Here is a 72,089-nt window from a genome sequence, read left to right on the forward strand (position 1 = left end):
TCCCCCTTTGGTTAAAATCATTACCAAATTTCTTTCTACATATAAAACATTGTTATATCCCTTTAATTCCTTTCTGGAACTTCAAATGCATCACATTACGTGTACAGTATAATCTGGTAATTTGCTTCAATTAGAATATTTAATAAAATTTTCATGAAATTGGCTTGCTGATGAGATAGACTATCAGTTTACTTAAAGAGAAAGCTATAGCACTCACAGGTAAAATCTATCAGGCAATCTAATCGACATTTTGACCAATAGAGTTTTCATGACCTCTCCCCATGAATCCTGACAAAGGCTTCTGGTCAAAGAACTAATTCTCATACTAGGTGACACCTACAAGTAAATTAAATGTGTTATTAATAGAACACCATCTAGGTAACCATATCTCTATGAGTCGATGCTGTCATGAATATTTATTTAGTACTGCATTTAATGGAATCTATAACTGAAAAACACTAGAAAACAAGCCCTATTAATTACACCAGAACTACCACATACATGAGGTTACTGGGAAAATATTTTTGCTATGGATTAAAACATGTTATTGATTTATTGATATTAATAAAACAAACTGTATGCCAGTGTCAGGGTACAAAAATAAATTGCAGGTATGAAAAATTTCTTACCTGAATTAAGCCTTTATCTTATATTTATCTTTAGAAAGTCATGCAGCTTTTGAAACTTCATATGTAAAAATAGAGTAATGCCTGTGCAAGTGTACATGAAAGAGGGTACTTGAATTGAAAAGTACAAACTCTTACTAATATATTTTGGTTACACTTTCAAACGTACAATAAAACAATACACACATTTAACTAGGGGGATAATCACCAACATCTAGTGGTAGATGACATTAAAAATTAAATTCTGTCAGTCTTATCTGAATATAGTACTTTGTTTTCTTTGCCAAGACTAGGAATTTACCACTATTTGTGTATGTATTTAGGAAAGAGAAATTTTTTTTTATTTTTTTCTTTATTGCTATATGTGCCTTTTGTGCCTGATGCCTTAATCAACAAATTTTAAGGAATTTAGATATTTGTGCAGAGAACATCCTACAAAAAACTCTTCTCAGCTAAGTAAAAAGTAACTAAGTAAAAAATTAACTAAAGATTTTGTCCTATAAAACTAAAAAAAAAAATCTCAAGAGAATGAAGTGACTTGAGTGGAGCTATGAATGCAGACTAGCAAAAGGCTTGGCAGACCTCAAGTTTCCTGAACTACAGGGCAGCTGCATGTTCATCTGAAAACTGTCCTTCCACTCAACAGGACATTAGTCCTGCTCAGCTCAGCTCAGATGTTGCTGAAACATCTTAATTTTGAAACTGATTGGAAGAGGAAGATTTTTTTTGAAATATGGTCTATGAGGACTGAATTGTTATGTTTTGCAACTAGCAAAGCTGTCTTTTTTTTTTTTCTTTTCATCCCTAAAATTACAGTGGTGTTCCATCAAGCCTTGAGCCCTTCTTTCTTGTTGGAAGGGTTATTCTAGTTTTTCTCTACCTACTTTTCATCTTGCTCTTTCTGACCTTCTCAGCATATTATGCAAGTCACATAGCCTTTGTAGATCTAACATTAAATCCTTCTGGCAAGATATACCAGTACTCAACATATTTCAGAAGACATCACTTTGTAAGTGATTTCTTCAAGGTGACGGAAAATCTCAAGGCCAAGATATGAGCTGATATTTTCTGAGTACTGAAATGGAAACTTCTTTGGAAGATATCCTTCTTTCAAAAAACTATTCAAACTCTAGCAATCTTTTTTTTTTTTTTTTTTTTTTTTAAAAAAAAAAAAAAAAAGCCTTGTTAAGCAACTTACTTGATAAGAAAAATATCTGAAGAAGCCAGTAGAATGTAAGAATCCAATTCCTAATTTTTTAGGGGTAAATTAAATATGGGGCAACAAACTTCAGGAAATTCAGGTTTACACAATCTAAATTAGTGTTTTGGTATCTAATTCATAAAAGAATTTCTCTATTTTACTTTGTCTTAAATTTCATCCCAAATCATTCTTCTGTCAACTTACAGTCAGTGGAAACCAAACAGATCAGTAGTTCCTCATAAGATAAAAGTATCTGGTTCAAAGGTACCAGATACCTACTCTTCCTTTCAGATTTTTCCTACACTGCTCTTTCTCAGCCATGCTCTTTCCTTATTCATCACTTTCGTTCGAGCTAAAATCTTCCTCCATATATTTGCAACTTAATTCTGTCTCAAGATAGTCACAGACTTACTGGGAGACAGAGATTTCTATATTCTTTCCCTGGACTGCTGGGCATGTTATATCAGATCATGTAACAGTTGTGGCTATTCTGTATCTTTTTCATATGCTTTGGATCTATCACTTCTAGTCTAGGTAATTTCAATATTAACCTTTATAATACAGAAAATAGCTTAGTGTCTGAGACAGATTCTCTGCTGAAGAGTATTTTTTGTTTATTTTTTTTGGTTGTTGCTGTTTCATATAAATAGTAGCAAGCCCAGAAATAAATACCTGGTGTACTCTTCTATTTTGGACCTGTCATCCACTTCCATCAGTTTTGGCGAGCCATCTGATGGCTAAGATGATGACTACCTGAGGGAGCACTGTACAAACACTTGCCACAGCAGTTATGTTTTACAGTCTGTTTTTATGTGAGGAAAGGCTGAATGTAAAGGAATAAGCTCTATACAGAGAGAACACTGCCAGAATTATACACTTTGTCATATTTGAAACTGTGAAATGTATTCACTCAAGCACGATCTAGATAATACATTTAGATTCTATCAAGAAATCTTCGTGCTTCGGCAAAATAAAAAGAAAGAAGCACTTGAGGAAGACACAAGATGACCTAATTTTTTTACCCAGAGACAATCTCAGAACCATTTCCAAGAAGAGTGTAAGAAGAGTTGCAGTCAGACTGCAATAAAAAGATGTCTTACAGCACATGCAAACACAAAACAAATGGTTTATAGGTCATGTCCTAAGCTACTTCTGCAAAAGATGATAGAACAGAAATATTAATGCTTCATGTTAAAGGATACTTAATCGCCCCATTTTTTTTTATATGTAAAATGAGCCACCAGAAGTAAAAACAGATAAAAAACACAGGCAATTTTATTGAAGAAACCTTTAAGCTGTTCAAGTCATGTTTTCTTTTCAAACCTGTAAAGGGAGACATTTCAGGACAATATGCCTTTATTCATCTGAAATTGAGTTTGATACTGGAGCTGGATAAATCTACTCTATTCTGAAAACACAAAAAATAGAAAAACTAGAAAGAACTGTGCCACTGAAAACCAAATAATCAAAACTGTGTTTGCATGAGGGGAAGACATTAAAACTGAAAAATAGTAAAATAATTTAGAAACTTCTCTGGAAACTGAACTACACAGATGTGTTCTTTAAAATTAAAAAACAAGCAAACAAGAAAAACAACTGGAAAACGATCAAGCCAAACTGCTTGTAAAACCTTTTTAAGAAGGAACTGTCAATGCAAACCTTGATTACAGCATTAAATATAATGCAAATACACGTTGTTCCTTCAAGACTCTTCTGTTTTCTCCACCTCAAGATCATCAACTCAACATTATGCTCACTGACCACTAGTCAGGCAAGAACAGGAACTTCTCCCCTCTGGTACTGAGCTGCCTGTTGCACCAGCAAGGTGGTGTACCTCCAGGACAGAACTGAAAAGATGTTGAGCCTTGCCTTTGATAATTATTTTGTATTCTAATCATCTGCCAACTTGGAGGTGTGCTGCATTTCTGAGACAAATATTTTGGTAACAGAGGTACAACTAGGCAGTGAGATCAATTACATTGTATTCTAATAAGTGGTGATTTTTTTTTTCATAATCAATTCACAATAAGCAGTTTTACCATAGAAGTTCTGAGGTTTCTCTACCTTTTTCTGTTCTGTGTCCAAAAAGCCTTGAAAGGTTAAGATGCAGACTGATAGAACACAATTGTTAGCTACTATTAATAATGTCCGAATATTTACTTCTCTTGATAAGTTAAAAAAGAAAAAAGAAAAATAAACAAACAACAACAAAAATAAAACAGCAAACCAGCAGTAGGTTGTACAAATCTGAAGTTCAGAGGAACATGAAAATACTGTATTTTTCTTGTTTCTTGCCCACTGCAAATAAAGTGTGGACTTGACATTGCCTGGAATGCTATCTTGCAGGCCATAAATATGCCACACTTTAAAATACATGACTCAGTTAAGCTCAATGTGACTGAACATTATTATCCATAGTTTTAGTATTGTCCTGTTAGAAAGCAGGATCTTTTAAAAACTGCTTTTGACGTATTCTAAAAAAATCATTTTTCTCTTAAATACTTAACCAGTGTTCTGGATTTTGATGGGCATTCTATGTTTTCGTATGAAGGAGTGTTTTAAGAGAGGTCAGTAACTATATGAGCTTGTCATCTAATAAATTACACTTTGAGGATCCTCTCTGTATTTTGAGATCCTTCTTCCTGTTCATTGGCATATTTGTATTTTTTGAGATAGGAAGGCTGCTAGGCTGGTAGGTCTGTTTCTTTCTAAGAAAGTCTCTGGAAAATAATGAAAGATAACATTTTGCTGATCTCTAACCCAATTTTTGTCAGAAACAGGATTCAATTGTATCTAAATATATCATCTGTTTTAACTCCTGGCTTTTCAAAGCACTACTTCCTACCATTAAAGTACAAGAATGCCTTGACCCAAAAGCACTTGGAGTGGATGGAAATATTCAAAGTAGACTCAACAATTGAAAGTCCAGCCTCATTCACTGTAAAATATTTCAGTGTGCCTTAGAGAAATTCAATAGAAAACATTTTTAATTAATTAATCTTTCTAAATCATCTCATTATAATCCTACTATTAAGGTGAAGAAAGGCCCAATAGCAACTAACAAAAAAAAGAGTGAATGGAGGCTTATTATCATTTCATTGAAACAAAGCATTTGAATGAATCCTTTCTGTGATGGATGTAAATTGTGAAACAGAAGTTTGCAACATAATCAGTTCTTGTTTAAGTTGAACAAAAAATAAAGTAGATACAAGCACATCACTGTTGGTTCAAACCACAACAAGCTCAACAAAATTAATAGCTCTAGACTTTCCAGATGAAGAGCTTGCCGTGTTTCTGTTGATTGATGGCTGTGAAGTTCTTCTAAGCACAGAGGAAAAAAAAAAAAAAGAAAAAATAAAATACCCAAGTAGTATCATATAGTTGGCAACTATGCAGATCAATCAAAGCAATACCTCATTGCTCATGAGGCAATGATAGGAGCTGATGTTGCATTTGACAGGTTCACAGGCATCAGCTCTAATAAAAGCACAGTTCAGTGTGAGAACATTAGCCAGCAAACTACATGGCTGCTTGTTTGTAGCCCATCAAGACACAAAACGTGATGTATGCCACAGGGCATAGGGCAGATGGGTTCTGAGATGTTGCAAGCTATACACAGTAAAACTGACATCCTTCAACTCGAGTAAATTTCACTTCAAGACATCAAATTCTGATAAAGAGCTACTGAAAAACATTAGACCACTGGGGAAAAAAAAAAAAAAAGTACATGGCTGAAGAATTGTTCCAAACAAAGTAAAAATACGATGAGAATTAATTCCAACTGTCTCACTATACCCATGGAAAAAATTCAAATACATGGTAGTATATGAGCTGAATAATCATTTATTTTCAAAATACTGATATTTCAGCTTTGGAACTGGTTTTGATTTAGTAAAGATTTATAGGTTGTATGAAAAGAAAATTTTTAATTTACAAATTCAATATCTTTAGAGAGGCTTAAACAAATTCTAAAGTGTGTCATAATTATTTTTCTGTATCATCATTTGTTATTTATAGTGTCCTACCATCTGCCAGAATAGGCATATAATAAAACAAACAAGTGAGGCTAACTACTGCCCTTATGGCATGTTCAACAATGTCACAATAGGATAAATGAATGGAGATGCTGAACTACATTTCTGCTCTTTTAATTACTGGAATGACAAAAGCATGCTTTTATCAGGAAAAATAACATCTGTAACGAAATAAATCTCATACAAGAGGATTCTTCTTACAAAGCAAAAGAAATCAAAAAAAGAAGTATTATTCCATCATGCATATTTAACAGTTCACTGAGAAAGATTCTATATTATTCAGAAGTTAATCCAAAGATATATTATTATCAATCTTGCACATTTATGGCGTTTTAAAGCATTATACAATTACATAGTTTGTCTATGAATTAAAAGATGGACAGAAGATAATTGGAGAATACTCATGGCTTGAAAAAACTGGTGCTGAAGATGAGAACTGAACTTGGGTTAGCAGACCAGAGAAAGAGAGAGGTTATGACAAAACCAGAGCAGGGTTCATAAGAAATATTTGTGTTTAAAATTTTGGTGAAATGTGTAATCTTTGTAAAAGTGTATTTTGCAATCTGAACTCTTATTCTCCCTATAAGAAAGATACTTTTCATAGAAAAAGCTATTTCAAATTATTGTAATGGATTGTAAAAACTGTATTTTCCTACATGTACATCTAGGTCACCCCCTGAACATTTACTTCTTCCAAAATGTGAGTAACTTCTTACGTAAGCAAGGGAACATAGGCTTGGTGCTGTGTTTGTACTAACTGTAATTTCAAAAATTCTACTTAAAACATAGAATTCTAGTATTGTTTGAGTTGGAATGGACATTTAATGTCATCTAGCCCACCTCCCCTGCAATGAACAGGGATATCTACAACTAGATCAAGTTTCTCAGAGCTCCATCCAGCCTGACCTTGAATGTCTCCAAGGATAGGGCATTCTCCACCTCTCTGTGCAACCTGTTATACCCTCTTTTAGATTGAAACCATTTCTCCTTGTTATATCACAACAGATCCTACTAAAGAATATGTCCCCATCTTACTCATAACCCACCTCTTTTGATAATTGAAGGCCTCTATCAGGTGCCTTCTCTTCTCCAATTTGAACACTTCCAGCTTTGTCAGCCTGTCCTTAGAGGAGAGGCATTCCCTTCCATGGATCACTTTTGTGGCCCTCTTCTGGATGTGCTTCAACCGGTCCATCCATTTCTCTTCTTACTGAAAAATCCGTATCTGGATGCAATATTCTGGGTAAGGTCTTGCTAGCGCAGAGTAGAGGAAGAGGATCACCTCCCTTGACCTCCTGGCCATGCTTCTTTTGATGCAGCCTAGGATGCAGTTGGCTTTCTGGGCTGTGAGGGCACAATGCTGGTTCATGTCCAGCTTTGCCATCCACCAATTACCCCCAGGTCCTTTTTGGCAGGGCTGTGCTCTATTCTTTTGTACCTCAGCTTGTATTGATAGAACAGGTTGCCTCAACCTAGGTGCAAGAACTTGTATTTGTCTTTGCTGAACATCATGTTTGGCTTTGTTGAACATCAGGTTCACCTGGGCCCACTGCTCAAGCCTGTCTAGGTCCCTCTGAATGGCATCTCATCCCTCAGGTGTGTTGACCACACGCCCCAGCTTGGACTCATCAGCAAACTTGCTGCCGGTACACTCAATCCCAATGTCAATGTCATTTATGAAGATAATAAAGAACATTAGTCCCAGTACTGACCTTGGAGGGATGATTTCCGCCTGGACACTGATCCACTGATAACCAATGTCTGGGACAAGTTCCTTATCCATCAAATGGTCCACCATGAAATCACCTAAATCAAGCATACCCAATTCATCATCCACAGGCTTCATGTGGCCAGGAAAGATCATCCTGTGGCCAACCCTTGCCCCATGCCATAATGGAGGCAGCTCTGCCCTGCCAAAGGACCTATCCTGACTCTGGATGCATGCTCATCACTTAGCAACAACTAAACATTTGTGTATTACTAATGCTGCTTCAGCTGTCCCACAAGGGAAGGGCACAGTGTGGTTGTTCTGCCACCCCTTGGGCCCACCATACATATGAAAGTTCAAACCCACGTGTATTACATGTTGTATGCGGCTTGTGCCATTTGGTGATTAAAATGCAGTGATTGCTAATAATAACATTTCAACTTACCTAATGTAATCTCAAAAGAGAACTAAAAAACAAAAAAACAAAAATGAAAAATAGTGGATCAAAGAAGAATGTTCAACAAAAAATGGACAGATGAGTACTTTTTTATCAACAAAAATAATATGGCACCATGCTTAATTTATAAGGAAATTCTGTCAGTTTTCAAAGATTACAATTTGAAAAGACATAGGCAGAAACATCCTGACAAATTCAGTGCATATCAAGGAAAGATTTGTTAAGAAAAAATAGTGGAATGAAAAAAACATCTGTCATCTAAACAATTTTTTTAAAAGAAGTAACATCTCAAACAGATTATGTGGTAGCAAATCTAATTGCAAAAACAGTCAAAACCATTTACTGATGGTGGGTTTATTAAGCAACATATGGGGGAAAGAAAAAGGCAGAAAAAAAAAAATTGTCTGAATAAAAAAGAGGATTTTTCTAAAATCAATTTGTCTTACCAGACAATATAATATTTTTTATTGAAAGAAATGTGGAGAGTAAAGATGTTAATTTCAAACTTTATGCTTTGGTGATAAATGGAAGAACTGATGCGACAGATATGGCTCAACATGCTATCTTTACTAGAGATATTAATAAAGAATACAATGTCACTGAAGAAATGGCTTCTTTGATGCCATTAAAAGGCAAGCTAAATCTCTTGATTTATATAAAGCAGGAAAAATTACATAAAAACAATTCTCTTTAACTTTTGCAAACATATCTGCTACTAATGGTACCCTGGTGATTACTGGTAAAAAAAAGGGACTTACAAAATTGATAGAAGACCATGCAATTGCCACCAGTAACTGATGTTTGATGAAATAGCAATGTATCATACATCAAGAAAATCTACGTACAGAAGCTGTACAATGGATAATATTGTGCAAATCATCATCAAAGTGGTGAATTTCATAGTTCAAAACACTGAATCATTACCTGTTCCAGGAGTTCCTTAAAAATATGAATGCTGATTATGGGGATATAATTTTCTTTTCTGAAGTAAGGAGGCTAACTCAGGGTAAAATCCTAAAAGATTTTATTATTCGTAAAATGAAATCAAGCCTTTATGAAATCAAAAGGAAAATTTGCAGAACATGAAGATTAAAAATGGCTCACAGATTTAGCATTTTAGGTGAATTTGACTACTCATTTAAATGAGTTAAACATGAAGCTGTCAAGGTCATAATCTGTTCTATGTTTCAAATCATAACAGCATTAAAAATGAAACAATTTATAGCAAGTCATAGTTGTAGCAAATAATTTTATGCATTTTGACACATTCGCTAAATATAGTTCTGTGAACAATTAGCCTTGCTTTCTGTTTTGATAAAGAAATTTGAGAACAGGTTTCAAGATTGCCGAAACAATAATCACTTTTTTTGCTATATTTTCAATTCCACTTGCAGTCAACATAAATACATTACCTGTGAATTTTCAATGTATAGAGTTACAATCAAATATTCAATGAAAATAATTGATCATGTCTCTCTATTGAACTTTTATAAGACCTCTGTTTACTAAGGAAAGAAATCCTCTGCTTCACACACTGCATTCATGTCATTGCTTTTTGACAGAATGTACTTTGCGAACAACAGTTTTCAAGGATTAACTATAGGAAAAGTAAAATTTCACCAAAAGACTCTGATGAACACTTTGAGAACTCACTAAAAATAGCAACCACTTACATCGATCCAGATTGATGAACTGAATTAACAATAAAGCAATTGTGCATACCAAAAATGTGTTGTTTTATTTCTGCAGTTACTATTTAGTTGTAAGTGTTTAAGACTTTTTTGTATTTTTCTACTCCAGGACATGTACTTCACATTGCCTCATAAAAAGCAATGAAGCCTGGAAATATAAAACTTCAATGCAAAACTTTTCCATTAAAAGTTTGCTGAGATGTTAGAACACCTATTATTGTGTGGATTGTGATGTGAATGCATCAGAGAGCTTCCACTGGATATACCTAACACTTTGCTGTTGCATCATTTACACTTAAAAAGATTAAGCTGAACACTGAAGACAAAAAAAAGTTAGTATCTGCATGGGAATATTTTGGTTTTACAATTTTCTCTTGAAATTTCCCATTGTCTTTTGTTTGTGTGTGTAGTTGTTTCCCTTCCTACTCCTTTTTCTCATGATGTTTAGCATAATTCTTCAGAAGTTTTTCATCTTATGTTTTATGTACAAATATAGCAAAAATCTTTATTCATCAGTCATCTTCTCCTGCATACAGTCCTAACTGTACCTTTTATTTTCCTATAAACTATTTTTGGCTTCTTAAAACAAAAATCCTTCAATAAGTTACTGTATTCGTCCATATCAAAGACTTATAGATACAAGCACTTACTTTTTTTAATTATTAAATAATATTTTAACTCTAATATTTCTTATGCCTTTTTATCACTCAATATCAATGGAAAATTAAATTTTTAATATGACAGTATGCCAAATTAAAAAGCATCACACATCTTTGCTAGCTATTGTTATTCAGGCTATAAAGACGCAGTTTGAACAAACATCAGTGTGAATGGAAACATATCCAATTAAACTACAGATGAAGATATTGCAGTCCAGTTTCTAAGACACAAAGTAAATATAGTAGAAATTCTCACTGAAGCTCAGTTTAATTCCTTATGATTATGATAATTCCTTATGATTATGATAATTTTTAAATTATCTATATCTATAACTACACTATAATTCTTTGCTTTTATGGTATATATATATATATATATATAAATCTAAAAGAGGGTGCATAACGAACAAAACTTTTCCTTTTATTTAACTACTTCATTAGAGGATGATTTTTTGGCACCAGCAATGCCTTTATAAATCAGTATGCCTGAAAAATTTAATTTCTAACAGTTAACTTATAAAGGTTAAAGACTAGAAAATGGTCTATTGCTCCTGAATCACTATTTCTAAATCTTTGGAATTCTTACAAAAAAAATATACCTTTCATTCACACCACAGCGAAGAATTCTCACACAGGTTAATCTACCATGGTATCTTCAAGTGACTGTCAATTGGTCTTCTTATACAATAATAAGAATAATGACTTTATAAGATGCATCTGAGTAAGCAAGAAGATTACCAGAGTTGTGAAATAAATAATATATTTATTTATTATTTCACAAAGCCTTGAATAGAAAGACAATTTTCACTTAACCTTTCCATTTCTTTTTTTTGTTGTAGACTAGAAACTAAAGCAGAATTGAGAACTACATCATAAGGAAATGTGTCCAGATGGAAAACCTCATCTGCAGCTATGACTTGTGAAACAAATGACATAATTTAAGAATTCTATCTATGGACAGTTTGGGAACTGAAAAGTTAGTTCTTTACTTCTTTCATAAAAAAGCATTCTGGGAATCTCAATTAGAAACAAGTGAAACTGAAATACTAAAGGCACAGGAAACAATAGTATTTCTCTGAAAATATGCAGTTTAAGAGCACAAAGCTAAAAAATTCTGCTTGAGCTCAAATGATCAGACTATATCTTTGTCCTAATGTCTTCTTATGACTTTCTTTATAATTAATCTGATTTAACATATATTAAAAAAGTAAACAAACCAAAACACCATAAGATTTGCTGAATCACAATGTTATCTTTGTTCCCTTATTTATAATATGGACTACTATTAATGCACATCTATGTGGGGAACAAAACATCTTTTGACTATACAAAACTCTTTTTCCTGACCACAAGTGGACAGAATTTCATTTTTTGAAGTCTATTTGTAAGATTTTGTCTTTTTGTGTAAAGAGGAGAAATAAATTAAAAAAAAAAAAAAAAAAAGTAAACTTGCTGCATTTAGTGATAACAAAATTGTGAAGGGCTAGGTTATCTAAACAAGAATGTCTAATGTGTCAGGAACTAGATGGATGTGACTTGATTTTACTTTGTAAGCTCCTGAAAAGGTGGTTCTGAATGACAGATCAGTCTATATCTCTTGTACTTAATACTTCAAAGGCATTTACTTAAACACAAGCTTTCCAAAAAGGATACAAAACATGAAGGCATTGGGAAAAAAAAAAAAGCATGTTTGACATTACTGTTGATAAAGTTAGCTGCATTTTAAAAGCAGCTGCAAGCACGAAATTGTCTGCCTTCTTTCCATAGGAAATAAGGATTCAGACTATACAGTAATCTCTTGAAATATGAAATTTTAAAAAGCAACAAAATGAGAGATTTTTATTCAAAAGATTCTTCCAAAACTGTCACTTAAGATGTAATCATTATGACATTAAATCCAACAAGTATTTATCACCATATACTTAGCAATAAACTTCATTCATATTACTCATGATAATAGAAGTTGTCATACACTTAAATCAAATCATCACTAAATATGACTGGAATGAGAAAGTATTTAATCTTTTGATCCATTCTGAAAGTGCTGTCTGCATGTTTTGCTCTGAATAAGCCACTATTGATCAGCCTTTTCTTAGAAAACAACTCTGACTACAAAATACTGCCTATCTTTTCATTATATATGATACTCCTGAAACAGACCTTCCCTTGATTACATCTGGATTTTTCAAGGATGTTTTTAAAAAAGAATATATACATATATATATATATAGAATCATAGAATCACAAGGTTGGAAAGGACCTACAAGATCATCCAGTCCAACTGTCCTCCCATTACCACTGCTACCACAAGCCTCTAAACCATATCTTGTAGGTCTTCATCCAGACGCCTCTTGAACACTGCCATGGATGGCAACTCCACCACCTCCCTGGGCAGCCATTCCAGTGCCTGACCACTCTCTGAGAGAAAGAGTTTTTCCTTATGTATAATCTAAACCTCCTCTGGTACAACTTGTGTCCACTTCCTTGGGTCCTGTTTGTTGCCTGGGAGAAGAAGCCAAACCCCTCCTCATCACAATCTTTTTTTTCTTTAGCTGATTAGTAAATCAAGATAATCCAGTTAAAACAGAATAAAGGATTACATGTTTATTTGCATATGTCTTCTTAAGGTGAACTCATTCCTACACACATTGTTAAACTTTCTAATAATTGCACCTTGCTCAGCTCTGTTTCTTCATAGGTGTCTGCAGTACACAGGCATTCAAAAAAGTATGTCCCAGAACCACTATTTGCCCAGGTCTGCCAGACTCCTTGACTCCTTGCACAAACAAATTTGGTTGAAAAAGCAGCAGAGATGCTATACGTACACAGAACAGTGGCACCCTTCTCTATGTGATATATACAGTACATAATCCAATGCAAAGTGATGGGATGTCATAGTATTCTTCTCTCTTGTTTCTAGCTTTCATGCTCCAGCCATAATAGCTAGGCAAGCCAGCAGTATCATCACTGCAAACAGAACAGATAATAACGATCAGCATGCAGTGATGGCAATATGCCCCCTTACTCTGCTGCAAAATTACATCTACGTAAAACGTTTGGATGAAAGGCATGAGTGATCAAAAATGTGTTTCAAAGCACAGGGCAATGCACAATTGTATAGGAGGAAAATTTTCTTGACTAGAAGCATTTCAGAAAGAGAAAAGTTTTGAAGGATGAAAATATGTTAAAATTTTACTTTTCGTAATTGCTTCTTGCTTAAGTGCAGGTCAAATTGCAACATGATAAAATACTGAATTTTTAGGACACTTTCAGTGCCACTAATAAGATTAGTATTTCTAAAAGGTCTATGCTACATTCTGATTTTCATAGGAGAAAATGAAATCTCAGTGTAGATGAATAAATAGCTACATACATGAGGAAGTCTACTTCCTATTAGTTTGTACTACACAGAACATCATAACATATAAGTAGAGAAAATTTCACCCATACGTGCATGCAATATATTACTTAAATTCTACCTCATGGAAAAATTGCAAGACAAATTTTCAATTACTTAAGACAGAACAAAGAGGAAAGTATAAAGTTACACTAGCAAAGAAGTAGAAATAATGCTGAGTTCAGGTCATTATATAAAGTAGTGAATTTTGAAATTATATTAATAGATTATGCAAGAGTAAAGAGTCTAAGAAAAAATATGTTTGTTTTGGAATTCAAGACTTGTAAAATAAAGCTAGACACAAAGTAATAGCAGGAAACAGTATCATGAGAGGAGCATCTTTTATGTTAACAATATGCAGAATTAAAGTAGAAAAACAGATTTGAACATTATTATGGGCTGCCTGTTTGTTGACAAATTGCCAGAAGTCTCCCCATCACAAGGATTTGAGATAAATGGTATTCTTCCTCTCCTAAGATATATATATCTCAGCTGGCCATATAGCTACAGAACTACTCAGACATAATGGAACACAAAACTTCTGTGTGCCAAAAAATTCCATGAGTTAATATAGTATAGAAATAGTGAAAAAGGAAATGGCAATATGATCTAAAAATGACTCTTGTTATGGATAAGGATTACTCTTAGTATACTATTTAAAGCTGAATGCTAATCAGACTTCTGCCTGCTGTCTGTACTGTGATTAGCTTTCGGAGTTTAAAGGCCACCCCTTTAAAGGAAATCTTCTCTTTCTCCTCGTGAATTATTGTTATATATTTATGTGTAGTTCTACTGTTTTCACAAGCACATGAATGAGCATGTAAATCTCACTTATATACACGTGCTCTACTAATATATCTAGAAAATTGTTTCTACCTTAAGACATAAAAGGACTCTACTTGAGTAACCCACATAAAATCAAAGACTGAACCCTTACCTTTATACCATTATATTTCCAATCCTGGTGGAGGTATTGCATCATATTACAGTGACTAAAATGGAAATGGCCTTGTCCAATAGCCATTACATGAAAATGCCTATCTACTAGAAATTTTTTAAGTGGAGACAATGGTATTCTAAACTACAGACTTTTGACAGATAATGACTGCTACTGAACACTAACCTATTCATTTATGAATTTGATGTTCTTTGGTATGTTGAGTTACTTGCCCACTGGCCCCTCATAAAAGAAAAGTTACTTGGTGTTCTCATTTTGAATAAGTTACCATGTCAAATAAAGTAATAATAAATATCAATTTCCTAAGTACTCTTAGTTAGAGATATTTAACTACGTGACATTTTCCCCAAATGTTTTTTTCCCCTTCAATTAATCTAACATTTAAGTCCTATGAGTTTCCTGCTACTGATCATGTGATTATGCATTAATCATATAAAAAAGCTGAAAAAAAAAATAAAAAATTAGTCACTTATTCTATTTTCTTCTAGTAAAGACAAATCAGCAAGAGCAATGAATTGAATTTTCATAGAGAAATATCTTCAAACAGAAGAACAAGAGAAGTATCTTAATAGCTAATACTTTTCTACAACTCTAGTGAATTTCTCTTTTCTTTTAGAAGCTCAGATGTATTCATTAATTGTAATGCCTATTGAAGATGGGCAAATTCATTAGCAGACAAAATAAATTTCAAGTATTGTTTGTCAAAAAAGAAAACATTATCTTACTAATCCTGACAATCAATATTTTTCCAGAATTCGAAAAAAATATTTGAATTGTTTATTTCCTATCACATTTGCTCAACACCTTCATTTCACATTAAAAAAAGAAAAAAGTTTTATTGGAAATTAGTTATATTATTGTGTATTTGTAAAAAGATTTGATAAGAATTTAAAATGTAAGGAAAACACAACTGTAGCAGTAACATTCAATAGTACTTACTGGAAAAGTGAGAGATGTACATTCATATACGTTTTTGTTAGTTTTCCTTACCTCAGTTGACTGTTGTGAAAAGAGATGGTTTTGACTACACGTGGATAAATTTATCATACTTAAATTCAGAATTCTTCAAGTTTGTAAAAATTCATGATTTGCTTTTACAAATAGGTGAAGTTTAATCCAATTTGTTTGTTTAATTAATAACAATTACTATCAATTCATAACAATTTACAATGTAGAATAGTATTCCTGCTTGCATTTGAAAAAGATACTGTTATATATTCTCAAAAATATGGATATACTAGCATACCAGTGAATTAAAGCTATTAAACAACACTGTTACATTTAGACGACTGGAATAGATGAAATGGTTGCAGCCAAAAAATGGAAAAATATGATCTTTAATGTCATTTCCAATCCATAAGGGATTCTACAATTTGATGAATTCATCAACTGAAAATAGAAGATAATCAGTTATGGACAGTAACTTTTTTTAATTTTAGTTTTGTCTTGTAAGAAGCATAAATCTTATTTTGTTTTTTAACGTCTGCTTCTTTGGTGTCACTTACTTACTGTCAAGTCTGTACAAAAAAAAGAATATGAACACATTTACCACCGCAAGCATTGGCAAGATGAATAACAAATTTCTGATGATCATTTGCAATTTATCTGGTCATTCAATTATTTACTTAGTAATTTGTCATTGCCATAATATTACTTCTGTTCATACCATAACACCTTACCAAAAGGTCCTGCTGTCACACATAAACAGATGGTAAATACATAGCAGATAAATTACTGTTGTGGGTGGAAATGATCATAATTAGTTTTCATCAACCTAATTGAAATAGCTTTTGGTTAGAGTTTAATTACATGCACCGTAACTATAAGTAAAGAATTATTAACTGACAAACCAATTTTATTTTATTTTATTTTAATAGGATCCTGTACTCCAGATCTGTTATGAGTAAATTTATTCATTATATAAATAAATGCACATTAGTTTACTATGATTTTAAAATATGAATATATTTGTACTGTATATGTTCATGGAGATACCAGCAGGAATCAAGTATGAAATACAACTGAAGTAAGAAACTTTGCATCTCTTAAGATACGTATTACAATTTGGATAAAGTGTAATTATACAATATATTTCTGAGGAAAGTGTGATCAGAAATCATTACACAGTTGGTAAACAGTATTAACAGTTGATAAAACTATTTGTATAACATATTTGAACATAGCATGGAAACAAAATTATAAAAAAATATTACTTTCAATTTTTTAATTTTAAATGTCAAGTCTTACTGGCTTTGAATACATAACAATATTGAATATAGTGAAAATATGTGAAAATAAATTCATAAAGCAACCATTTTAAATAAATTACTATTCTGTTTTCCACATCATTCTTTCAACAAACTGATTCACAAACCCAAAGTGTAAAGTTATCTTCACCACCCTTTACAAAGCTTGGAAGTGTTCTGGGAAAACCATTCTTACTGTGTTAAGTCAGGAATTGATTTGGTTTCACATTACACGACAACTTATCCTAAACTACAGATTTCCTTAATTCTTTTTCTTTTTTTCAATATCCTTTCCCAATTTTTGGAGCACCTCCAATTATAAAAATTTGACTAAAAATTTGTGAAAAAAAAAAAATCCAGAAAAAATATAAGAATGACTGTATTATGCAAAGCACTGTGGAGAGCATTAAAATAATCAAATAATCCCCACTGACACAGTAAAAGGTTTCTTAATTCTCTTAGAATACAGAAAGTGACACTTCTCATGTTCTCCATGAGTCTAGTGGCCTCCCACAGCTATCACAGGTGGTGGCATGTTTGTACAAATTTAAGCTGTGAGAACAGAAAACTGTCTGTCCTGTCAAGAAAGCAAATTGCGACAGCATTCATGTAGCAACAAAATCAGTCTTAGTGGGGCTTGATATATTAAAAGGTTCTATTTCACTGCATTCATTATCTTCCTTAAGGTATACTAAATGTTCATTAACAGTGCTGTACACTAGCATGAAAACTGCAGTGAAATGAATTATTTGTTCATACATGTAGAAAAAGGATTGAAAAAAATAACAACTACTCTAAAACCCTGGAGAAAAATGGAACCTCAGCCATATCTTGCTTTTTCTGTTTCAGGTGTAGAAAAATGGTTACTAATATTGGAATCATAGTATTCTAAACTTTAAGGTATTAAGTTACTTTCAAGTTATCTTTCATTTTCGGAAGCAGACAACTATCTCAAACAATATACAAGATTCTATGTGAAAAGGAGCAAATTTTAAAATCTCTAAATCTGCAAGTGATTCCGCAGGTCCATCAGCTAATCTTTTATATTTATATATACAGTTATCTGTACATGTGAAGTAAAATAGAATTGCAGAGCAGAAGAGGAGCACTAACACTTGGCGAACAGAATTAAAACCGAAAAACAAAAAAGAAAAAACCCACAACCATTCATCTTCTACAGAAAATTTAAAAACTATTTAAAATACCAAAATTATTCCCAAAACTTCTGTTCTATTATAATAATTTTCATGTCAGCTTCAGTTATAAGGGACTATACGTTCTCAATATGAAGATCAACTCTATTTCTACTAAGACTCACACTGACAGAAGCTAATCTGCAATAACAGGATTTGTACTCAGTCAAAATGTATTAGAAGGAATTCTGGTTGCATGCCAAGTGTATTATGTTTAACCATTCATTGTTTTTGTTTGTTTGTTTGTTTTTTAATTCTTCTGTATTATAAATTAATATTGTGCAGTCTACAAGAAAATGCATTATTCTTCATTATCTGGGTATAGAATTCTCTCAGCCAATAAGCCAATTTCCCTGTAACTATTCATAATGTAAATCCATGTACTGTAGCTGAAAGCTATTAGCAGACAGAATGCATGAATTTATATAAGCATTATATAATCATAAACAGTGATCATGCCATTTGTCATGCTCTGATTGGCTATAGCACTCAGCACTCTCCACCCATAAGCCGAAAATCTGTCTTTGACTTTGTCCCTGTTACTGGCCTACAGTCTCATTAAAACCAAGAGAATAAGCAGAACATAATATAAATGGACAAGTACCAATGAATCTTACTAAGATTTGTCATCTACTTTTATGATAGCATCTTGTTTCCTGTTGCTAGTAAGTGTGCCAAACTTCAACTATTAACAGTTTTATATGATAAATGTTCAGCTGGGGTTGAATTTCTTCTACTCTAAATGTTTGCTATTTATAAAATAAATGAATATTTTGAAAAAGTTACTTCAAATTTTTAGAGGTATGCAATGCAAAATTCACTACTAATGTTTCAGATGAGGTTCCAAAACTCACTATACATTACTTTCAAAAGAGATAAATACTTAATGCTGAGTTGCTTTAAATCAAGCACTAGAAATGGAGCTCCAGGTATGCGTTTCACAGGTGCACAAATGGAACTGTAATCAAATACAGAGACAAAAAATTAGTACCACAGACATCTGTGAATGATGAGGAAGAGGGCTATCATATATGGTAGGCTGTGAAGAAGAGGGTTCCAAAATCTGATGATAAAGTATGGGTGCAGAAGTGGAAAGCAGGAGAGAGTAAGGCAGCATAAGCAGCCAAAGATGAATGAAGGGATAGCAGAGCTCTCAGGAAAGACCGGACTACATGGACTGTACAACTGTGCTAAAAGACTAGAAAGGTGGTGTCGGGGGAACAGAGAGTTGGAGTTGTACTGAAGTAAGGATGAAAAACAAGGAGAATTGAGCGAAGTTCAATAAGAATAGAAACAGATTATGAAAAATGAATGAAAGAGACGCATCATGAGAAAGGGAGGTACTGGACTGAGACAAGACTCTAGCAGAGAGGAAGAGCTTGGTCTAGTCTAACAGAAGAGACGGAGAGAGCATAAAGGCTATGAGAAACAGACAGTCTGCATTTGCTGGAGTGTCCATTCTGGGGAACCAGGCCAGGGGCTGGATCCTGAACCACGAGCAAACTGTGGACAGCCAGTGGGGTAGCCTGGTATGGGTGATGACCCACACCAGCCTTTGGGTGATGACCCACTGTGGAGTTACCATGTTAAACCATATTCCCATCTGGAAATCATTAAAAAAACTATGATGAATTTTCAGGGTTCTAATTTGATTTTTAATTTTATACTCCATTACATAAAAGGGTACTGCATTCATACTCTAATTAATGATTATACCAGGGCAGTCCAAGTTTCACTTTTAAACTGCTTTCGGATACAACTGTCACATTTTCTGTATCAATCACCTATTTGCTGCTCCTCTAACAAGCCTCCTCCCATAAAGGCTTACAAAAGAAGAGTGAAAAATAACAACCTGGGTTAGTGTAATTTGTAGGAGAAGACAGTGTTAAGGTTATAGAGACACAATGAAGATAGAAATAATGGATAATGAAAATGCTGGTCTTTATAGTATCTTGGAGAATATAGAATATGAGTAATTGTGAACAAGAAGAAAACAAACAAACAAAAAACCCGTACATTCAAGTCACTGCATCCTTTCCTCAATAATATTACTTTTTTTTTTTTTTTAATTCATTTCTAATCTTCAACAATGACCATAAAAAGGGTTAAATGAAGACTGGTTTATCGACTGGTGGAGTAACTCGCTGGCTTACCAGAGGGAAGTGCTCCGGGAAAAAAAAACCCAGAAAGCTAGTGGACCCCCTGCCCTGTCACAGTCAGACAGACCTGACTGATGGGGAAGGTTGGAAGAGAGTCCTGACTCGGTGTCACAGGAGTCACCCTCATCTGCCTAGCCCAGCTCCCACTAAATAACAGGTTCCAGTTGCTGGAGGTTGAAGGGGAGACGAGTGGAGAGGTGATGGAGAATCTGCCTAAGAGAGAGTCTAGGTTGAGGCAGTCATCCCCACACCTTGAGACTGCCTCCAATAGGAAAGAAAGAAAGGTGGTCGTGGTGGGTGACTCCCTTCTCAGAGGAACGGAGGGTCCCATATGCAGACCTGATCCGGACTGTCAGGAAGTGTGCTGCCTTCCTGGGGTTTCGGTCAGGGACATAACCAGGAAACTCCCTAAGCTGGTTAGGTCATGTGATTACTTTCCATTACTCGTAGTTCAGGTGGGCAGTGATGAAATTGCTCAGACAAGCCTACAAACTATGAAAAAAGATTTCAGGGGTTTATGGCGTTTAGTTCAAGGGTTGGGAGCTCAAGTGATCTTCTGCTCTATACCTTCAGGGGCAGTAAGGGACAGTGAGCGGGACTGGAAAGCACAAGCAATGAATAATTGGCTCAGAGGCTGGTGTCGAACCAGAAACTTTGCGTTCTTTGATCATGGGGCAGTTTACTCGGCCCCTGGCCTGTTGTCTGTCTGTAGAACCCACCTATCTCAACAGGGGCAAAGAATACTAGCGCAGGAGCTAGCGGGGCTTATCGAAAGAACTTTAAATTAGCTACGAAGGGGGAAGGGGACAAAACAGGCTTCTCAAGAGATGAGCCTAGGGGAATGTTGCTTGAGCTGGGGGTGAGGCAGATGACTCGACTGAAGTGTATCTATACCAATGCACCAATATGTATCAATACCAATGAGCAACAAGCAGGAAGAGTTGGAAGCGATTGTGAGTCAGGCTGATTATGACCTTGTTGCTATTACCAAAACATGGTGGGACCACTCCCATGACTGGAGTGCTGTGATAGATGGCTACAAGCTCTTCAGAAGGGATGGACAAGGCAAGAAGAGTGGTGGTGTGGCCCTTTACATTAAGTTTCAGTGCTGAAGTGCTCACGGTTGGGAATGACAGAGTTGAGTGTCTATGGGTAAGAATCAGGGGGAAGGCCTGTAGGAGCATCTTGGTGGGGGTCTGTTACAGATCACCTAATCAGGATGAAGAGTTGGACGAAGCATTCTATGAGCAGCTTGTAGAAGTTGCGCAATCGCCAGCGCTTGTTCTCATGGGAGACTTCAACTTCCCTGATATATGTTGGAAATATAATACAGCACAGAGGAAGCGGTCCAGAAGGTTGCTAGACTGCATGGAAGATAGCTTCCTTATGCAACTGGTAGGAGAGCCTACTAGGGGTGGTGCCCTGCTAGGCCTGGTTTTTGCTAACAGAGGACTGGTGGGAGAAGTGAAGGTTGGGGACCGTCTTGGGCAGAGGGACCATGGAACTGTAGAATTCTCTATTCTTGGAGAAGTCAAAAGAGTGACCAGTAAAACTACTTTCTTGAACTTCCAGAGGGCGGATTTTGATCTGTTCAGGACGCTTGTAGCACGGGTCACTCGGGAGTCGCTTCTCAAGGGTAAAGGGATCCAGGAAGCCTGGACACTCCTCAAGATGGAAATCTTAAAGGCGCGAGAACAGGCTGTCCCTGAGTGCCATAAGGCAAGCTGTAAGGGAAGACAACCAGTGTGGATGAGCCGGGGACTATTGTTGAGACTCGGAGAAAAAGAGAGTCTATGTCCTCTGGAAGAAGAGGCAGGCTACTTGGGGAGATTACAATGGAGTAGCTAAGGTATGCAGGGAGGAAGTTAAGAAGGCAAAAGCCCAACTTGAACTCAGACTGGCCACTGCAGTAAAAGACAATAAAAAATCCTTTTATAAATATATCAATGGCAAAAGAAGAACCAAGGATATTTCTCATCCTATACTTGATGCAGAGGGAATGTGGCCACTGAGGACAAGGAGAAGGCTGAGGTTCTCAATGCTGTCTTCACATCTCCCTTTAATAGCCAGACCAGTTATCTGCTGGGCATGTTATGCCCTGATCTGGAAGTCTGGGACCCTACTCAGAATACACCCCTGGCGATTCGCGTGGAGACAGTCAGAGAGCTTCTCCTCCCTCTGGACTGTCACAAGTCCATGGGACTGGATGGGCTGCACCCTCGGTTGCTGAGGGAGCTGGCGGGGGTGATTGCCAAGCCCCTCTTGGCCATCTATCAGTGCTTCTGGTTAACTGGAGAGGTCCTGGAGGATTGGAGGCTTGTTGATGTGACTCCCATCTTCAAGAAGGGCTGTAAGGAGAATCTAGGGAACTATAGGCCTGTTAGCCTGACCTCAATACCAGGGAAAGTAATGGAGCAAATCATCACGGTTGTGATCTCAAGGCACGTGTGTGGTATCCAGGGGATCAGGCCCAGCCAGCATGGGTTCATGAAGGGCAGGTCGTGCTTGACCAACTTCATTTCCTTCTATGACTGGGTGACCAGTCTGGTAGATGAGGGAAAGGCTGTTGATGTAGTCTACCTAGACTTCAGCAAAGCATTTGACACGGTCTCTCACAGGCTTCTTCTGGGGAAACTGGCTGCCCGTGGTCTGGACAGATATACTTCTTTGGATAAGGAACTGGCTAGAGAGCCATGCCCACGGGTATTGGTTAATGGAGTTAAGTCCATCTGGTGACCCCCAGTTATGAGTGGTGTCTCCCAGAGGTCAGTACTGGGGTCCATCTTGTTTAATATCTTTACTGATGACCTAGATGAGGGGATTGAATGTACCCTCAGTAAGCTTACAGATGACACCAAGTTGGGAGGTGGTGTGGATATGCTTGAGGGTAGGGAGGCCCTACAGAGGGATCTAGATAAGCTGGATCGCTGGGCTGAGGTGAATGGGATGAGGTTCAACAAGGTCAAGTGTCGGGTCCTGCATTTTGGCTGCAATAACCCCATGCAGCATTAAAGGCTTGGGGACGAGTGGCTGGATGATTGTGAAGAAGAAAGTGACCTAGGGGTGTTGGTTGATGCTCGGCTGAACATGAGCCAATAGTGTGCCCAGGTGGCCAAGAGGGCCAATGGCGTCCTGGCCTGCATTAGAAATAGTGTGGCCAGCAGGAGCAGGGAGGTGATCATCCCCCTGTACTCAGAGCTGGTGAGGCCGCACCTCAAGTATTGTGTTCAGTTTTGGGCCCCTCACTACAGGAAAGATGTTGAGGCCCTGGAGCGTGTCCAGAGAAGGGCAACAAAACTGGTGAGGGGTCTGGAGCACAAGTCTTATGAGGAGTGGCTGAGGGAGCTGGGATTGTTTAGTCTGGAGAAGAGGAGGTTCAGGAGAGACCTCATTGCACTCTACAACTTCCTGAAGGGAGGTTGTGGTGAAGAGGGGTTTGGCCTCTTCTCCCAGGCAACTAACAGGACCTGAACCTGAGGAAATGGCCTCAAGTTGTATCACAGGAGGTTTAGGTTAGACACAAGGAAAAACTTTTTCTCTCAGAGAGTGGTCACGCACTGGAATGGCCTGCCCAGAAAGGTCGTGGAGTCACCGTCCCTGGCAGTGTTCAAGAGATATCTGGACAAGGAGCTGAGAGATATGGTTTAGTAGCTTGTGGTAGCAGTGGTAGTGAGAAGACAGTTGGACTAGATGATCTTATGGGTCTTTTCCAACCTTGTGATTCTATGATTCTATGATTCTAAGAATAAGGAAAAAAAATGTAATAGGAAATAAGAAAAAAATAAGGAAAATTGTGACAGATTTGAATGTGAATTTGAAGACAAAGTGTGTTTTATTGACAGAATAGAAATAAAAACATGTGGAGTATGTATTTACTGCTCACAACTGTTTACAGGACTCTATGTTTAGTTCGTTCATTAGCGAGAGGTGAAAGAGAAAAATTTATGGAGTGTAGGACTGACATAATTTAAGGTAATATAGGTTTCTGTAGAAATGCTTAACCATGTTTTCTTGCTTCCATTATTTTAATAATTTGAGTGGCCGAAGTATGTCAGTGATTCCTGTAATTAAATCACAGTTCATAGTAGAAAGGATCAAAATGATGGATCACTTAATATTCTTTTATGATATATTTTTTTCTATTACTGAAAATAGAATCTTAGTTTAATCAAAACATTGGAATTAGCACTGTGTTACAATTCTACTGTTACTGTCCTTCCAACTAAATAAGTTTTCACACAATTTATCAGTTTTTGCAAGATGCTCTCAGTTAAAGTCTCCCTGTATGAATATGGTGGTATGTTTCAAAAACTTATCAATTAGGCCTTTACATTTTTGAAGAAAGCACTTAATCTTTGTTATGTTTCCTCATTTGTATCAGAAGTGTCCCTTTACTTAAGGTGCACCTGAAACTGGATCTGCTAATGATTTAAATTGGCACAAGGTAAGAGCAGTCAATAAAGTTGTTTCACTTAAATCAGTAGCCCGTTTTCCTTCTTTCTCAGCAAATTGCATATACTTGGAAGTAGAATAACAATCACTCTTTACGTTCTGGCAAGCCTGGCTGAAAATTTATTAAAGCGCAAGTCTATATGAGTTTATACAAACACACATACAAATACACGGAATTGCATATACTATCATATTATCTTGTATGGAAAAAAAAAAGAAAAAAAGAAAAAAAGAAGAGATTAGAGATTCATGTTTTAGGAGCGGAATTCCTGAATTACAGATTCACAGAGGCTAGAAAGGACCTCTACAGATCATCTGGAACAACTCCCCTGCTAAAGCAGGTTCCCTACAGTAGGTTACACAGGAAAGCATCCGGGCAGGTTATGAATACCTCCAAAGGAGACTCCAGCGCACCTCTGGATATCTTGTTCCAGTGCTCTGTCACCCTCTCAGTGAGGTTCTCTCTCATGTTCAGGTAGAACTTCCTTTTGTTCCAGTTTGTGCCTGTTGTTCTGTCTCTGGGAACCACTGAAAAGAGACTGGCCGCATCCACTCAACTCCCACCCAGGAGACATTTACAAGCATTGATAAGATCTCCACCCAGTCTTCTCCTCTCTGGGTTGAACTCTCCCAGATCTCTCAGCCTTTCCTCATGAGAGAGGTGCTCCAGGCTCTTAATCATCTTTGTGGCCTTCTGATGGACTCTCTCAAGTACTTGTCTTATTTGAACTAGGGAGATCATAACTGAACAGATGTGGCCTCACCAGGGCAGAGAAAAGGGGTCAAGGAAGTCTTGAGTTTGTGCTCAGCTTCAATTTATGGCTCCTTTTATATTTCCCCATCTCTCTCCTATCATAAATAGTAACTCATAGAACAAGCACTCTTGCTGCCTTTGCACTGTTCATATTGTGCCCATTACTTCATGGTGTAGCTGTTTTGTTGTTGTTTTTCCCTTAGATTGTGAAGGTATCAGGCAGAGGTTTTTCACTACGGCGTTTGTTTCAGAGTACTCCACATTCTCTTGGTTTGTCCTTAAGCACAAATAAAATAAGTGTGATTTATGATCATGTTTAGCACTGTAAAGAAAGCTCTACATCTTAAACTATTTAGGCCTCTAAGCCTTTTCCTTCTAATTTTCCTTCTAATACTCTTTGATATATTTTGTAACTTGAACACTTTGTGAATAAGAAAAACTGTATGTGAAGAATTCAACACTGATGTTCCCAGTAGTACAGTTACAATATTTCACAGCTGTATATTGCTGAAGAGAAGTTATTTTTTTTTCCTTTTGGTCCTAGAAGAGATCATACAGCTATGTTTAACTGATACTGAGACATTTTGATTTTTGAAAGCAAATGAAAATAAATTTGAATAGTTTAAAAACTGATTTTATCCTCACATAGTCACTGTATTCTGAACTAATTTGTACTACAAAAAGTGCTTCTTAGACAAAGCAAAATAGGAATAGTTAACTTATTTATGTATCTTACAGTGGTTTCTACAGGAATGATTGTTACTCAATACAACAAAAAACTTGCAACTTTTGTACATTAGTATTGTGTGAATATAGCATTTGGAAGATTCCTACTTATCATAAGGTTTTTATTATATTAAATATTGGATAAGCAAAACATTTTGTTCATGATTATACTGTCATCTGATAGAAGTTTTCTAGACACCAAAGACTGCTACATCAGGTGCAAAAAGCACAGTATATGAGCAGAAAAAAGCTAATGAACAGGAAGGAAAAATGAACCAAACAGAAGCAGATAACAAAAATCCTGTGAATAAAGCTAGTGATATGGGATTTTAAAAGGAATTTTAAAAGGATGATGTAGAATCTTCATCTTTGATACACTTCAAAGAAATTTGTTCATATATTGTATGTTGCTGTAGAATATTAACTGATAAACAAGGAAAAATGGATGCAATTGCTATCATATAAATAAATGAAGTAAAAAAATATTTTTTTCTTTACCTTTTTCCTTAATTTCATTTTTCCTTTCCTTTTTAAAGAAAAAAATAAGATGAAATCCTTAAGTAGTAAAATATTTCTCTGAAAATACAGAAATGGTTCAGTGGATTAGCACTGAAGAGGAAGTAAAACTTAGAAGCATTATAGCCAATCTCATATTCATTATGAAAGTGAGAAACAACAGTAAAATCAAGAAATAAGTAATAGTAAACAAAAATAAAATATAAAGTTTCCACAAAAAAAACTATGAAAAGAATAGTCCTTTCAAAAAAGTAATACATAAATTCAGAAGGCTGAAAAATGAGAATTAGTCAGAAATCAGGTGAAATAATGGCTAACATCCAAAAACATTTTTGCTGGGGTTACAAAAAAAAATATATAAAAATAAATATCATTGTTTTTGGTCAGGTAATGAAGTTTGAAAAGAGCAAATAAAATACAGTTCAAAAAAAAGCAGAACTTTATTCAATATGCTCAGGTAGACTGTCAGGTCGGAGTAATGGTAATGACTGGAGACAAAGCTAGCAGAAAAGAGTAAAAGGAAGAGGGAAAGGATAAAGAATAAAATCAAAAATAAGTCAACCAGAAAATATGAACTATTTTTGTAGTGCAGTTTGGCACAGCACACATACACAAACCAAAAAATATGCTGAGTACCCAAGTGAGCAAGGGCTGTAGTGGGCAGGATGGCTGCTGTTTATCTTCTGCCTCACAGTCACACATGCGGACAGAGACACAGGAGGACAGCGAGATGCTCCTGTCCTCACCTGCATTTGTCTTCCGACAAGAAGGCAGAGCTCTACAGGACAGATAAGTCATTCCCAAACTATATCCCAACTCACTCCTACAGGGCTCTGGAAGCTCGCTAAAGACTTCTTGCCCTACCCCAAAGTTTGGTGCTGGTTTGCTGAGCCCTGGCCTCACTGCAGGTGCTGGCACAGGACCTGCTGATTGCAGTGATGCTTTCTACACTGGTCTGGGGACACAAGCAGCCCCACACAGCCATGGAAATGGCTGGCAGACCAGCAATCCGGTGAGCAGGGCTGTGCAGGGGAGGGCAGCATAGGGAAGGAGGGCAGGAGACTGCTCCTTTCTTCCTTTCCCTCTGCCTTGCAGATGGGCATCCGCACCAAGATGGAACCAGAGCAAGACACACCTGTTCTCAGCTCTCTAATTGGTCTCCATGCCATATAGGTCAGATAAGTCAGCCACAAACAGTACCCTTTCTAGCGACCCTGGCAGCTCCCCAAGATCCCCCAGCCATAACCACAACATTGGATACTGCTTTGCTGAGCCCTGGCCGCACTTCAGATGCTGGCAACAGACCTGCTGGAACCTACAGATTGCAGTGGCCCTTTCCACTCACAGCCATGGAAAAGGCTGGCAGACCAGCAATCCAGTGAGCATGGGTTGCAGGGGAGGGCAGCGTGGACAGCTGCTTCTTTGTTTCCTCTCTGCTTTGCAGAGACCTACACACAAACACACATTATCCACAAACATTGCAGCTCCACACCACTAACATTATCATGGAGTCAGGATACTGCACACGTCAAGGTCTCCAGGAACCATATGGATTGTGTAAAACACAAATCTGTAGATAAGAATGGAACAAGAAGCTGAAAGGGGATGGATGGGCCCAATTTACAAATACTGGCGACACCACATCTGGAAGAGAAGGAAGCACTGTAACAAAGCGTGCTCCTGAGACTGGGGATGGAAGTTTAGGAGCAACTAAGTCTGTCTAACTTCCTGCCTTGAGCCCCACATGGCCACTGAGAAGCTATCAGAGAATTAAAGAAAAATTTAAAAACCTTCAAAATAAATGTTCTCATCCATTAAACCCATGGTGCTTCTTCCATCTCATAACAGCTATATTGCAAATGTTTTTTTGGGAGGAAGGTTCCTTGTTGTCATCATCTCCTCATATTTATGCAACTGCATATCATAGAATCACAGAATGGTTTAAGTTGGAAAGGACCTTGAAGATCACCCAGTCCCAACCCACTGCTATTGGCAGGAATACCTCCTATAGCCCAGGTTGCTCACAGTCCCATCCAGCCTGGTCTTGAGCGCTTCCACGGAGGGGGCATCCATACGCTCCCCAGTGCCAGTGTCTCACCACCCTCACAGAAAGAATTTCTTCCCAATCTCTAGTCTAAATCTACCCTCTTCCAGTTTAAAGCCATTTCCCCTCATCCTGTTGCTAACTGCCCTTATAAAAAATTCCTCATCAGCTTTCCTGTAGACCCCACCAGGACCTGGAAGTCTCCTGGGAGCCTTCTCTTCTCCAGGCTGAAGAGCCCCAGCTTTCTCAGCCTGTCCCCATAAGGGAGGTGCTCCAGCCCTCTGATCATCTTCAGGGTCCTTCTATGGGCCCACTCCAACACCTCCATGTCCTTCTTGTGTTGGGGGCCCCAGAACTGGATGTAGTGCTCCAGGTGGGGTTTCACAAGAGCAGAGCACAGGACAGAATCACCTCCCTTGACCTGCTGGTCACAATTCTCTTGTTGCAGCCCAGGATTTCATTGGACTACTGGGCTGCCAGCACACATTGCTGGCTCACACTCAGTCTTCCATCCACTGACATCCCCAAATCCTCCTCCTCAAGGCTGCTCTCAAGCCATTCTCCACCCAACCTCTGTCTGTGTTTGGCATTGCCCCCACCCAGGTGCACTTGACCTGGTTGAACTTCATGAGATTGGCATGGGCCCACCTCTCCATCCTGCCCAGGTCTCTCTAGATGGTATCCCTTCCTTCTGGCATGTCAATTCTCCACGCTTTAATGGCAGAACATTCCAGAATGACAAATAGCTTTGAAGAACTTCTCCCCTTCACATTTTTATTCACAGAAATTCACCTAAAAGCCTTTGCAAAATAACAATGCTGCAAGCTGAACAACACAAGCTTCTTGTTGCTCTGGAATTAGCACAAGTCATCCCACTTGAAAACCATAAAAAGTCACCAAAACTGACACTCAAAGAAGCAAGAAAAACACACAAGACCTAAGAAGGGGGTAACACAGGGCAGCAGTGAGTGGTATACAGGGACAAAAGCAGATCCCAGAGGAGAGAAGAAGGGTCACAGGGGCAGCAGTGCATGGTAGACATGGAATATTTGAGAAAGAATTATTCTTTCCTCATCTGGAAAGGGACAAAGACTGTCAGGCTGTAGCACAGGGAACCCTGCAGTGGCCAGTGCCAAAGATAGGGCAGGGGCTGCAGTGGCCTTGGCAGCGGGGCTGCACCCAACAAACTTTCACAGGACACAGCACTGTGCCAAACCTGGGAAGCACAGGAAGGACTTAGAGGGATTGTTGGCAATGGGAGGTGCATTTCCAGGGCCTATTGGACAGCATGTGATGAGAAATGCTCCTTTCAGCCATGAAGGGGAAGGGAGCATATAAACAGGAGGGGGAATGGCTATTTACAAGGGTGGATAGTGATAAGACAAGGAGGAATGGTTTTTTAAACTGAGACAGGGAAGGTTGAGGTTGGATATTAGGAGGAAGTTTTTCACACAGAGGATGGTAACACACTGGAACAGGTTGCCCAAGGAGGCTGTGGATGCCCCATCCCTTGGAGGCATTCAAGGCCAGGCTGGATGAGGCTCTGAGCAGCCTGGTTTGTGGTTGGTGACCTTGCCCATGACAGGGGGGTTGAAACTAGATGATCATTGTGGTCTCTTTCAATCTAGGCCTTTCTATGATTCTATGATTCTAATAATTTTATGATTCTATGATTCTATATACTTACATCAGGAAATCAAAAGAGTAGTAACTTCCAACTTCAATATATTTGAGTAAAAGCTGAGCACCATTCTTCTTTTCTCCTTTTGCAACATTCTTACAATGGAATACAGGCTTTTTCTTTTCAGTAAAAGAAAGAATATTACTGTAAAGAGAAGATATATAGGAAAAGGACAGTATTTTTACTTAGCACGGTGTACTTTCAAAGATTTTGTTAATTGTTGCTGAACAAAAACTTTGCAATTGTGGGACTTCATAATCAGAATCTCATGTACTACAAGATTGCAAACATACATATTTTTTCTCTGGAGATATTTTAAGCATTCTGATATTTTTTGTACGTTTTTCCCCATCTGGTAAAGCGTTTTTATGAGATATGTTCATAAATATTATTTCAGTAGCATTTGACTTCATGAAAAACAAGGAAGTTGAAAAAGTTTAAAAAATGTAACTTGTTTAACACTTTTTTAAAAAAAAAAAGATCAGAAGGTTTTTGACGAAATCTGTGAAGATTCTTTTGAGCAAAAAGAGCTTATTCAGGTTATTCATTACAAACCCACTGCATTTCAAAAGCAAAATATTTGTTCAGCATTTTAACAAACAAAAATCATTATGCAAATGTTTTGCTAATACCAATTCAGAATCTTATAATTATCTGAAACTCCCTACTGCTCAAGAAAAACAGCAATCAGCATTAGACAGACTGCCAAAAACAGGTGCATATAGACATACACAATGTGCATCAAACAGAGCAGAAGGTTGTTAATTAAGTTTTATATAATATAGGAAAAACTTTTAATTTTTTTAGTTCAGTTAGTCCAGTCTATTCCAGTTTAATTTAGTTTAGTTATGAAAACATGTGTAAGGATTAAGTAGCAGTTTTTTCTGGATTTTAGGTTAGGGAAAGAAAAGGACAAGAAAATCACCACCGTGAAGAAGTGGTTTGAGTGAAGGAATTAGAATGCTGCCACTTTACATTCAGTAATGTTGTCAGGCTGATATTTCCCTTCTTCTGTAATAAAAATATCAATATTTGAATTAACACAGGATATTCAAAAACAAGAAAGATGTCAGAAATTATCGCTATAACTTTGACAGTGCTATAGATTTCATTACTGACAAGTCATTACAGTGGCTCTTGAGGGGACTGAACTGTAATGATTTGCAGATTGGAAGATCTTGTAAAAAAAATCAGATAAATATAATCTTCAAATAAATCTCTATGTTGCAAAAGAGTCTCTATATTTCATGAAATATATTTTAGTTAAATATTTTTTTTAGAATTTTCTGGGGTATAATTTGAACTTTTCTCCTTGAAAGATGAATATTCTGTTATTTATAGTTGTCAAATGGTAGTTTAAAGAAAAATGAAATAAAGATATAAAAAATACCAAGTACACAAAAACATGGAAGCATTTTTAGAATAGAATATTTAAACAAAATAGACACTGTTTGGATGTTTGGACACTAGTGGGCAGGAGGGAAGTCTGAAGAGACAAATGCTATCTCTCATACTTTCTTTCTCAACCCCCAAGCCCCACAAAACTTAATATCCAATCACAAATAATTTCTTTTTTTTTACTTCTCATAAACTCACATTTCTCCTGATTTTTTATTTCAATTGTTGGACAAAAATTCTGACAGATGTAACAGAGCCTGAGAATGACTGAAGTTGGAAGGTATCCCTAGATGTCACTTGAGTCAATCCACTGCACAAGCAAAGCCACCTAGATAAAGTAAGAACAAGATCAACAATATAAAAAAAGCTTCAAAAATATTCTAATGGAATAATCTGATTTATTTTTTTTTATCCTATGAAGTTGTCTTTATTATAACATCAATCAGCTTTTCATGAAGAGGAATAATATCATAAAACTCAATTATTTTTAGCTCGATTCATATTTCAGCATTCCACTTCTGAACCATTCAGACTATGAATTCTGAGATATATTACTTTCTCTTCCCTTTAAAATAAACCGTGGTACATCATGACAAATATATTGCATATAGGAATTTAATTCTAACAAGACAATGAGCCAATCAGCTCCATCACTTAGAAAGAATATTCAGGTTTTAGAGGGAAAAAAATCCAGTGAAAACACATTTTCCACACTCATTAATAGAATATATCATTTTCCTTTGTTCCACTTAATAGAAAATGTAGCGAGTTTCAGCTGAAAATGCACTGGGGATACTGAGTTTATTTAGGCTTAAAATGAAATGGAAAAGGAATTAAAACATTTAGAACACTTAGAGGATAAAGGCAGACAAGTCCGTAAATGTTTTCCACCCTACATTCTACATGCAGATTTTTTCACTATGTTGAAAATATTTGAGTGAAAAATATTTCAGTCAGTCAGGAGGAACAAACATTTAAAACAAATAATGAAATAGGAAAAATATCCAGCTGCTTACATTATTCTTTTTTGCTTTTAAGTGAATGCATTTTAATTATTTCTATTCAGGATAAAGCAATATGCAAAAATATATAGAGTAACTCTGTATGTTTGCTGACGATACAAAGCTGGTAGGAGTAGCTGACACACCAGAAGATTGTGCAGCTTTCCACTGAGACCTGAACAGGCTGGAGATGATGAGGGATCTGGATCATCTCTCTTATGAGAAAAGGCTGAGAGACCTGAGACTGTTCAGCCTGGAGGAGACTGAGGGGAGGATCTCATAACTGTTTATAAATATCTAATTGGTAGGAATTTAGTAGATGTGGCTCTTTTCAACAGTGCACAGCAACAGAATAAGGGGCAGTGGCCACAAACTGGAACACAGCAAGCTCCATGTGAGCATGAGGAAGAATTTTACTGTGAGAGTGATAAAGCACTGGAACAAGCTTCTCAGATACCTTGTGGATTCTCCTTCTCTGGAGATGTTCAGAATGCACCTGGACACTTTCCTGTGCAACCTGATGTAAGGAACCTACTTTAGCAGGTGGGTGAACTAGATGATCTCCAGAAGTCCCTCCCAACCTCTATAATTCTATGATTCTGTGCTTTTGAGCCAACTGCTACTACTATGTTTCAGATTGTGTGCACAGATGTTTTAATATTATTATAATACTTTATATCTGGAAATCAGTCCATTCTGTTTTACTCCAAGAGCAGTGAAAGAAACCCTTCTAGTTGTTTCTAAGTCCTATTTCACAAACCTCCAGAAACGTATTACAGTTTTACATTCTCTTTACAGAAGAACATCAAGTCACAACTGACAAGAGCAAAACAGAATAGCAGGAATCTTTTAGACACAGCTTGTTAAAGTTAACATATCAAGATTAGCCTGAACAGAGGTACGCAATGTATCATTCACTTTGCATTTAAATCATCAACTACCTTGAAGTAGTGCTAATGAATCAGATGTAAAGAGAAACAGTTAAAAATATGGATGTTTCATATTAGAAGTTTGATATGCAATATTGATACTACTAAAGATGTTTTTATTTTGCCTTCAAGCAAAGGATAATGTAATTTACATCCAAGAGAACTGATCAGAAATTCCAGTTATTTAAATTTCAGTTTGTTCAGCTATACTATTCAATGTACTGCATACAAAAGCTGACATCCTGAAGTCAGTTTGAAAGTTTTAATGTATAAATTCTTCTTTAATTATGTACATTATTAGAAATGTAAGAAAATAAGTATGTGCATTGGAATGATTTTTACATGACACAGACACATTTTATAATAGATCAGAACTAATGTATGTGGATCCAGATTTCCTTTTGGAAGTCACTGAAGGACACCTCAGTATTAACCTGATTCAGTTAGATGTATGCTTGAGGTAGAGTTATAATAATCGCATTCCATGCTTTTCAAGTAAGTTTTGAGTATATATATTTGGGTTTACCTGAAAACTTCCTTATTTTTAACAGAGACTTAATCTATACCACAATTAGTTTCTTACAGTAACAAGGAAAGAAATTGTTTGAAAGATAATTAGAAAAAAACAAAAAACAAAAGCTAATTTGAAGGAGTAAAAATAATCCATCTTTTGCAGAGGCTTTTTTTTATTATTATTATTTCCTATCATTCACATTTTATATTACTTTCAGATACCATGCCCAGACCTAGCTTTTTGTTGATTGAACGAACTTCCTACTATTCTTGGACAAAGGTCAAGGAGAAAAGAAAAATTTTGCAAATAGCATACCCACCTTGTTCCCTGTAAGCCTGATTTCTACAAATTTCTTGCTTTTTACTACAAAAGAAAAGAAGTTTCACATATCTGCTTCAGATTTATTTTCTGGATGTGGCTATCACTAGAGCAAAAAGCACTTTTATTTAAATCTTGATACGAGAAGTAAGACCTATTTGTCAGTGTTCTATTTCCTTTCAATCACAGAGACCAAAATGAATACATCTAAATGTATCAATTAAAAAAATGAATGTAACTGAAATCATATGAACTTAAAAAAAAAAAAAGATTTAAATATCTGATCTTTCATTTTATATTTTTTAACAATGTAATTCAATTAACTGTTATGACTGCACTTCTGGCTACAATTACAGCAGTTGAAGACGACGTAATGACTTCAATTTAAGAATAGGACAGAGAAGAAATGGTAATTCTTGCACAACCTTTCTTTTTGAGCAAGTAGATTTAAAAGCATTTGTTGTTTAACCCAGCAAATATGTATACATCGAAAGAGAATCATAGAATCATAGAATCGTAAAAATGGCTTGGATTGGAAGGGACCTCAAGGATCCTCAAGTTCCAAACCCCCTGCTGTATGCAGGGTTGCCAGCTGCTAAATCAAAAATTTGATCAGATTGCTCATGTATAAATGTATGTAAAAAGTGATGCACAAGCAATTGTTCGCCATCTGCCAATCGATGCCCAGATAGCCCCAGAGCAAGTAGAAGGGAGTGAGATTTTTTCTTCAAAAATCTTTCTACATGACATTATATAGCATGGAATATCCTTTTGTCCAGTTGAAGTCAGTTGTTCTGATTCTATTCCCTCCCAGCTCCTTGGACCCTTTACTGAGAATGGTCTTGGCTCTACAGAGCACTGCTTAACAGCAATTATAGACATCTCTGTGTCACTGTTTTTCTCCTAGAACCAAAACATAACATGATACCATACACTCTGAAGAAAGGAATTCCATCCCAGCTAAAACTAAAAAAAAAAATAAAAAAAATAAAAAAAATAAAAAAGCCAAGAATAAAATAGCTTAATATCCTAGCTTTCAGTATTATTTAACAATCTTCAAAAATACTGCTGTCACAAGAAGATGTCCTAATGTGCAATGAAAAATTTTAATTAGCAAGAAATCAAAGCATTTCAAAAGAATAGTATGAAGTTTCAAAAATGTCTCAAGAAAATAAAAAATAGATTTGATGTATTAATTTGTAATAGTTTTATCTTCATTAAAAAAAATAAACCACTCCCAATCATTGGGAAGCTATGATCCCTCTTTCTTTTAAAGTCATAACATACAGATTCCTTTGAAATCTTATTCTAAATCTGGTTAGTCATGTTTGCATGGACATAATAACCTGCCTTCAAACTGGTGTGGGAGGAGGGCAGAAATATTAAAAAGGCACGCAATACAATCTTTCCTTATTAAAACATCCGTCTTCAGTGTCCCACAAGATTGAGTTGATGTACCTTTAATTTGCTATTTAATCTCTGGCCAGTTCAAGGCCTATTTCATATACTCAGGAAAATCAAAAGTCAGTTCTGTGATATGTTAGCATATCTTATGTCATAGCCAAGCAACCCCCCCCCCCCCCCCCCCCGCAAAAATAAATAAATAAATAAATATTTGGCTACTGGGAAGATTTTTGATATCTCAGGCACAGCAAACAAGTGTCAATATTTCTGTGGAGCTTTGGTTAGTAATATAGAATTCTGTGATTAAACTACTTTGGAATCTCCTACTTTGCAAGGATTGCCCACTGGTTATTTCATTAAATATTTGCAATTTTCAGTGTGAACAATAAATGAAATGTGTGATTTTTTTAGTAAAGTAATCAACTGAATAACATAAGATTTATCTCTAACCTCATTTCCAGCAGAAATATTTGGAAATCCTTCTCTCTAAGTTGGAGAGCTATGGATTTGAAGGACAGATTGTTCAATGGATTAGGAATTGGTTGGCTGGACTCAGCCAAAGGGTTGTGATCAATGGTTCTGTACCTGGGTGGAGGCCAGTCACAAGCAGTGTCCCTCAGGGGTCGGTCTTGGGACCAGTGCTCTTCAACATCTTCATCAATGACATAGTCAATGGCATTGAGTGCACCCTCACAAGTTTGCAGATGACACCAAGCTGAGCGGTGCAATCATTACACTGGAGGCAAGGGAAGCCATCCAGAGGGACCTGGACAGGCTGGAGAAGTGGGTCCATGAAAACCTAATGATGTTCAATAAGGCCAAGTGCAGGATGCTGCACTTGGGTAGGGGCAATCCCAGGTAGTTATAAAATCTCGGGGGAGATATCCTTGAGAGCAGTCCTGCGGAAAAGGACGTAGGGGTCCTGGTGGATGAGAAGCTAGTCATGAGCCAGCAGCTCATGCTTGCAACCTGGAAGGCCAACTGTGTTCTGGGCTGCATTAAAAAAGGGGTGGCCAGCAGAGAGAGGGAGGTGATTGTCCCCCCTCTACTCAGCTCTTTGAGGCCCCATTTGCAGTACTGCATCCAGGCCTGGGGCCCCCAGTACAGGAAGGACGTGGAGTTCTTGGAGAGGGTCCAGAGGAGGACCACTAAGATGATCAGAGGGCTGGAGCCCCTCTTCTATGGAAAAAGGTTGAGGGAACTGGGCTTGTTTAGCTTGGAAAAGAGGAGGCTCCGGGGAGACCTCATGGCCTTCAAATATTTGAACAGAGCATATAAACAGGAGGGGGGAACGGCTGTTTATGAGGGTGGATAGTGATAAGACAAGGGGGAATGGTTTTAAACTCAGACAGGGGAGGTTTAGGTTAGATGTTAGGAGGAAATTTATCACACAGGGGGCAGTAATGCAGTGGAACAGGTTGCCCAAGGAGGCTGTGGATGCCCCATCCCTGGAGGCATTCAAGGCCAGGCTGGATGTGGCTCTGGGCAGCCTGGTCTAGTGTTTGGCAACCCTGCCCATGGCAGGGGGGTTGAAACTAGATGATCATTGTGGTCCTTTTCAACCCAGGCCATTCTATGAATCTATGAAATGCATTTTTATTTGCCTTTCATAGCAGCTTTCAGATGTAAAGGCTTTCAGGATTCTGAGTATGAGGTAAGAATATAGCAATTGTTCAACTTTACAATAAAACATAAAGGCAATATGTTTTTCAAGTGTGTATCTATTAACAACAGGATTTCTCTAGTTCCATATCCATGTTTATATCAATAATGTATTTTTTTGCGTCAGTCTTTACTCTGCCCCAAGATCTTCTCTTTCTTATACATTCATTTAATGATTATTTTGAGTGTAAGAAACTGAACTGAAAATTTATTTCATATCTTCATATTTTTGGCATTCAACCAGTGTTAAATGTGGAATGTGTTAAACTGTTAATGGCATGTTTGCAAGTCCTCAGTATACAACTTTCTTCAAAATGTTATGCTCATTTCACTGTGTCTTCACCACTTGTTTTACAGTTTTCTCAGCAATCATTAAAAAAATGTAAAATTGTTCAAGTTAGGCTCATATACAGAAGCAAAGTGTAAGGTCAGCTTAGATAAAAGTCCTAAAAAGCCAAAAATTTTGCTTAAGGACTACATAGATAAAAACAGTAATAACTTTATACTTTCATTTCAAAATAATAAATTCAGAAGATTGCTAAAGCAGCACTTTCCTATTTTAGTTGAAGAGTGTCTGAAAGCAAAAAAAAGAAATTACATAATATAAACAGATGCTACAACGGCAACAACAACAACAAAAACATCAGTACAGTTGAAGTAAATTAGTATAATGACAAGCCCTTTGCGACAAAGAAAAAGCTCCACTTTTACTTCTCAATGTATTCAGAACCAATCATCTGTAGTATCTCATCATGCACTACATCTGGTGTATTCTTAGCGTAAGGACAGGTTAAACAGTTTAGAATTTCTCACTTTAGCTTATGGTTTCCCAATATCTACAGAATGCTTTGTATTCAGCTGCTCAACATTCATGTCCTACTGATATGAGTAGTTGTCCGATAGCTCATGTGAACAGGCTTGATAAATTGTCTACTGTTTAAAGTGAGCTACAGCTCATATGCTGGTAGAGGAAATTTTTCCCCCACATCTGGAGCAGAGTAAGGAAATATTATGTCACCATTTTCTGTGCTACTTCTTTTCTATGAAAAGGTGCCTGGACTGTGGAGTGACTTTCTCCAAGCACTGAATTTAATCAAAATCATTTGCAGAAATAAGCAAAGGAGGAAAGGATAGAGAGTTATAGTATGAAAGTAAGAAGACATCAATAATTTCTAAACACATTTTCCAGTCCTCAATTCTTTTTTTTTTTTTTTCTTTTTTCAATTGCCTTTGTTTTCTGTAAATAAATTATTTAATTAAATTTGTTATTTCTTGCCTGAGCATTCATTTTCTTCCTAGGATTCAACTCTGAGTAAGATTTTTGTTGGAGTTCAGTGAGGCTGTGGACAAAGCTGGCAGCAACACTATCAAGCCTGAGTGGAAATAAGAGAACACAAGGAATCTTCTTTGGCAGTGAGTAGAGCAAACAACACCTATTTACACCATCACTTGCATTAAGCTCTGGAGAAGCTTTTCTACCTAGCTATGGGGAAGAACAAATAGTAATATATGCTTTTAGCAGGAAGGGGAAGGAAAGGGAAAAAACTCATACCTGTGTTTTTACTTCAGACAGAAATAAAGAAAGCCACTCAGGACTTAGCTTAGGACTAGAGGGCTCAAACTTAGCAGATATCCCTATCTTAGAAGGGTAATAAAATATTGAAGTGAGCTGGGGCTTAGTAAGAGCTTCTAAAGTAAAATATGTATGTAATTATCTTATTTCCTTTATAAACTGTGATTATATATTTTTTTTCTCTTTGCCTGTTGGATATAAGTTGGACAGTACAGTCAAGCAGATATCTCCTGAAAGGCCGGACTGTTAGTGCTGATTCATCTACTGGGTTCCTGCAAAGCCATTTTATGGATAATAATATACTTAATATATTCCATAATGTAGTAGTAGTAGTAGGTTCAATTTTTACCATTTTGGCATTTTTAACCTACAATGCTGTTTCATAGTTTTAATCCTGAGATACTACACAAAAATCAATCATCTATGTGGGATGTTAAAGGTTATATGTTGTTCCTTGGGTCAGTACAATTTAATGCTGACAACAATTAAGTAACCATAATATCTACTTTTTCATTGCCTGATATTTTTACTAAGTAGCACATTCAGAGGGCATTTATTACATTTAAATTCATTGGCTCAAAATACTCTCTAGAGACTCATCTTTCAAACAGTGTGCAGTTTTTCCATTCTCAACTGCAAAGAAACACTGCCCTCTTCTGTCAAACCAGGATGAATTTCCTTAGAGACAGGTGGTTTTTTAATTTTTATTTTTATTCTGTTTGTTTGTTTGTTTGTTTGTTTGTTTGTTTGTTTGTTTCCTTATAGAATCACAGAATGGCCCGGGTTGAAAAGGACCACAATGATCATCCAGTTTCAACCCCCTGTTATGTGCAGGATCACCAACCACCAGACCAGGCTGCCCAGAGCCACATCCAGCCTGGCCTTGAATGCCTCCAAGGGATGGGGCATCCACAGCCTCCTTGGGCAACCTGTTCCAGTGCATCACCACCCTGTGAGTGAAAAACTTCCTCCTAACATCTAACCTAAACTTCCCCTGTCTCAGTTTAAAACCATTCCCCCTTGTCCTGTCACTATCAAACCATGTAAATTGTTGTTAGTCGTTTGGAAAACCAAACTGGATTAGAACAGATTAAAAAATATTCTTTAATAGATAAAAGAAGAATATATAATATATTCAAGGAGCATGTTTTGAAATATTCATTTTCATTTCTTTTTATTGTATTCAGTAAGGAACATTACTCTTTTCCTTTATTCAAAGGCACATTTTAGAGAACATACAAACGAGACGTATTGCAACAGTTCTGTTTAATAAACAGACCAAATTCTTCATCTGCTTTCCTGTGTGAGCATCACAAATCCGCAATCTAATTTTTTTTCTTCTTTAGAGATTCATGAATTATGATCTTTCAATATTATTAGCATGTTATTTTTTGATACCCTTCTTAATTTTCCTACAGTAAGCAATCTTTTTTTCAGGACAGAGTAAGAGGTGTGCTTGATATCTTGTGAAAACCTGACAGGTTTGCCAACACTTCTGTACAGAATTTTCCTTCTCAAAAATTTACTTTTTTTTTTTTTTTTTTTTTTTTCCAATTAGAGAAACAACAAAAAAAACACAACAGTATTTCATTTTCAAAACTTGCATAATCTTGCATAATCAATCTCACCTTGATTAACCACTGTTTGAACTGTGTCAGTAATATCATTAGATATTTATACTTAAGAATAACAGATCTTTTAAGATAGGGATATTATATTTTTAAAAATAAAATTATAGGAAGTTCAATTGAAACATATGCAGGGCTCAATGCTATTTGAAAGATGTATACAGCTAATGTAATTTCAAACGTTCCATATTCGTTTTTCCTTACTGGAGGATTTGCCATATGTTCATATAAAAGCCATCAGTTTTTTGCTACTTCACTCTGATCTCTGAAGGAAGAAACTGAAATTACCACCAATAAACTTTCTGACTTTTAAGGTTATTTTAGGTTTGCCACCTTGCAACACTTCAAAAAAATTACTTTTGCAAGAAGAATTGTCTTCACTCTCATAACTGCAGTGAGACTCACTCATTGAAAAGGATATCACATTCCAATTTACTTATGATAATCTATCAAATGAAAGATATCAGAAAAGGTGCAATTACCCTGTCACAATTCTGTTTTTATCTACAAAGACAAAGCAATATTAAAAAATAAATAAAAAAGTGAAAAAGATTAGCAGTATGAGAGTATTTTTGGGCTTATTTCAGCATTTCAGTAACAGAACTAACACTGAAGAGTCAACAGGAGTTGAAAATAGAAGGTGACTCAAAACTGGATGATCATTGTGGTCCTTTTCAACCCCTAGGCCATTCTATGATTCTGTGATTCTTTCCCAGAACATCATAGGATTATAGTGTTATAAGGCCATATGAGGTGATTGAAACTAATTCTGGAAAGAATATCAAATATGATATCTCTATGATTTGCTTTTAAAATTAGTCTCCCATTAATCATTCCCATTAATCTAAAAGTTTAATTGACCTAATACTCTAGCAGGACTCTTCCTGTAATCAGCCAGTGAACAAATCATGACTGACACCTGAATGAGAATAAAGCAAAATAATCCATAACGATACCTTACACACTGGACAAAATAGCAAATGAGTAGGAGCTATGTCAGAAAGTCCGAAGTAAGACCACAGCCTTATGTTTCACCTTAAACACTCCTATGAATCACCTAAATACAGTACAAGATTGCTCAGATATATTTGAACAAACTTGTACAGATAGTGCTTCCAGAGATACGGTCTGATTTTTGAGTAGTCCTGTGTGGAGACAGGAAGTATACTCAATGATTCCTGTGGGTCCTTTCCAGCTCAGGATATTCTGTGATTCTAGGAGAGTAGCTACCATTTCCATGTCTCTAGTTTTCATAGCTTTAGCCCCAGTAGTCCTCCCTCTATCCCTCACCAGAAGTAAAATTCAGAGATATTCGGCAAGATCCATCTGTAACCTCAACAAGTGACCTTCAGCTACTATATAAAATAGTCTAATAATTTTAAAGAGAAAAGGCTAATGTGTAGCTGATTTTAATGCTGAAAATAATTATACACGATATTCTAAGGTTTCTGAAGTAGAAAACTATAAGCATTCCAATCAAAATTCCTACAGAATAAGTACCATCTTTCTAGTAGTGCACTTCAGCATTTATGTCTAAGCTGTGAATGTTAATTCTATGAAAAGCTATAATTCACAATATATTTCTTGAAGAATACAATTGAGCTTAGAAGAATCTGAAGAGAAAAGAAAAAAATAAAAACTAAAATATATTTTGTTAATGCAATTTTTTAGATTAACTTTTAAACATAAAGATTGCAGAACTGTAATACATGAGAATAAAAAGTGAGAAAAGAGTCAAATTTGAAGTCGCAACACAAAATATGTGTATGGTCAAATAAATGAAGAGAATTAATACTGAAGTAGTGAGAGAGATGAGATGGCTGCATGTGAATTTGGAAAAGCTCCAAATTCTGAGAAGCTGAGAAAATAGTTATTTTGATATTTGAGTACATGGAGAACAGCAAGACTGTATACATTTTTAAAAATGTACGCATTTTTAAAAATCTGTGTAATGTTTTAAAGGTAAAAAAACAAGCAAACCAGGACATGTCCAACTCTAAATACTAAACCAAAACCAAAGCCAAAATTGAATCAAAACAAGCAAACAAATAAGCAAACTACACCAGAAGAGTTTGTGCTGTCATCAGATTTAATATGTCTGCTACAGCTTTTAGAAAAGTTCTTCTCCAGTGAGATAAGGTTTAAGACATGATTGAAAAGATTTTGTTTAACCTACTCTTAAATGTCAGGCTTAAGATAAAGAGTTGACCCATTTCTAGCAAATAGGGAGACTGTAGGGGACACAACTAATCAGTCAGTGTAGCAAAGAATTCACAGTTGCAGCCTCTTCTGAAAAATAATGATCCTTTACATAGCATGCCTTACTGCACAGTCACGGCATACAAATGTAAAGTTGCTACTTTTAATATGTTTCCTAAAATCACTGCATTACACCAACATTTTGGTGTTTACTAACCACAATGGCTGCTCTGAAAGTAATGCCTTCTAATTTATTATGTTTGCCCACAACATCAGAGGCAGATGTTGGTGGTATGACCAATATTCCATTATATTTTGTTACTGTGTGACAGATGGCAGCAGAAGGGCAGTCTGACAAAATGGTGTCTGACGTGCAAGTGTGTGTGAAACAAAGGTGTATCACTGATTACCTCCACCCAGAAAAAAATGCCATCCATTAACACTCATTTATGCTTGCTGAACATTTCCAGAGATAAAACTAGAGCCCTACTGCCAACATCCACATAGGATATCATGGGCCAACATAATAAAGGAAGAGGTATTACTTTCAAAGCAGCCCTCACAGTTATTATTAATATTATATATTAATAATATTTTCTAAAAGAAAATAAAAAATAATTTTAAAAAAGGCCAGGTAATGGAAAATCTCTTGAAAGAGAACCTTGAAAGTGATCAAAATATTATTTATTATATAGCGTGCATATAACCCATTCAAACTAGGTAATACTGCACTGGACGTAAAATATTCTCTATTTTTAAAGAACGTGCTTTGATTTTAGAGTATTTCCTTTGGTTTTGCTATCTTGCTTCATTACCCTCACTTCCACTCACTGTCATTCGAAATCAGTGTTGTAGTAATAGCTAAAGAGAATTTAACTAGTGTCTTGGTAGATTCTATACTCAGGCAAAATAAAAATAATTATTGTTTTCTTCTTTGCTGAGAGGTTGTTGGATACAATCCTTATTCTCAGGAAAGGGTGATGAACTGAACCGTTAAAAAAAAAAGAGAGAAAGAAAAAAAAAAGAAAAAAAAGCAATGTCTACCTTATGAATACACAAGCAGAAGAGATGCATAGAAAATGGCTAAAATTTTCAAATTTCAAATCTAATCTTCAGGCTACCGTTGAGATAGAAGAATAAGGGAAAAAAAGCATGTTCCTGATAAGAATGCTTTACATAAGCTGTTGTTTTCTTCATCTATATTGTTTATACATTAATGTTATTGTTAATTAAAGCAGAGAAAATCTGAATATGATGTTTTATAATGCCCATAACCAATTTCTAAGAATCTACATGCTGCATGATCCATAGCATCTTCTCTTTTTGTACTAAGAGTTCCATAAAAAGAGACAGTAAGATGCAGATTTTAGGTCTACCATTGCTATTCATGAATAAGCTAGAAAATAATTTGGGGATCCTACCATAACAACTTTGTACTGCTCACAGCAAAAACTGTTATCAGAACTGATAGAGAGGACTCCAATTACTGCTTTCAAGGCTATCCAAGGAGAGCTGTTGGCCAATATGACATAACTATATTGAGAGTGAGAGGTAGCAATTCTTATATATGTGAAAGTCACATTTTTCATATATCCACTGTTAAAGTTAGCATATGCAACCCAGTATAGCACAGGTTGCATTTAAATGATTGCAGAGAAGTCCCTCAGATTAGGGTTGCTTTAAGTAGAAAGCATGAAAATCATTCTCAATAATCCAAGCTTAACTGCCTAATAGCAACTGTGAAGCCAGTATAAAATACCATAGCCAAGAGAACCTGGGGAACTGTAAAATGTATGTATTAGTTGATTTTTTTTAAAAAAAATTAATCTGTTGTGTGAATATATCAAACTGTTACCAACTCATTTAATGCTAAACTCTAATCTAGAATATCTGTTCTTATCAAACATAAGAGGTATTTCTTCTTGAACTCAAACAGAAAGAACCAAAAATTAACTTACCTGAATGAATGTAAGGACAATGCTAAATTTTAAAAGTAATTACTGAAAAGAAAGAAAAAGAAAGAATAAAAATTCATGTGTGTCACGAATAAAATTTGATTTCTGATAAACTTAGTTTTAAATCGCTTGTACCAAAAAAAAAAAAAAAAAAAGATTTAAACATATATTCTTTCTGAACTAATTCCACAAATCATTAACTGTCAGTCAATCAGATTGGGTCCTGACACTTTTAATTACTAAAATATATCTGTTTTCAATGAAGCAAAAATTGGAGACCTACTGCAGGCTGGAGAGTTGGGTGAAGAGGAACCTGATGAGGTTCAGCAACGACAGTGTAGAGTCCTACACCTGAGGAGGAATAACCACATGCATCACTACAGGCTAGTGGGAAAGGAGATCTGCAGAGAAGGACTTGGGTGTCCTGGTTGGCAGCAGGTTGGCCGTGAGCCAGCACTATGCCCTTGTCGCCAGGAAGGCCAACAGTATCCTAGGGTACACTAAAAAGAGCTTGGCAAGCAGATTGAGGGAGGTTCTTCTCCTCCTCTTTCTGCCCTGCTGAGGCTGCATCTGGAGTAGTGTCCAGTTCTGGGCTCCCCAGTTCAAGAAAGACGAAGAACTTCTAGAATGAGTCCATTGGAAGGCCACAAAGATGATTAAGAACCTGTAGTATCTCCCTCATCAGGAAAGTCTGAGAGACCTGGAATTGTTCATCATAAAAAAGAGATGTCTGAGGATGGATCATATAAACATTTATCTATAACTAAGGGGCGGGAGTAAAGTAGAAGGGGCCAGGCCCTTTTCAGTGGTGGTGCCCAGTGACAGAACAAAGGGGAATGGACAGAAATTGGGGTGTAGGAAGTCCCACACAAACATGAGGAAAAAATTCTTTGCTTTTAGGGTGACAGAGCACAAGCTGCCCAGAGTGGACAGTAGTGGAGTCACATTCTATGAAGATATTCAAACACCAGGATGCTTTTCTATGGAACCTACTGTAGGGAATCTGATTTAGCAAGGAGGTTGGACCAAGTGATCTCCAGAGGTCCCTTTCAACGCCCTCAACTTTGTGACTCTGTGATTTAAATTACAATTGTTTTAAATGTCAGAGTATATATTCCTGGGGGATGCTATCCCCCAGAGTGACCAAAATGAGTTTTATATTACTTATGGAACTACTTCTGCAATTTTTTTTCACAAAATCACGGAATCGCAGATTTACAGAAACACCAAGGTTGGAAAAGACCTACCAGATCATCCAGTCCAACCATCCACTCATCACTAATAGTTCTCACTAAACCATGTCCCTCAACACAGCATCCAAAATTCATTCTTGGACAGTAATTCTCTGAAGTATTAACACTAGACCAGTAGCTCAGGCTCTTTTAAACGTAGCAAGAATGAAGTAAATAATCCTACTATCTCACTCTGCATGTCTTTGAAGTTAAAATGTGTTTTTTAATAGTTTTGGTAACAATTTTGACCCCAAACACTCTACTTTCTGTAAGTTATATAAGTATGAGGACTATATATTTGTAAATATATGTATGTACACAAATGTACACAAAAATAGCCTGTTTGGTAATTCAAACTAGGAACTTATTCTGGTGCAATACAAATAGGGTGTTTCTTCTTTACAATGGATAACTGAAGCCGTATAAGATAAGTATGAAATTTGTAGGAAATAAACTCTCTTTTAAACAAAGTCAACAATTTCAAGTGTTTTAAGCACAATGTCATAACACATTGTCATAATTGAAAGAGGCACCCTTCTGCAGCATATACTCAGTAGAAAACGAAAATTTACTAACATTAAGAAAGAAAAAGATCATATTTCTGTTAAATTTTGTACTTCTGAACTCAGACTGAAATCAGAATTGTAAATATTTTATAGGTAAATAATAGGAACATCTTGAAATAAACACTTCCTTAAAAAAAAAAAAAAAAGCAACTACTGATATTAATGGTAATGAAACAATGTTGCAAACCCAAAAAGATTAAAAAAAAGCTTGTGTAAAGCTTCAGGCTAACATCTGATCAGTTGGGTGCCTATACACTCTGAAGCATTTGACCTTTTGCCTTTTACCTTATTTTCCCTCAGCATAGGAAGCAGCAAGGTGCCTATAAAATTTCTATCAGCAGCACAGAAGTAATTCCCTTTTCATGTGATTTCTCTGATATAATGGCCATGGAAAGTTCCATGAGGTCATGAAACTTCTGTAGTTTGTAGTATCCTCCAAATACCACAGAAACCAAGATTCTGTAAATCTTGGTAAAATAGTTACCCATTATCCTCAACTTCTCTGCTGCTGTGTCTTGCTTTTGACATTACTAGGATGACAGAAGATATTTTTTCTGCCCCAAATCACCTTATTGTACCTGTCCCTGAAAATTTTATGAAGTCATCCATTACTATCAACTCATACTAGGAAAAAATAACTGACTCAGTTAATGTGATTGGGGCCATGAAACATCTGCAAAACTGTCACATTATTCCTGCTTCGTGTTCAGAATTACAGCTGCTTAATTTTATAACAAAAAATAGCAGGGAATGTTTTTGGGTTGTTTTTACCACTATTGCCTATTCCGTGGAGACTATGTAAACTTCAAAATGAGCAATGATGCAATAAAATAGCAAGTTCAATTCTTTTTATAGAAGACCTACATATAAGAACTCTGTTTGGGCTAAATTCCCTTTAAAAATACTATTAACTCTTCAAGATGGATCATAATACTTCTTGTCAAATAACAAAAGGTAAATCTGTACAATTTCTCACCATCCCTGTATGATCACTTCCTACCCTGTTTTAAGAAGAATGTTACAGTTAACCAAAAATACTTTCCAAACTTTTTCAAAATGTAAATTCTCTAATACTAATCAAAAAAATTTTCCTTAGCTACATCATTTTTAATTCCTTTTACACAGTTTAGATGAGGCTGTAGAAATCTAGAAATATAGGATGGAACTCTATAAGAATTTTCAGGAATATATGTCCATACAGGTGGAAGACATTAATTATATATACACACAAATACACAGATTTTCTTGTTCATAGGCATTGAAAACATATTTATTCTCTGTAGCTGCTTGGAGAAGTGTGACCAATGTAAGAATACTGGACAAATTTGGGATCTGTTGGTGGGTATATTCTTACAGGAAACTGCAGCAAAAGGAGGCTCCAAGAATATTTTGGTCAGCATTATAGAGATTAACATTATTTATACAAACTGAAGGGGAAAAAAAGAACACCAGAACTTGGAAATATAGACTGTAACTCTTCCTTTTTAATATATTCTATAGTTGCAAAAGTTGAATGTAATTATTAAATTTCAAAATGTTAGGCAAGTTGAACAAGCTATGAGGTAACATATAAACAGCATTGCAGTCAGGTAGATGAGAAAGGCTTGATAAAATAATAATTTGCCAGTTGTTCTTCTGATTTGGAAACATTCCAGTTGCTCTAATAAAAATCACCAGCAATAATAAATGAATTAACTATATATATATATATAACTGTTGCTCCCCTATACTTATCATTTTTTTCCTCTCAATCACAACAACTCTATCTTTTCATCATCTTTCAAAATATCAAGCACACACACATGCCACTAAAATGAATTATGCTAACTAGATAAGCTACCAGCTTCTCAATGTGGTAATATCAAAGACATTTCCATCAGGAAAGAAGGCCAAGTCTAAGCAGCAGTTTACTCTCATGTTTTTTACCTTGAGGAGCCTCTTAGCATATGCAGTCCAAAGAGGGCTTGGATGCAGAACTTCTGCCACATCCCTTGTCTCCTCATGGCTTCCTCACCTGCTTCCAGCAAATGCAAGCAAAGGCTGCTGTTTGAATATCTTTACAGTACATACTGGAAAATTTACATTTATAACTGATACTCCCTTTACTAGAAAGAAAAGCCCTGGAGAAATTATTCTGGAGAAAACAAATAAAATAGGACACCTACTCTAAAATGAAACATTTTCCATGCCAAAATAATTACCATGCCAAATAATTACCATGCCAAAATGGGAAAGGAAAATCTATATGTTTGGGGGATTTACATTTAACAGGTCTTAATATGTATTCAAATTTCTAATGATAGAAAAAATGAATGAAGGTAGTGTTTTTTCTCCCTTCATTACACCACTGTTTACACGTGCTCAGCATACACCTCCTTGACAAAGAAATACTGTTTATTAGGAGGTGCTGCAGGATTTTCCTATATATTTTATTTTATTGTCAGCTACAATTATTATTATTTGTCTTCTCTTACATAAATAGGCTTCCACAGCATTTCAGTATAGTTTCATGACATTACAGTGACAATGTGCTTAAGCTGTCCTGAAGCAAAAGAGCAATGCTATTTAATTTCAGCAGTGTTTCCATTCATTCCATTAGGAACTCAATGTATTTGGATATATTGCACATATTTTTGCATATCTGTGGTGTAAGAGATTATTGTTTTACATCATTATCTCAAAGCTTGCTGGGGACACGGATGAACAAGTCCAAGCAAGCCCTGGGCAAGGGTTGAGAAATCCTTTGTCTGGAGAACACTGATGGACAAGTCCTGGGCAAGGGTTGCAAAATCCTTCGTCTGAGGGACACAGATGGACAAGGCCAGAGGCAATGAGAGAGAGACGAGCCACAGATTAATGGCCAGGAAGCAGTCTTTTGTGCGTGCTTATCTCAAGGAAGATGGCCATCTCAGGAGGTGCTGCACATGACTCTTCCCAAGTGCACGGGAATGCCATGATGGCAGAAGAAGGATAAAAAGGGGACCTACAACCATGATGTTCAGTGTTTCTGGCAACAGATTCCTCATGAAGAAGAAGAGGTTTCTGACATGAGAAGCCTCACGACCTGCCCCTCTCCCTCCTGGACTGTCTCTGCGACTTCATCCTTCTACCTGCTTGCTGCCCAAGGCTGGCCATGCTGCTGCTGCTCTCCCCTGAAAGGTGTCTGCCATCAGATTCCTGCATGTTGACGGACTGTCTTGGGCCTGCTATCTGAGTCCTGTGGCTTCTTCCTGGATTTATCGTAGGGCTTCTTCCTGCTACTTGCTTGCTGCCCAAGGCTGGCCACACTGCTGCTTTTGCCTCAGACCTTCGAAACGGCGTGCAATGGGACTGCTGCTGGATTCTGGTGGTGACTATCCCCACTTCATGCAATTCTTGCTTCTTTCCTATCTTTTCTATCGCCCTCCTTCCCTTTCCAATCACCCTAATTCATAATAGTTGCTGTCCTTCCCTTCCCCGTCTCCCTGATTAGGATTTAAAATAAACTGGTTGGATCAACATTTGGACCATTGTTTCTTAATCTCATACCGAGTATATAGATATCAAAGAACTTCCTGTCCCTCCTATAAATTGGAGCGAGACATGTGGAAGAACATATTTTATTCTAATTGTATTTTTCTGTAACAACGAAAATATCCTGGCGCTAGTCATGATATTGACTTTTAAAGGATCATCTTCATAATATATAGGGACTTTCAATTATGCTTTTAAAAAATGAATACATTTTTAATGTTTCTTTTTTCTTTTTCTTGTTCCATTTCAAGTCACGATGACTGGCAAAATTATTCTATAAATAATTAAAAGAAAAAATCTCTCATTTTTAATAACACTAGCAACATCCCTCTTGTTAGTAGCATTTTGGTTTCAGCCAATAGAGACAAAACCCCAAACCTCAATTTAAGGATGGAGAGTCTTTGTAAAGGCACATTTACAGAATTGGTACCTTCAGAATGAAATCCAAAAAAACCCTAATAAGCTGCATGAAGATCACAGGTCTACATCAGAAAATTCTGTCCCTTCAGAATGGAATGTAGGAGAGAAATTTGATATATATTGAGGCCAGGAGCAACTGTACAGAGGAAAGATAAAGTCTCATCAAAAATATAATCTTAAAAAAAAGAAATCAGATTTTGCTTTGAATACATGTTAAGAATACATTTTCCTTCACAGGGAACTAAGAATTTTTTCTAATATTTCACTTCTTATAAATTAGTTTTATCTCCTTGTCTTTTTTTTTTTTTTTTTTTTTTCTACATTTATTTCCGGTCAATAAAGATGTGTTATAGCAAAAGTTAAAATATGATATTAAAGTTCCCCCTTACTACCTCCTTGACGTAACTGCCAGAGGTTTTACGTACATTTTTTGAACACCAAATTTTTTTTTGATAGCAGATTATAAATATTTTGTTCAACAAAAGAAAAAAAGCCCAAGGCTGTCTGTTAATAGCACCTAGCAATATACTGACAAATCTGCAGACAAGTGTGTAGACTTACACGTTAATGTTGTTGTAAAACAAACAAACAAACTCTGCAGGTTGTGTAATTACCTTAGTGTAAAAGTCACTCAGAAAAATAAGGAATACTAACAAATTGTCTGCCAAACTAGAGATGGCAATTTACTCAAATAAATAAGTAAATAAATACATAAAAAGTGAAGTTCTTTACTAATTCCTAGTAAAGATAGAGAATATTTAATACTATCAGAAGTAAAAAGAAGTTTATGTGTTATAGGTAATCACACAATTTCACAATCTTAGAACTTGGAAGGAACATCTGGAAATCATCTAGTACAATCCTCCTTTAAAGCAAGTTACCTGTATAAGGTTAAATAGCAAAGTGTCGAGGTGGGTTTTTAACATCTTCAGAGAAGGAGATTCCACCTCCTCACTGGGCAGACTGTTCCAATGCTTTGTCACCCTCTAAGTAAAGACATTTTTCCTCATAACTTTATGGAACTATATTCCAGTTTGTATCTGTTGCCCCTTGTCCTATTGCTAGGGAGCCCAGAACTGGACCCGATACTCCAGATATGGCGTCTCCAGTGCAGAGTAGAGCAGGTCCCTCAACCTGTTGGCCATGATCTTTTTAATGCACCCCAGGATACTGTTGACTTTTGGGCTACAAGGCCACACTACTGGCTTGTTGACAGCCTGTTGTATACCTGGACACCCATGTCCTTCTCTGCAGAGATCCTTTCAAGCAAGTCTGCCCCTAACCTGTACCGATGCATGCAGTTATTCCTCCCCAGATATGAGTTGACTTAGCTGAACATCTAAGGTTCCTCACTGCCCAGCTCTCCAGCCTGTTCAGGTCTCACTGAATGGCAGCACAGCCTTCTGGTGTGTCAGCCAATCCTCTTAACTTTGTATCGTTAGCAAGCTTGTTGAGAGTATGCTCTACCCCTTCATACAGGTCACTGATGAAGATGTTGATCAAAACTGGATCTGGCAGTAGCTCCTGAGAAGGAGGATTCCAGTTAGATTCTGCGCTGCTGATCACAACACTGAGCTCCATCAATCAGACAGTTCTCAATCTACCTCACTGTCAACTCATATTTTCCACATTTCCTAAGCTTACATATGGGGATGTTATGGGAGACAATGTCTAAAGCTTTTCTGAATTCAAGAAACACAACCTCCACTGCTCTCCCCTCATCTAACCAGCTGGTCACAATAATATCACATAAGACTGATTGGTTGAGCAGGATTTCCTCTTGGTGAATCCATGTTGACTACTCCTGATGACCCTTTTTTCTTCCACTTGCCCAGAGATTATATCCAGAATAAGCTGTTCCATCAACTTCCCAGGGATGCAGGCGACAATTTCACCTTCTCAGTGTCCTCTGTTACCATGGCACTCACTTCATTCGAAAGTGGGCCCATATTTTCCCAAGTCTTCATTTTGCTATTGAAATACTTAAAGGAGCCTTTCTTTTCCTTTATCTCTTCAAGATTTCATTCCAAGTGGACCTTAACATTCCTTGTTGCATGTCTTGCTAGTGTTTCTGTATTCCTCCCAAGTGGGCCAGACTCCTTTTTCACATTCTGTGTACTTTCCTTTCCATTTGAATTTTTCCATTAACAACTTGCTCATTCACTCAGGTTTCCTGACACCTTTGCCTGATTTCTTATCCTCAGTGATGCACCAATCCTGAACTTGGAAGAAGCGGTGGTGTTTGAATGTCAGCCATCTTGAGCCTCCTTACTTTCTAGTACTCTAACCCAGGCATGTCCAACCGGTGGTTCATGGACTACACACGACACAGCTCAGATCATCCTATGGCCTGCCCCTTGCCCGGATAACCATGGTGATGGGTCTTCCTGACTAAGTGGTTTGGCCCATCCCTGGGCACACATCCATCACTCAGCAGCAGTCAAACATTGGTATGCAATCAGCACTGTCTGAGCAAAAAAAAAACAAGACATGGAGAGGGAGCCGTGCAATGCTAACACAAGTTATGACAAATAATCTTACGGATTTTGATACATTGGCTAAACTCTGTTATGTGAACAGCAAAAAATATGCAGTCTTTCTTTCTGTTTTGATAAAAGAATTTGACAACACATTTCAAGATTGCAAAACATATCATCAATTTCTTGGTATATTTGTGACTCCATTTTCAGTTGACATGAATATACTACTGTCACATTTCTAAATAGAATGTATAGAGCTACAATCAGATATTTAATAAAAATAATAATAATAATAATAATAAAAGATCAGGGGCATGCAAAGACAGGATATAGTAGTTTTAAACTGAAAGAAAGTAGATTTTGATCAGATACTAAGAAAAAAAAATCATAATAAGGGTAGTGAGGAACTGGGACAGGTTGCTCAGAGAAATTCCGGATCACTGGATGCTTTCATGGTCAGTTTGGATGGAGCTTTAAGCAGTCTGATCTAGTGGAAGGTATCCTGCCTATGGCAAGGGGTTGGACTAAATCAAGTGCATACAACTTACGGCCCAGCACAGCTCAGAATGCAGCTGCTGCCTTCTACAAGGTCATCACTCCTCTGAGAAAGAAAGGAAAAAGATAAAGAAAAAAAAGGGGGAAAGGAAAGAGAAGGAATAGACTGAGGGCCCATAAGCTGTAGAAATAGAGTGAATCAGTTTGTCAGTTCCTTCCCAAGAAAACTGTTCCACAGCTCTGCACTAGATACAATCAGACAGAAGCGGTGTTTTAAGGCAAAAGACCTGCTTCCCACAAGCACCTCTCATATTTTAAAAAGAGAAACACAGCATAATAACCAGATAATATAGCATAAGACCAGATATTTAAGAAAGAAGCTGATGGACTAAACTATTGTCTCAAAAAGCCTTTCCTACCTCCTTGTTTGTGATATGATAGTTATTTAAAATATGTTTCTATGAGGGAGTTTGTTTAAATAGAGTCATATAAAATGTGTGAGATTTTCCCCACTGGTTTCTTTGCAGAGGAAATATATGGCAAGCTTTTTTTTTCTTTTTTTTTTTTTTTTTTTCCTTTTTTTTTTTTCCTAAAAGCTAATTATGTCTGGGTCACCTTTTGTCGTGTTTTTTTTCAAAGCATTCAATGCAAACAGAGGTGGTATTATTTAAGACCTGAGAGATACCGTACTTATATTTCAGGTCAAAGTGGCAATCAACTAAAGCCTGAAGTTGTTGAACTTGACATTTTCACGTCATTTGCATAGCATTTTTTTAACCTTCAAATTATTGGATGAGGTGGGTTTTGTTTTTTTTTTTTTTAAATGAGTTTTCTTGATCTCCAGTTGTTAATGTGAAGAACTGTTCAAATTACCTTTTCAAGAGTATTTTCCGTGATTTCAACAATGTTACAGAGTTGCATTCATGATGAATGTAGTAAAATCAAGAGCAGTCACTTTCTAATCACATGTCTTACTCTATGTATTCTCTTTAAAGAACAGTAGAAGGAGCATATTTAAATTAAAATTAAAAATTGAAAATCTATTTAAATACAGGAAAGAGGTGTTTTTATATTCAGTCCTATGCCCAGACTGTGAGTGAGAATGGAGGCAGAAGGATGGTGACACTAGAATTGCCTTCTTCTAAAGGCAGGATAAACTTAGAAATTAATTGTTCTGTACCAGAAAGTCTTGAAACATGAATTCCCTACAGAATTAAAAAGAACAAAAGCAGGCTTGTCACAGCTGAATGGAATAAAATTGTATTTCAAATCAGTTACTTCTAATCCCTCTTGTACACCTTATAGCAAAGAAATGAAAGTAATACGTTAAATAAAAATGTTTTAAATTCAGTTGCATTTTAATAAAAAATTATAAATGCTTATTTCATTTCCACTCAGAAATGATATTATTAATTTTAAAATACTTGTCCCCAAATACATGTTTCTGAGAATATAAACACAAATAGGTTGGTGTTTGGAAATGTAAACTTTTTTTTTTATATAGCTTTTCATTATGTATGTACATGGGAATTATTCATGGAGAACTTTTACTGACAATAACAGTTACATGTTTCTAATGAAAATGCATTTTTGTAATTTCCAGTTAATCCCAAAGATTAGGATGGAACACCTCCCCTATGAGGACAGGCTGAGAGATCTGGGGCTTTTCAGCCTTGAGAAGAGAAGGCTCCAGGAAGACCTAATAGCATCCTTTCAGCATCTAAGGAGGTACTATAAGAAAGAAGGGGACAGACTTTCCAGCGGGGTTTGTCTTGATAGGAGAAGAAGAAATGGTTTCAAAATAATGAGGTGAAGTTTATACTGGATGTAAGGAAAAAGTTTTTTTACAATAATGGTAGTGAAGCACTGGAATAGATTGAGAAATATGGTGAAAGCCCCATTCTTGGAGACATTCAAAGTCAGGCTGATTGGGGCTCTGAGCAATGTGATCTAGCTGTAGAAGTTCCTTTTCATTGCAGGGGAGTTAAACCAGATGACCTTTAAAGGTCCCTTCCAACTCTAATGATTCTATGATTCCATTATTACAGCGGGCAATGGAGGAAGGTCATTCTCTGTATTATTATTACAGCGCTAACATCATTGCTTATTTTGACCGTTTTCTTTCAAGGTACTAGAACATCAGCTTTTGCCTCTCTCTAATTGCAAGGGCTATTTGGCAGTATGAACAAATATCAAACTCATGATATCCTGCTGTTACTTAATCATAGGATCACAGAATATCCTGAGTTGGAAGGGACCCACAGGAATTATTATTGAGTACAACTCCTGGCTCCACACAGTGCCACCCAAAATCAGACCCTAAGTCTGACAGCATTGTTTGAATACTTAAACTTCAGCAGTTTTGGACCATGACCACTACCTTGGAGAGCCTATTCTAGAGATGAATCACCCTCTGAGGAACTTCTTCCTCACGCCTACTTGATCTCCTCCTGACACTGCTCCATGCTATTCCCTCAGGCCCTGTCACTGTCACGGAGAGCAGAGGTCAGCACTGCCCCTCTGCTCCCTGTGGGGAGCTGCAGCTGCCATCAGGCCTCTCTTCAGTTCCTCTGCTCTGGACTGAGAAAACAAAGAGACCTCAGCCACTCCTCACACATCGTACCCTCTAAACCTTTTCTCATCTTCATAGTCCTCCTTTGCACACTCTCTAACAGTTCTGTGTCCTTACACTATGGCACCCGAAACTGTATGCAGTGCTAGAGGTGAGGCCATACAGCAGAGCAAGGAGACAACCCCTTCCATTGCCTGACTGGCAGTGCTGGACATATGTGGTTGGTTTTTGTTGCCAGGACACACTGCTGACTTAGATTCAAATTGCTGTTGACCAGAACCATTCATCATGACACACCAGTAATAGGACTCCTCCCAGCGTGTTTTGCTTATGCAAATGATGTAGGTATATATCATTGTATACCTGGAATTCAGTCAAGAATTCTCATCTTCCCAGTGCCAAATACAGAGACACTGTTGTCATTAAAGCAAGCAAGACCAGGTAATTGCATATTACAAAACCAGTATGACTGTACAAACAATGTGAACAATATGAGATCTATACAAAAATAACACTTCATGTGAATTTCTCTTTAGTTTTTCTGTTCTCCTAATTATTCATCCTGTTGTTTCTGTTCTGTTCTGTACTTCACACATGAAGTAGAATTCCTCTTCCTCCATGTCCTTCTCTTTTATTCCTTCACATCTCCTACATTTTCTCACTATCTGGGCTTGTTTACAAAGACCAAGTTGGAAATAAATATTTTGCCAGATAAGAATCAGTTCATTAATCTGGGGATTTACTTTTGAATGGAAGAGCATGAGTATTAGTGAATATTTAAATGAATCATCCAATCTGGAGTACAAAAAAACAAAAACAAAACAAAACAAACAAACAAAAAAAAACACAAATAAGCCAAACTTTAATATATATATATGCTAAAACATGACTGTTAGGTATAAACATGAACTGAAGTCTATTATTCATCCAACAGTCAGTACTTGTTGTTCACTGTGGCATAATGCAAAGGTCACCTGTAAGAAATACTAAATTAGACAAGGAGAAATTTGCTTAACACAGTTTAGAAGAGGTATTGCAGTAGGAATCTATTAATACATACCATCGAAATGAAATGAATTAACAAAAAAGACAAAAAAAGACAAAGCCCCACAATCTACCACCACACAAACGTACAGTTCTCCTTACCTTCCTTCCGCCTACCCTGAACAAAATAACAAAATTCAACTTTAAACACATACCAAAAATGAGCATGCTGTTAACAGTTTTCTGAATTCATCTTGGCAACTGTGAAAACTAAACAAAATTTTGCTAATACTTTGTCATTATCACATAAAGCTTCATTCCAGAACTGGAAGCTGGCATTTATTTTCTGAACTGGCTATTTATCACAACCCAAACACAAGAAGACTGTAATATGTAAGCTTTTTAAAAAATTATTTTGCAGACATAAAGTGACTACAGAGTTTAAGCTTGAATTCAAAGAATGAAAAATTTCCAACACTGAATAAAAACTATTAGATACTCAGCATCACTCCTGTTGGGGGAAAAAAAAAAAAAAAAAAAAGAGGTTATGCAATGAAAGTGTGATCTTTGAAGAGAAGATTTTGCACTATAAATGAATATAATACTGAATTGCTATGACATGTAGGATATAGTAATGTATAAGAAGCTAGAAAGATAAACTGAAGCAATTGCTGAAGAGTAAGGTTTTTTTAGGCTCTGGGAACGCATATTTCAAATATGTGACCAGAGTTTGCTGTACAGATCTGTTATTCTTGAACAATAAAAGCAGAAGGTTCTTGAGAGTGCTTCAAATAAGGAAGTTACAAGTTAATGACTTTCCAGGTACAACTAATCAAATCTGTTAACGTACAATGGAACTGCAGATAATAATCCTATGAAAACAGCATGAACATCATGTACAAACTCCTAGCTGCTGGAAAATCTTGGATTTTATATATATATATATATATTTAATAAAGCAGGTCAGGTCAAATGTTAGATGTTCATGAAAAATGCAACTTCATATATTTCTTTAAAGAATGAATTATTCCCCCATCTGAGAATTATAACCGACACATACAAATGAATATACAAATAATAACAGAAAGCAGTCTGACTTGTCACATTCTTTATTTTCACAATATATTAGCTTAACTTGCATAATATAACTGAAAAGCTATAGGAGATAATACAGAAGTGTGAAAGTAAATATTTTTTCTCCTTACATGCAATTTCACCTCATTATATAATACCCATCTATTCTCCTTTTCAAAATAACATAGTTCTGGTACTGTATTCTGTTAAAATTGGTTACTCTTCTAATTCTATCTCACCTTCCAGACACCTTTTACCTTTTTAAAAACTATTATTATTTCAGAAAGTGCTACTTATTCTTGAGAAATACTTTATCACTGAGCGCTTCCTGGATGGATTGAATTCCCGTCATGAGTAGTTTTAACTGCTAAAATGTGTTGTCATGTTCTATCTGGGGAGTCTTTCATTCTTTAAGAAAAAAAAAAAAGGTAGTGGAATCATTCTACCTTGCTCCAAACATATCTGTTTGTTTTGACTTGTTTTTATGGGGAGAGATCTTGGAAGCAACACTTAGTTTCATAAAATGGAGATTTACAAAAGAATAAAGAAAAATACTAACCAAAAAGAGATGGAAGTTGTATTTACAATTTATTATATGATTTTATTCATTGAGCAAATTAATGTCTAGGGAGTTTACAGTTTCAAGGTAATAAGACTATTATTCCCTTCAACAAGCCAGGACTATCTGAAGTACAGTAATTCTGAAATAAGAGAGTATGTGCTCTTGAATATGCTAATGATACATAGGCCAATTACATCAGTTTTAAACACTAATGAAAAAAAGGAGACAGTGAAAACATTGAGAAGTAGCGAGTATGTTCAGAATCTGCAGTGAAGAAGAGTCACACATTCAAAGAATTTGGAAAGAGTCAAATTACTGGAGAACTTACACTTATGTTGTAAAATGTTTTGTTATAGAACTAAACCTCCTGCTGAAAAGTGATATGATTTTAAGTGCATTCTTCAGAGCTATGCGTAATTTTCAACAGATTCAGGTAGATGAAATAGAATGGGGAAAAATTGTTTCCAAGACAGAATAAAATATCTACAGTAGTCATTGTGAACTGTGTTTTATGTCTGATAATGGAAAATCAGCTTTTTTGTAGGTTTTTTTTTTTTTTTTCATAGCTTTATGATAAGTATAAATCCAACAATAACATAGACTGATAACTTAAAAAAAAAATAAAGACAAAGAACTCTGGAAATGTGATTTCATCTCCCATGATTTCCACTGCAAATATTTTGTATTTCATGGGAAATCTAGAGAAAATCAGAGGGGAATACATTTGTGTTTTTGAAGATAAGCATTTAATTAATGCAACTTGAAGTTAGAATTAAAGTTGGCAGCATGTTTAGGGTACCAGTTTGTAAAGTACATTGTGACATAACACTTCTTGAATAAAAATCTTAGAAAGCAAGGCTGGGGGAGGCAAAATACAGTACTTTCTTTTTAGAAACAAACACACACACGTGTGCGGGCGCACACAAAGATGTCCCTGAAAATTTACTCCTGACAAAAAAACTCATCCCATAAACTGAGAGTTGTACTGTCAAGAAAAGGGTACCACTTTTGTGAAACATCACTGTTGTTAGGCAGTTAGAGGATTAATTTATTGTTGAATATGTTATTGCTACCATAACAGACAAAACTGACATTGAAAGCACAGATTGAAAGCCTGCTGATAACATTTATTGCGCAGCGAAGAAACAGTGGTTCTTCAAACAGATACCTTCAACTGCTACTACAGAATTGGACTTAAAGTTATGAAAGACTGTTCCGGTTTTTTAGGAATTAGAAGCCTACATTGAATAAAAAGATTTATAACTTGTTAGGACTGCAAGAACATTAAAATATTAAATTATTTCATTCATTTATATTTAAAGGGTGCTGCAAAACAGCCTTACACACTGTCTATTTGAATAAAGAATTTTAGCTGGATAATTCTTTAACAGGGTTATTTATGAAGATGTTTCTGAAGAGGTAACTGTGTTACAACCATTGCATTCTGAAACAAAATAATCTGAAAAAGGCAGGTTTTTAATCACTAACTTACAAAGACAGATGTTAAAAACTCTTCTAGGGGTTTGTCTGATCTTTGCATTTTCTGGTACTTATAATTTATAACTGTGGTGTTACTATAACGTAGAAATTATTCAGTGTTCAAAAATCAATTTGGAAATTAACTATATTGTTTTGAATTTCACATATGGATTTCTAAAATGTAAACATATCTCACTAAATCATCTGCTGATTCCTCGGTACTGCTCCAAGGGAGAGAATGTTTGTACACCAAACACTGGAAATGTGAGTACAACCATATTCCTTTCTCCTGCATGTCTACAATGTACTTAAATTATACTGATATTTATACCCATAAGTTTCCTTCTCCAAAATCAATTGACATTTCACAGGCATGCTGGATTCCCAGACTGAAGCACATTTCCACAGACAAAAAAAACACATGAATAAAGATATTGATCACACTTGCACTGATAAAAGTACACAGACTGTATTTTTTTATTATTATTATTATTATTTCACAGCTGAAAAACGGGAATTGATTAAGTGGAAATATGTTTGGCTTGGAAACATTAGAAGGTAGTGAATTTTCAAAAGAACTGGAAGAAACGTATATTTATTATCAACTATACTAAATCATTAAACACATTTTTTTACTGTGATTGCATCAGATGAATTCAAATAAAATATCTGGCTTCTTGGATTAGGAAATAAGAAAATGACCATATTATAAAATAAAATAACAATTCCACACTTCATCTCAGTGAGTAAGATTATACATCTTTTCCCTGACTACTATCCAGAGTCACAGAACAGCATAAATATAGAATCCGTAAGAACTGTGCTGTGCACAGATTTGTCTAATTAAAATTTTAAACATAGCTACTCTATGATCTGCAAAGCAATTTTAATCAGTGAAATGTTCTAATTAGAAGAAACGCTTTTATAAAAGAGGATTTATTTGTAATGTACTTTAGCTCTCCATTGGTTAATACATTCCCATTAAAACAGAATCAAACTCATAGTTAGGATATTTGGCTTATGTGGCAAACAGAGGCAAGGTCACAGCATACTGATGTTTGCAAAATATTATCCTCATCTCTATTTAGAGAAACTGGAAATCATTTTGTAAACATTTGGTGAAATTTTATGATTGTTCTGGTTATTCCAGAGTATTGTTCTCTCATTTCAATGGTAAATCATGTTCAATAAAATGAATAAAAAAATGCATTCAGGCTTCACAGAATCACAGAATGGCCAGGATTGGAAGGGACCTCAAGGATCATGAATCTCCAACCCCCTTGCCACATGCAGGGCCACCAACTTCCCATTTAATACTAGACCAGGCTGCCCAGGGCCCCATCCAATCTGGCTTTGAACACCCCTAGGGACGGAACATCCACAATCTCTCTGGGCAGCCTGTTCCGGCACCTCAGCACCTCACCATTCTCTCTATAAAGAACTTAAGCTTTTAGCACTGTAAAGGCTTAAGCATTTTATACACTAACTTTTTCATGAATAATCTATCTATCTATCTATCTATCTATCTATCTATCTATGTTATGAAAAGATCATTAAACTCTTCAGACATTACATTACCCAATTTATTTTTTATATCTGTGCTGATATACAAATAGTTTGTCTCACTATAATTTTTTTTTACTTAATTCATCACAGAGTCTAATTTTTAAGGAACAGATAGGGTAATAACAACAATGGAGTGAATACCTGGCACGGTGTCACTGTTATCAGCATAAGAGGACAGAGCAACAAATCTGTCTTCTCTACTTTCTTTCTGTGCTCTAATGCTTACAGTATCACCATATCACCAGTTTTCTAGCAGGCTTCACAAGACATAGTGATTGGGTGAAAAGTACAGATTCTATTTTATTGCCACTGCTAAGAATTGGATAGCTCAAGATCAAATTTATTCCAGTTTGTTCAGACTGCAGTATTTGGAAACTTATTAGTCATTTAGAGGCTCAACTGTTGTGCTTCCATGCAGTTGAAAGCAAAACTGTGTCCCTTTGCAGTTTTCTCACCATGCAGCAAGTTAGGAGAGCATCAGCTGATTGAGCAGTCCTCATATTGATGAAACAGAAATGCCAACCGGTGAACAGAGAAAATGATTTATGATCATGATTATTAAGCAGAAGAATGGTGCTATGAAGAAGAATGCACTGTTTAGAGGCCTAACCAGCATATTCGTTATTCTTCATTTGGCGTCCCCTTGCTATATAAATATACCAATGATAAAATACTTCTAATAATCTACAACAAAATTCATCTGTTTTGAATACTTGTGTTTCGCGAACTTAAGTTTAACGATATTCTTCTGTTTTGTTTAGACAACTGTAGTAATTTACCTTCACGTATGTTCATTTAGACTTGAATTTTAATTGAAATAGAAAGGTATTGCACAAACAATCCTATATTGCAAATTCACTAGATGTATTACTGAATCACAGAGTAACAGAACCGCAAGGGTTGGACCTCAAAACATCATATAGTTCAACCCCATTGGTAAAGCAGGTACCGTACAATAGGTCGCAGAGATAGGCGTCCAGATGAGACTTGAATATCTCCAAAATAGGAGACTCCACAGTCTCTCTGGGCAACCTGTTCCATTCCTCCATGACCCTTACTGTGAAGAATTTCTTCTGCATGTTAGTATAGAACATCCTATGTACAAGTTTTAGGCCTTTATTCCTCATCCTGTTTCTACACACCACTGAGAAGAACCTGGCCTCATCCATTTTCCTTCCAGGCTCCATATTATAACTTTTTAAGTTTTGCTTGTTTGTTTGTTTGCTTTTAAATTCACATGCTTTCAGTTTTTAAAATATGGCAATATTTTTTTTCCTGAATTTATTGTATTTATACTTTATTCTTTTATTCCAGTAGATATACTACTATATTACTAATTCTTTTCTCAGCCCTGTAGCTTAAACAAGATCATATATTTCAAGTTCTAAGACATTCCAATTCTAGCAAGTAGCATCTTGATTTTACTTAATTCTTTACATCTCTATCAAAAAGACAAAATATAGAAAGAGAATGCTTCACTAATCTTAAAGTAATTTCATCATGATATCTATTCAGATATGGAATTTGTTTCCATGGATAGTAACAGGAATAATGTTAAATTATCCAGCCCTAAGCTGACTATGTAGTTTAAATCATGCTTTAAACCATGGTTAGAAGAAAATTTTATTTGCTTAATGAAAATAGTGAATCTTCAAACTTTGTACATCTCACCATTACTGAGTTCAGAATTCAGAAATATTATAATGTAGATAAATTTGTATCTCACTAACTTTCAAAGGAAATGTGTATCTAGTGATGAAATTATGTTCAGAAACGTGCATGTCACATGCTCATGATCATCTAACTTCTTGTCCACCAGTACTTCCAAGTCCTTCGCAGTGCTAGTTCCCAGCCTCTAACCTGCACTAGAGCAGTCTTCTTTTCTCCAGACTTTCTGGACAGGTGAAGGATTACTGAGGGATGGCTTTGGCAGTGAAGATTGAAGGAAAGAAGGCATTCAGTACCTCTGCCTTCTCTGCATTTTTTGTTACCAGGGCCCCTGCTTCATTCAGTAGAGGGTGTTTCCTTTTTGTTATTGATATATTCAAAGATGCCTTTCTTATTTTCCTTACCATTCCTAGCATTATTTAAATCTAAATGGGCCTAGGCTATCCTCCTTCATTTCTACATACTGTGACAATGTCCCTAAATTTTCCCAAGTGGACCATCCCTACTTTCACATTCTTTGCACCTCCTGCTTATGTTATGAGTTTTGCCATGAGTTCCTTTTTTATCCATGCAGATCTCCTTCCCATTTGCTTGATTTCTTGCGCATAGTGATGCATGATTCTTGAGTCAGAAGGAAGTGATCCTCCCAGGAAGTAACCTGCTGTCTTGGATCAATGGGATGAGGTTCAACAAGGCCAAGTGCCGGGTCCTGCCGGGCCACAGCAACCCCATGCAGCGTTATAGGCTTGGGGACGAGTGGCAGGATGACTGTGAAGAGGAAAGGGACCTGGGGGTGTTGGTTGATACTCAGCTGAACATGAGCTGATAGTGTGTCCAGGTGGTCAAGAGGGCCAAGGGCATCCTGGCCTGCATTAGAAATAGTGTGGTCAGCAGGAGCAGGGAGGTGATCATCCCCCCGTACTCAGAGCTGGTGAGGCCACACCTTGAGTATTGTGTTCACTTTTGGGCCTCTCACTACAAAGAAGACATTGAGGCCCTGGAGCATGTTCAGAGAAGGGCAACAAAACTGGTGAGGGGTCTGGAGCATAAGTCTTATGAGGAGCAGCTGAGGGAGCTGGAAATGTTTAGTCTGGAGAAGAGGAGGTTCAGGAGAGACCTCTTTGCACTCTACAAATTCCTGAAGGGAGGTTGTGATGAGGAGGGGTTTGGCTTCTTCTCCCAGGCAACAAACAGGACCTGAGGAAATGGCCACAAGTTGTACCAGAGGAGATTTAGGTAAGACATAAGGAACAACTTTTTCTCTCAGAGAGTGGTCAGGCACTGGAATGGCCTGCCCAGGATGGTGGTGGAGTCGCCGTCCCTGGAAGTGTTCAAGAGGCATCTGGATGAGGAGCTACGAGATATGGTTTAGTGGCTTCTGGTAGTAACGGTAATGGAAGGACAGTTGGACGAAGATTATCTTGCAGGTCATTTTCAACCTTGTGATTCTATGATTCTATGATCCTTCCTCCTCCTAAAGCTCACTACCATGGAATTCTTCTAAGAATATTCCTGAAGAGGCCAAAATTAGTTCTCCTGCAATCCAGGATTGCAATTTTACTTATTGCCCTGCTTCCTCTTGCTGGATACTGAACTCCACTATCTTGTGGTCACTGTAGACAAGACAACCCCAGCCTTCACATCCCCAACCAGTCTGTCTTTGTTAGTACAAGGTCTACCAGGACACATTTCCTTGTTGGCTCCTTATAAGAGACTGAGAAGCAAAAGGGTTAATGTCCCCAATACTCAGTGGAAGAGTAAAAGATCACCACAGTAACTAGATAAAGAATGGTTGAAGGAGGGGGACTTGTGAGGGCAAGACAAGGCTCTTCTGGGCCAATTTCTTATGTAATGTGATGACGTGCAGACCCACTGAATTACAACAGGCAAACTTAGCTGGGGAAGGAAAGATCTCACAAACTACACCTGTGTGCCAAAGATTGTCAAGCAGCAGTCATTTGCGCAGAGTGAGAGTGAAATCCTCTGAAGACCTTCCAATTCACTTCCAAAATATTCTAAATCTCAAAGCATTCTCAAGCAAGGGTAGAGCCATACCTCAATCGCATTAGAGGGGTCCTCATTACCATGAGACCCCAGACTCATTTGCAAAAGCTCCTCCTTTTTTGAGCAGGATGGGTAGAGGGAGGGAAGCGCTAGCACATAACGCCAGTTTGGGTATGAATTGACTATCTGAGGAAGAAGCCCGAATACAGTGACATGGCTGAATCAGCAGTTGGTAACTCGTTTATATCTTCTTTATTGTTTTAAATTTATTCTTCTCTTTATTTCTCTCTCTCCCTTTTTCTCTCTTTTTTCAAGTTATGTTTGAATGTAACAAAAGGCATATAGTCATAGCTTTGATAACATTGACAATAATGTTTAGATATATAAACCTGAGTATTGTAGTAATATACAAACAAACATTTAACTGATTGTGGCCCAAGGGGATCTCATACCTTGCTACCTCTGTATATTACCCAGAGCAGCTCAGAGTCAGACTGTAACACTCCTCCATCATCAGTTTCTATCAGTGCTTTCCAGGAACCTTCTAAATTTTTGTATCTTGTTCTGTTTCTATATTCTTTTGTAGCCTCTATAAGAATCCAAAAAGTTAGAATTACACTGAGACAGTCTGTAAAGGAATCATTTACTATAATGAATCAGGAAGAATGAGCTACAGAAAAAAAAAAAATAAAAATTGTTACACAGGACTAACAGATCTTGCCTACAACCTAAAAATATATGAACACCACATGGATTTACCTTCTCAGGTAAATACTGATATCACTGAATTAATCATTCCCACAGATTCCATGCCTGGATTTGTAGAGATAGTTGTACATAATAACAACCAGATTGAAACTGTCGGTGTTCCATTTGATACCTTTATTAGCTGCCCAAGGAGTAAATTTGACAAAGTGTGGAGAACAAATTATCACTGCATTACTCAGACAGATAATGTCCTCAGCATAGTTGGTATTTTCACAGAATGTGACTTCATATCAAAAAAGAGCACCTTTACAACTTCTGCTTTCCTGGTAACATCAGTGATTGAATATGTTTGCCCAGTTTGGGTCCTCTTGTTGGGCATATAAAGAACAAAACATTTCTTTTAAGAGAGGAGGAAGATAATCTCTCAGACACCTAGTATTTATTGTCATTTGTTCAATACCGTTGAATTGCTGAACTCATTTGCTGTAGTCTTATTGACTTTGGATGAAGTTAAAGGCAACTACTCAACTAAAAACGTACACAGTGACAACTGTCTGAACAGAAATGAAAAGTGATGAAAAAGTAATCTATACAAATTACTGGAGTTCCAATTTGAAAATGAAAGAGGAAAATAATTATGTTTTAAAACTTGTGTTCATTTAATCAACTGCTACATTAGTATGTAAAAAAGTGGGGTCAATTAATTCATTTTTAGTTTATAACACAAAATCTTTTCTATTTACAAGAGATGAGCATAAGGAGAGTGTGTCATAATTCCCAAAAGCAATGATTTCATGAATTGAGGCACTAGCAGTATTCCAGCCACAAATCACCTTTTTCCCCCTAAAAATTAAGAAAGAAAGGAATCATTTCATATGTTTTCCATCAAATTTAATTCTTCGTAACATTCATTTTAACAATTAGGAGATATCAATAACCTTTTCAAATGTGTTTTTTTTGATGGAGTAAAATATGTTCCTTTTTTTTTTTTTTTTGTCATATTGGGAAAGAGAAAAACTTTAATCAGACACATATTTTAGCACTGATAAAATACTCATTTTTAGTCTATCCCCAGTATAATGATAGATGTTATTATCACAACCATGAGGCATATTAGCTTAAGATTTAAATTGAACTCATCCTTGAATTATCTAGTCATCCATGCTACTAATATTTGCTTTTTTTCTCTTGGTTGCTAGTTGAAGAGAAAGATCTGCATATCTGGAGAATCAAGCACTCACTGAGGATCTCACTTCAGTGCTATTTGCAGTAACGATATAGGTCGCACAAGGGCAAGCTCTTTTGGACATGCCTCTGTCTCAAGTTTGACTGGAAGAAACAATCATTTCTGACAGTGGAAGAATAACCTTAACTCCTTGAGCTGCTTGACATTTCTTTTGATATTAGTGAGATGTTACACCCAAAAGCTGAGACAGAAACACTAGAAGAGTCTGTCAGAGAAGTACATACATCTGATATAAAATAAGAACTAGTCATCTTCTTATCTATGCAAATTTCCTAAATGCAGCACCAGCACTCATAGGAAGTCATCCCCGTACTGCAGGCAACTTTGCTTGTCCTTTGTAAAGATCCAAGCTTTAAATTAAATTTACACTGCAGTTAATTGTATGCTCAGATATCTGTTGTATACAAAAATCTACAGGGATCGAAGATCTGTCTTTTAAGTATACTCAGGTGTTTAAAAGCTCTGTTTTCAATTTGTTTTTAAAAGAAGTTAAGACTTGGAATATGGAAGAAGCAAGCATGTTTTTAGGTGCTCAGTAAAACTGAAAGATTATTTGAGATACTGACTACCCAAGTGTTTTACTGAACTTATCACAATACCATTTATTTCTGTCATTAGAACAACCATATGCAGTACTACTACTACAACTACTACTGCAGAAACCACAGCCACATTCTATGAAAACTGTTTTATTAGATGTTAAGTAAATTAAAGCACTCAGTGCTGGATGCTGTAGAAGAACCATGTTCTCCCTATCCAGCTGATCACTTTCACTCCAGATTCCAGCATAGTGATAAGAGGCTGAAAAAAATCTTTAAATCTAGTTACAATAACTTCCCTTCCCTTTCTTTCTCCTCCCCTTCCCCACCCGTACCCTCCCCTTCCTCTCCCCATCCCTTCCCCCCCCGTTCCTTCCCTTCCCTTAGCTTTTCATCCTGAGGCAATCATTTAAATTTTCTTTATCAGTGTGGTGAAGTAGGCAACAGTTTGTTTCTCCTTTCTACTTACTTGGAAACTGCTTATAAAATAATTTGCATGGTGTGTAATCATGGCAGAAGCTCATTCGGACAGGTCATTGTACCTCTTTGTTCCTGGGACTTTATTTAGTGTTTTCTTTTTTCTTCAACCTTTCTTCAAGGTACTAAATCATATTTTTATGCAAAAAAGAAAGTACTAAGACAGATAAACTATTGAAAAAAATGTAGATAAACTATAATTAAACTAAAAATTTACATAAACTGGTGGTTTTGTGGGTTATTTTTGTTTGTTTGTTTTTTGTTTGTTTGTTTTTTGGGTTTTTTTGTTGTTTTTTTTTTTGGTGATTCCCAGAACAGGATCATGAAGTAGGAGAACTTACTGGACTGATTTTTGCAGCACGTACAGCATGTCTCTGATGTCTCTGTGCAAAGTTTTGAAGCTAACTTATTGAACAAAATCACTTTAAAAGGAAATGAATAAGACCTTCTTCTTGTTAAAGGTAAAGAGAATTTCCTACATCTTCCTCTAGGTTTCTTCAGTATTGTTTTATCTGATCTGTGTCACAATACTGTCAGTGCTCTTGTCATTTTATGACTAATCTGCTTAGATTCAGGGGACCTGAGGCAAGTGTAGACTCTTCTATCACAAGGCTGGTGGTTATGGCATTCATTAAGATTAAGAGGAAAAAAAAAAAAAAACACACAAAAAAACCAACACATAAAAAAGTTACCAGCATTAAAAATTCAGATTTTTTAGTATGACTATGGATCCTTGAGAAACAGGAAATTTTATGCCATGATTACACTGTAATATGACTACCTATCTTCAAGTGTGTGTTATCATTGCTTTGGTGGGTGTAAATTAATATTCTCCAACATCCATAGATATTTATGATTTCACTGGTGTTTACGTTATTAAACTCATTAAAATAATTACTGTATAAATTATGTTATGTATTGAAGAATCCTGTATTTCACATTTCTTTTATTTGACTAGAGATGTTTTTCCAATAATGTATCATATATCTTACGGTATGTGAAGGAAGTCTGTATATAAAAGTTTCATGCTGTGTTTCTATTATAGATAACAAACAAGGCGAAGTGCACTTCAGGAAAACAACTTGCAGGAAAACTGTAACAGAGGTGACTAAGATGTTCTTTTCATTTTGTGGCTGTCAAAATTATTGCCAAGGTTTTCAATATGTTCAGTTCATTAAATAATATGATTATGATCTCATCCTATTTCCTTCAATTCCCTATGAAACTAAAAGACTAAAATAGAAAAAGAAATAAAAGACTGTTAAAAGATCAAAACAGTGATATACACTCACAGAAGGAATAGTGAACAGTAAAAGCTATATATGTCAGAAAATGTACCAACATGACTAGGTCAAGAAGCAGATGTTAAATTTGCACCTGGCTATGTTGTGGTTTGAGAGGATTCAGTTTGGGCAGGCTACATTACTTAGCATCAGATTTTCTTAAAATTCTCATACTTTTTGCTTGTGTTTTCAAACACAATGGCCCATTTTTAATTGTTGTATATATATTTTACACACAGAATTACTGTGTGGTATTTCTGAAACAAGATGATGGAAGACAGAATATAAAATCCCGGAAGCAAGATTCTCCCACTGATTATTGCCTACACAAATGTTACTCAGTATAAATGCCTCAGACATGCTGCTTACATGTGAAACACCTTTGCTAATTTTGCTTTGCTCCTTTGTCATTTGTATTGTAATTAACTTTTTAAAATGTATCTGTAGGTATCAATTTCACATAATAGAAAATACAAAGTTATCACATTATTGTCTGCATATTATCTTTTCTCTGTCTTATTTTTTTTTTCTGATCCTCTTCTGAAATAAATTTTCTTGACATTTCTGCCTTTGCCTTATAAATAATTGTTAATGGTTCTGCTGTTTTCCCGAAGCATAAATCTTACATGATTATTAAAAAGGTTTAACATACACACTGGGTAATAGAGATACTTAGAAAAGATGGATCAGATTTGTTTGTTTGTATCAAATTGCCTGGAAATAAATTCTTGACTTCATTCTTGGTTCAGTGTTGACACTAATAGGAAATAAAATCCATTGTCCTACAAGTAACTTACCACTCAATTTAACACAAAATTTATGCAGTTGTTAATGTTTTATAAGCAGCTTTATAAAACAGTTTGATTTTGTTTTGACACATCAGTATTTTCTTTTTTAAAAAGTGCTTATGTAATTAAGTAACTCAATTAGTGTTTTCCTTCTTGAAAAATGTACGCTTTATGCTATTTAATTTTGGAGGAATATGTAACAGAGCAACAGACTTGCTAGGAAAAAGTGAGTGGTCTCACTTTGATTTTTATTTGATCTTTAATGGTTTTGAATAGTTGTTTAAAATTAAGAAACTAAATATTTGAAGAGGCCATCTGAACAATCCTGCAATAATAGCAAAATTAATTCCAGTTTTGCTGTTAACTTTGTATCCTCAGGAAAATGGAACTAGGAACTCCAGGTTGTAGAAACTACCTTATTTTTCTCTTAGTATATCACATCTACCTTTGAATGGAAACAAAATCCTATTTATCTGCCAAAACAAAATCCTATTAAACTGTACAAAAACAACTGCTTCCATTTACCCCCTCCTGCCTCCCTCACTCCTCTATCACAAAGTTGGGTACATCTCATTATTATATCATTTCATACTCCTTAGACTAGTTTTAAATGTTTTGCCAGAATGTAAAATGAAGTCATTTCAAAACATCAGTTCCATTTTAAAAGTATTAAAAATATTATTCTAAGTTGTCAGGACATTTTTTGCTTCCCTGAAATTTATATTCTGATGAAATGAATGCAAATCTGTAATTCTTTTATTATTATTATCATTTTATTTTATTTTATTTTATTTTTATTGAAGAATAGAGAAGGTATGTTGTTCAAGTCTTTTTCCCCTGAGAAACTGAGTCTCATCTTAGAATGGATCATAGAATGGCTTAGGTTGGAGGAAATCTGAAAGATCGTCTAATTCCAACTCTCCATCTATCGGCAGGTTTACTAACAACAGGACCAAGCTGCCCATCCAACTTAACTGGAATGTCTCCAGGGATGAGGCATCCACAACCTTTCTGGGCAATCTGTTTCAGCACCTCATCACCCTTTCTTTCCTTCAGTCAAGCGCTATCCATAGAAAAAGGTCTAAGACTATTAGTAGTAGATCATTAATTCAATCCTATTTGATGAGAAAACTGACTTGTTTTCTCTTTCCCACTCAGCACCTTTTACTTCTGTTTTGGTGTCATCAGAATGTAAAGATTTAGAAACTCCGTGTAGGTAAAATTCAGCCTGTCCCTAAGCCTTTGGACAAACATGCTTTGATTTTAATTCTAGGCTTAATTAATTGATCTTCAATTCTAGGCTGCTTGGCAGAACACTTCCCCAGGGCACTGTTGTCCTCAGTGAGTGGC

This window comes from Meleagris gallopavo, chromosome 1, assembly GCF_905368555.1.
Source record: "Meleagris gallopavo chromosome 1, MGAL_WU_HG_1.1, whole genome shotgun sequence".
Lineage (NCBI taxonomy): Eukaryota > Metazoa > Chordata > Aves > Galliformes > Phasianidae > Meleagris > Meleagris gallopavo.